Source organism: Trichechus manatus, unplaced genomic scaffold (assembly GCF_000243295.1).
Source record: "Trichechus manatus latirostris isolate Lorelei unplaced genomic scaffold, TriManLat1.0 scaffold00078, whole genome shotgun sequence".
NCBI lineage: Eukaryota > Metazoa > Chordata > Mammalia > Sirenia > Trichechidae > Trichechus > Trichechus manatus.
In genome coordinates, this window is record NW_004444014.1 from 3,685,237 (window position 1) to 3,757,325 (window position 72,089).

Here is a 72,089-nt window from a genome sequence, read left to right on the forward strand (position 1 = left end):
TACTTGCATGTTTTGGAAAGCTATTGTAATAAATTAATTTTTTTAAGGTGGGGATATTTTACCGTCATTTATGAAAGAGAACATTTTCTTAATAAGAAACAGTGCCTTGATGACTATGTTGTGAGAATATCCCTTAGATGCTTGCAGTGCATGGTCTGCATGACTCTTCCTAGCAGCTGTTCCTGACATTTGCAATGCAAGCTAGAACACTGTCACCAACTGCACTACTAAAGGGGCAAGGTGGGCAAACCCAACCCACCTTTATCATTAACTGCGTGGCAAGGATCAACTTGAATCCAGTTCCCACCTGGAAGTTATCCCAGGCTTCGCCTTCCCACATCTCCATTCCTTGTCACCAGCCACTCCTGTGGCACTTCCTCTCTCACCCTAACCACCTAGAGTTAGGTCAAAACATTAAGTACCATCCACAGGCTCAGGAGTCTGCACAGCTCCCTGAACTTCAGACCAACCAGCGCCTCTCTCTTCCTCTATCACTCTAAGGCTAGATCACAAGCTAGAAAGACTCTGTCCTTCATACACTGCCCGTGCAGCCTTTCTGTGTCATCTAGCTACCCAGAGTTGAGTCTTCAGAAATCAACTGCGTGCACAGCTCTCTTCTGTCCACCAGCTACCCGAAGCTGTTTCCTTATGAGTTAGGACTCTGTCCTTAAGACTGCCTGCACAGCCTTCCTCTGAATTAGCCACCCTGAGCTAAGTCAGAATCCCACTGCCCCTTGTGGGTTCATTAATTCTCTATAATGGATCACAAAATTCCCAGAGACTATTACCTGTACTTATAGTTACCCATTTAATATTACCAGAAAGGATACAAGTAACGAGATGCATCACAAGGTAAGGGAGAGTTCCCAGCACGGGGCCTTCATTGTCCACAGTGACATGCCACCCTCTCCTATTCATGGATGTTCTCACCAATCCAGGAGGTCCTGAAAGAGAGAACTCCAAGGACCAGAGTCCTTTAGTCATTGGGACTTCAATGAATATGCATGACTGGGGCCTCAATACATAGTTATGACTGATCCAACCAATAAATATGCATGACTGTATCATGTCCCTCTCCCTTCCTGAAGTTAGTCTGCCAGGTATAGGGCTTGTTAGGCCCCACTTGCCTGGCTATTTTGGAAAACAAAGGCATATTGATTGCTCTGGCTATTTTTAGAAATCAGTGACAAGGGCCAAACCAAGTTCTGTGTCCCCCACACAAACCTTTTAAATAGTTGTAATTCATTCAAATATAAACATAGCCAATACATAACTCACAAAAAGAGACCAGACTTACTGGCCTAACAGAGACTGGAGAAACCCCAGGAGTATGGCCCCCAGACACCCTTTTAGCTCAGTAATGAAGTCACTCCAGAGGTTCACCCTTCAGCCAAAAATTAGACAGCCCCGTAAAACAAAACGAGACTAATGGGGCACAACAGGCCAGGGACAAGGACTAGAAGGCAGGAGGGGACAGGAAACCTGGTAATGGAGAACCTAAGGTCGAGAAGGGAGAGTGTTGACATGTCGTGGGGTTGTTAACAAATGTCATAAAACAATATGTGTACTATTTAATGAGAAACTATTTATTCTGTAAACCTTCATCTAAAGTACAATTTAAAAAAAATTTTAAAAAAAAAGGTAGCCAATACACAAGACTGTCTCAATTTGTGAATTGCTATCAAGATTACTGTGATAATACTAAGTTATCTGTGATTATCTCTCCCATGCCTTCTTCCTCTGATTTGTGTTACTATGATATTACTAGTGGCATCCTAGCCTAACACATTTTTTAATGCTATGTAGCAAATCATTTTCCTATTTAAAAAAAAATAGGGATAGATGCAATACATTATCCATCTTCCCTACACTGTCGTCCATGTAATAGGAAGATGGGATCACCTTTCAGTGAAACAGTTTAAGACAAGTGGCTTGGAAGGCTTGGGCTTTGCTCCTGCCACTGCTATCAAAATATCAATTTTCCTGAAGATACCCTGTTTGTGGACAAGACCTGGGAAGTTCAGGTCCAAGCTGGCTAGGGCCCTACTATTACAGATCAGATTGGATACAGGAACCCCAGTTTGTGAAGCAAGGACTGCTGCTTCCCTCTGTGTCTCTATTGGGCTTCCCCTTTCACATTCCTTTAGCCAGAGAGGACAGGCTTTCCTTAGGCTTTTTGGTCTATACCTGTTGGGAAAACTGGGTTTCAGGCCTCTCCAGTGCCCAGTCAGGGAGTATATGGAAATAAAAAGAAAACCCAGAAACACATCACCTTCTTTCTCAAGTCTTAAGGTCTGTGGCCATTGCGCTTTCTTCTTTCTAGCTTTTAGAGCCTTTATCACTGGATGATGAATACTTTCCAGGGTATTTAATTGTATTTAAAGTGGAAGGGCAGGGAAAAATGAATCTATGCCATCTTGTTCCAAAATAAAAGCAGTCATTGTTTTGCATTGATTTTTGTTATGTTTTGCCTGTAGATTTCATACAAAAAAAAACCATTGCCATGGAGTCAATTCCAACTCATAGTGACCCTATAGGACAGAGTAGAACTGCCCCATAGGGTTTACAAGGGGTGGCTGGTGGATTCAAACTGCCAGTCTTTTGTTTTGCAGCCAAGCTCTTAACCACTGTGCTACCAGGGCTCCAAATTTCTTGCTAAAGACCCTTATACCAGGGAACCTTCTTGTCTCTCCACACTTGACTTGGTTCCCTCCTATGAGCTCACATTGGACCCTATACTTAATTATGGAGCTCATCTTCTAGTAGAGTACATAAGCTAACAAACATAAGATTCTGAGAATATAGCTCAACAATGAAAGGGACCACGTGTGGTCCAATGTGTAAGCCCCATCATGGCATATGGTAGGAGCTCAATAAATGTTATTAAATAAATTAATAAATGATTGAATGAGTGAATAAATGAAAAATTGTTATGCTCAAGTGGAAGCGCTGTAAGAGTAGAGATTGTGTCTCCTTCCTCGGCTTTTTTACCAAAGCAACTGGAGAAATTATTTTCATTGCATAGTTTCTCTAAATAGATATTACTAGCAGAACTTGAGGCTACTTTCAAGAAGAGTATAATCTGTCAATTAATTATTTCTAGCATCCATAATTAGTACATGCATGCAAAAAAAATAAATAAAAGCACATAAAATTTTGTGACAGCAAGTGATTACTACCTCGCGTTGCTGCTACATGTATGAGTATGTATGAATACAGTGGACTTTAGTATTGCAACTTATGTCACAGATAGATAGAACCAAAAGCCCTTTAAGGCACCACTCTGAATGGTGTGCAAAGTCTCTTAACTGCTGATATTGGATACAAATTTCACTGTGCTTTGACACCAAAACCTAGGCTGTGGTTTTCAGACATCTATCATTGCACTAGGTAATGCTTTGGTTTCCATTGTTCTCATTCATGTTACTTCATAAAAATAAGAAAATAATTGGTAGACTTTGACATAATCCAAACCATTAAATGAAAAACAGCAGTATGTAAGGACATAGTTTATCACTGAAGTTATCTAAGAATACTTTATATAAATACTCTGCTAGTCATGTGGTGTGATATCAACATCCAGTAGCTTCTGAGTAGAATTTGATGAGAACATCATGAAAAAGTATTTCTCTGGTCCTTGCCTTCTTTGTGTAGATCTCATGTTGTTCTGTGTCCCTTGTAATTGCATGTTAATTTTTAAATTCAGAGAATTTTCAGTTTTTTAGTCTGCAATGTTTCAAAGTTTTGGACTTTCAGTGCAGAACTTATCATCTTCATTTTTGCAAGGGAAATGTATGAAAACTTTTGGTTTGTCCACAAATATAAGAGAAGTCTGATTTGTAATATATTTTGAAAAATGTTGTATACTTCTGACTGAGGAAACAGCTTTTCTATCTATTCTATTGGTTCTTCTTTGCTTTTTCTTTGTTCTTCTTTTACTTCTCCCCAACCTCTTTCTCTCATTCCCACCCACACCCTACCCTTATCCACGTGCCTGCCTTTTCAATTTTTAGTTGTTACTGTTATGTTCCAACCAGTGGCCTAAATCTTTTAGTTGGTAAGTATATCTGAGAGATTAAAATCAATGTGAAAAAGTTTAGTTACTCACATTACCTCGAACACAATGAATTTGACTCTACTCCCCATATCTCCCTATCAAGTATCTCCCTGGCTATAGTCACCTGGTGCTTGACTGTTTAACCAGCCCATGGTTACTTGATAAGCAACATCACTTAGTCCTCTATAGTCAGGCAAGTCTTTATGGAAGAAGTTGAGTCTTGGTATAAATATAACTGCTTTGATGTGACCTGACATAGACTGGGTATTACAGTCATAAGGTGGACATATTTCACCGAAGAGTATTGGGTTATTTTATCCAAAGGAAAAACTGAAAAGTATGTAGTCTGGAAAAGGCATTTGAAAATATGGCTATGAACCTTGATCTGGTTCCTAAATTCTTGTGACAGAATTGTGACTTCCAAGAATCCAGAATTTGTTTATTTCTTTTTTGTCCCTCTAAGTCAGTCGTAGCAAGGATTGCGAGGATGGCGCAGGACTGGGCAGTGTTTTGTTCTGTTGTACACATAGGGTCATTATGAGTTAGAACTGAGTCAATGACACCTAACATCAAGAAGTCAGTCTTAAGGAGCACTGGTGGTGCAGTGGTTAGGTGCTCAGCTGCTAACTGAAAAGTCAGCTGTTTGAACCCACCAGCCACTCCATGGGAGAAAGATGTGGAGTAGAAAATATTATAGTCCTAGAAATCCTATGAGGCAGTTCTACTCTGTCCTGTAGGGCCACTACGAGTCAAAATTGACTCAGTGGCAATGGGTTTGGTTTTTGGAAGTCAGTCTTGGAATCCTGAGGTGGTACAAATGGTTAATACACTCAGCTGCTAACAGAAAGGTGGGAAGCTTAAGTCCACACCCTGAGGCACCTCAGAAGAAAGTCCTGGTGACCTACTCCTGAAAAATCAGGTATTGAAAACCCTATGGAGCACAGTTCTACTCTGATACACATGGGATCAGCGTGAGTCAGAGCTGATTCTACAGCACATAGTTACTCTCTTCTCTATTACACTGCTCAATACATTTCCCTCACATAGGTAGTAAAATTAAAGATGAAAGAAGGCCAAAGGTTTTAAAGCATACTGATATAGTTAAGAATCTCCATGAGTTCTCTCTAAGTTACTGTGTTTAATAAGAATAAGTTATTAATATTGCCAATGATGAATAGTAATGATAATCATATTTTATTTTATCCTTCAGATGAATATGGTATCATCTCATTATAACAGAGCATTATCATTTCTGCAGCAATATTATTTCACCATAGACTTCATTACTGATGATAATAAAGATAATTCTATGTCAAAAACCCATACCTATTTGTCATATTATGTGTAGAATAAAGCCTGAAAATTATGTTATCCTTTATCAGAAAAGGGACAACTAAGCCATATAGAAACAACTTTGCTATAAGATGATCAATAGCCATCATTTTATACAATGTGTGATATTATACTATAATTCATTTGCTCATGAAAAACAGTAAGATTTATCACATATCCTTTATAGCCATGTCTCCTGCCCAATATGATTGCACTGGAAGTTCGGTGTTGGCATTGTATTAATCACTAACTACAGCTTCATGAGGTAAGGAGACTAAAGTATTATCTTAGCCCAGTGACTTCACAGTAAGTAAAACTGAGTAACACGGCAAGTGAGAAGTTTACATTATTAAGTGGCTTAAATTTTCCTTGAGAAGTGGGGCTATTTTTCTGAGTTCAGGAGAACTTGAAAAGCACAATATAAGGATCTCAACTAATATTTATTCACCCTTTTCACTTTATTTGTTCAAATTACATGCATAATAAATGTATCTAGTAGATTAAGTGATACATGATTCCAACACTCAGGGAAAACTGCTATTTAAACTTCCACATGTAATCTTCAAGAAGTTCTCTTCTTCATTTTTAGCACCAAAATAGTTAATGCAAAACTTTACTATTGTAAATTAAGATGAATGACACTTTTAAACTTCTTTCTCACTTAACTCTGTATTCTAAACATAACTTATACTTAGTAAGTGATGCAAGCATAAAACAAGATCTCAGACAGCAAGAAGATTATAATTTATTTTAGAAAATAAGACAGACACAGATATAAGAATATAATCTTTATGATAGCCAGAACTATATTCGTTACTGTATTCCCTACATTGCACTGAGAATGGCTCACAGTAGGAGCTCAATAGATGTGTTCAATGCATGTATGAAAACCAGTTGCCCTTGAGTCGATTCCTATTCATGATGACCCCATGTGTGTCAGAGTAGAACTGTGCTTCATAGGGTTTTCAGTGGCTGATTTTTTTGGAAATAGATCATCAAGCCTTTCTTTCAAGGGGCCGTTGGATGAACTTGAACCGCCAAACTTTTGGTTAGCAGCAAAGCATGTTAACTGTTTATACCACCCAGGGATTACAGATAAATGAAAGGTAGCTAAAATGTAGTAAAATGCAAACAATTGAAGAGCATTGAGTGGGTTGGATTTGTTTTAGGTAGTCACAGACGCTTCACTGTGGGGGCTGCTTAACTTGGGCAATGAAAGATGAACGGGTTCAGAGAGAAGGAAGGAGAAGCAGTGTTATCCAGAAAGGCAATGAGAGGGAAGGCACACAGGAGGGAATGCATGATGATATGCCCCATGAGGCAATACTGGCTTGGACTTCACTGCAGGGATTGTGAAAGCTTGACTAAGGGGAATGTTTTATCTCTCAGGAATTTGAAAAACACCTATATTTACGATAAACTTGCTGCCCATAAGAATTATATATGAAGAAAATGTTCCTAACTTGCATATTCATAATAAATTTGATGCAGAACAAAATTTCAAATTCTCATGGAATCAAGACTTTCTGGAGCCATTGTGGCTAAATGAAATCCTGAACTTATTGCCCTGAGATAATCTTTAAACCTTAAACCAAAATATCCCCTGAAATCTTCTTTAAACAAAACAAGAAACCAAACCCACTGACGTCGAATCAATTCCAACTCATAGCAACCCCATAGGGTTTCCAAGGCTATAAATCTCTCTGGAAGCAGACTGCCACATCTTTCTCCATGGAGCCAGTGGTGGTTTCAAACCACCAATCTTTTGGTTAGCAATCGATTGCTTTAACTTCTGCACCACCAGTGCTCACTTCAGCTCAATTAGTAAAGAACATCTGCCTTAAGCATTATGCTCTTTGAAAAAACTATTTAAGGAGGCCTGGTGGCACAGTGATTAAGCACTTGGCTACTAACAGAAAGGTCAGTGGTTTGAATCCACTAGACACTCTGCTGGAGAAAGATGTGACAGTCTGCTTCCATAAAAATTTCAGTCTTGGAAACCCTAAGGGGCAGTTCTGCTCTGTCCTACAAGGTTCATGTGGGATCAAATTGACAACAGTAACTCGAAAGGTTAGATAGGAAGCTTAGGGGGAAATGCGTTTATGTTAATGGGGAGGAACAATTCAGAAAAGGAGGGTGAGAATGATTGTGCAACTTGAATGTAACTAATGTCACTGAACTGTACATGTAGAAATTACTGAATTGGTGTGTATTTTGCTGTGTATGTTTTCAACAATAACAACAAAAAAGTTTTTTTTAAAAAAAAAGAATAAATTTGAGGAAGAATAGGCTGAAAACAGAAAGACTTGGCAATGGGAAGAGTCTGGTCATAAAATAAAAAGTACCTGAACCAGAGGAGTGATAATGAGAAAGAGGCATAAATGGATGCAAATGATTGGGATCCACTACAATGGGTACTGAACAAAGAATGAGAGACAGACTGTATATAACTTGTCCTGAAAAGCAAGGAATGAATGACAATGAGGGCTGAACTAACGTGTTTTGTTAGGCACTAGGTTAAGCAGCTATTGCTGGTGAGGTAAGAGCAAAAACATGGTAGACCAGATTCCACTCTTTCCTAACTGTGCAATGTTGATGACATGGTTTAAACTTTTTGGACAACTGTATCCTCATATCTATAATGGAAACACTCAAATAATCCCCATGAAGAGCCATGGGGGTACAACTGTTAAGTGCTCAGTGACAGTCTGAACCCATCCAGCGACTCCATGGGAGAAAGTCCTGGCAATCTGCTTCTGTAAAGATTACAGCATAGAAAACCCTATGGAGCAGTTCTAGACTGTCACATAGGGGCACTATGATTGCTAAGGTCATGTGTCAACTTGACTAGTCATGATTCTCAGTGGTTTGGCAGTTATGATGTAGTTTGGCAGCTATGCAGTAATGTAATTACCTCCATAATGAGATATGATATAATGCAATCACTTCCATGATGAGATCTACTATGAGCATCCAGGTAATTGAAAGGTAGTTTCTTTGGGGTTATGGCCTGCATCCAATATATGTGGACTTTCTGGCAAAGCTCTCTGGCTTTTGCTCTGTCTGAATCCTGCATCTGGCTCACATCTGACATCCAGTTTATCGGACTTGGGCTAGCAGCTTACCTGCCAACCTTAGGATTCATTGGCCTCTGCAGCCTATGAGTCAAAGACCTGCTGTCTGACCTGCAAATCTTGGGTTCATCAGCCCCTGCAGCTACGTGAGTCAGGAGAAGCCCCCAGCCTGACCCACAGACTTGGGACATTACAGCCTGTAAAACTGTGTGAGACATTTCCTTTATATAAATCTCCCTCTCTACAAATACACACACACACACACACACTTCACTGGTTTTGCTTCTCTGGAGAACCAAGCCTAAGATATTTTGTACCAAGAATGGTTCTAGAGAAACAAAATTGTAAGGATGAGTTTTCTAAACTGGTTCTCAAATCTGGTTAGTCTTAAAGATGTTGATGACTTTGCTTCCAGTAGTAAAGAGGGCACTGCTAATCCATGGCATGAGATGGCAGTAGAAATACACAAAATTTCTCCAGTAGATCAGGTATTGGTGAGAGGTGAAGCTCTGGGTGATCACATGTTTGATACTTTTCTACAGTTTTTTTCAGAATGAGAAGTATAAGGAAGCTGGTTGGTTGGTTCTACTTTCACTGACAAAGTGGTAAAAGAAAGAGATGAGCTCAGAGTTACAGCTCAAGCACTGCATAAATGACCTCAAAGTTGCCGCTTTTACCTTGAAAGAAAGCCTTACATCTTATAGTAACAGAGCTGATATTGCCAAAAACTAAACTCAGATTCTTATTGTAAGAGTGGTTGAATTACAGTGTCAGTTGAATTACATCGGTTCAATTACAATGCCAGTTGAATTCCCAACCTCAAATGGTGTCTGAAGTTAAAGTAAGGGCATTAATATGCAAAAAATGGAATCCTGAAATTAAGGATGGGGACCATATGGGCAGATAATCGAGAGGCTGGGGACACAGAACCCCTAAATTCTATTAAATCAATCTTGCCAACAGAACTAGTCCTTTCACTCCCATCTGAAGAGATTACTCCACCTTTGTCTGCTAAGCCACCCTCCCCAGTAAAACCATTAGTCCCTCTACCCGCATCTAATGAGATTAACCCAGCTGTGCCTGAATCAGCCTTTGTTTGGGAGTCATTCCCTGAGGAGGTGTCTAAGTCATTGCCTGGGGCATCACCTGAGGCATATGCCTTATAAGACTCTGCTGAGTGTTCTCAGAATACATCCTCACCACCCATTTTTGCTTCTTGACCTATAACTAGACTTAGGTCTCAGTGAACCCCAACAGGTGAGTACAAAGCATGACCCAGGAGGAGGTATACTACACTGCAAAAGAACTGCTTGAGTTTTCTAATTTGTACAAACAGAAACCTGGGGAATATGTGTGGGAATGGTTATTAAGGCTATGGGATAATGGTGCAAGGAACATAAAGCTGGATCAGTCTGAGTTTATTGATATAGACCCGCTTAGCACAGATTCTTCATTCAGTGTTTCAGCTCAAGAGGTTAGGAAAGGATCTAATAGTTTATTTGGTTTGTTTGCTGAAGCATGGATTACATGGTGGCCGACACTAAATCCAGTTGAAGTACCAGACCTGCCTTGGTGTACAGTAGAAGAAGGTATCCAAAGGCTTAGGGAAATTGGCATGCTAGAGTGTATTTATCAGGTTAGACCCACAGGTCTCCCACACATGGAATGCCCAGAGGACACACATTTTACCACAACTGGGAGGAACAAATTAGTGAAGGGAACCCCAACATCCCTGAAGACTGCTGTGATTGCTATTTTATGTAAGTCAAATTTGACAGTGAGAACTGTCCTAACTGAATTAAGACACCTAACTGCAATCCAGCTGATTGGACCTAGTGGTGGTAGGTGCCAAGTGATGGTAGGTGCCAGATGGTGGCACTCAATCGACAAAAGACAAGTGGTGTGGTTACTGTAATGGACAGCAGAGTCAAAGCAGTAATCAGAATAGTCTGACTTGTGTGGACTTATGGTGCTTGCTACTTAGTCCTGGTGTCCCTAGCAGTGAAATAGATAGGAAATTTACTAAATATTTACTTGATCTGTACAAGCAGAAGAATTCTAGGTCAGGTGAGGAGCAATCTAACTCAAACTGCCAGAATAGAGAGTCACAGCCCCTCAATCAATTCTCAGATTGAGCCAATTTACAGACCCACAACCCTTCGAATGAAGGGGATTCTAGGTCCCCTTGAGGAAGGACTCCACTACACTGCCAAAAATTTTTACTGGTAATGTTTCTCCCAGCCTTCCCCAAAGTGATCTACGGTCTTTCAGGAGAGTGAATGTTCTTTGCGGAAAAGGAAATAATCAGACTTTTTGGAGATTTCTGAATACTGGCTGTGAACTGAAACTAATTCTAGGAGACCCAAAATTCACTGTGGCCCACCAATCAGGGTGGTGTCATATGAAGTTCAGGTTACTAATGAAGTCTTCACAGTGGGTCCGGTGGGTCCCCAAACCCATCCTGCGGTGATTTCCCGAGTTCCAGAAAGCATAATTGGAATAGATATACTCAGCAACAGGCAGAACCTCCACATTAGATCTTTGACAAGTGCAGTATGGGCTATTATAGTAGGTGTCTTGGTCATCTAGTGCTGCTATAACAGAATACCACAAATGGATGTCTTTAACAAAGAGAAATTTATTATCTCACAGCCTGGTAGGCTAGAAGTCTGAATTCAGGGTGCCAGCTCCAGGGGAAGGCTATCTCTCTCAGTCTGCTCTGGAGGAAGGTCCTTGTCATCAATCTTCCCCTAGTCTAGGAGCTTCTCTATGCAGGGACCATCAGTCCAAAGACGCGCTATTCTCCTGGCTCTTGTTTCTTGGTGGTATGAGGCCCTCCCCTCTTTGCTCGATTTTCTCTTTAATATTTCAAAAGAGATTGGCTTAAAACACAATCTAATCTTGTAGATTGAGCCCTGCCTCATTAACATAACTGCCACTAATCCCATCTCATTAACATCATAGTGATAGGATTTATAACACCTAGGAAAATCACATCAGATGACAAATTGGTGGACAATCACACCGTACTGGAATCACAGCCTAGCCAAGTTGAGAGATATTTTTGGGGGACACAGTTCAATCCATGACAGCAGGAAAAGCCATGTGGAAGCCATTAGAACTGCCCCCACCTAGGAAAATTTTAAACAAAAAGCAATACCGCATTCCTGTAGGACTTGAAAGATGCAGGGGTGGTGATTCCCTCCACATCCCCATTCAACTTGCCTATTTGGCCTGCACAAAAAGCAGATGGATCTTGGAGAATTACAGTGAATTATTGAAAACTTAACCAGGTGGTGGCTCCAATTGCAGCTGTTGTTCCAGATATAAATCTCTTTATAGTAAAACTGCCCCATAGGATTTCCAAGGAGTGGCTGGTGGATTTGAACTGCTGACCTTTTGGTTAGCACTCTGAGCTCTTAAACACTGCATCACCAGGGCTCTCTGTCCCTCTCTTTCTTTCTTTCTGTGTATACATATGTACAAGCTTCACTGGTTTTGCTTCTCTAGAGAAGGTGGCCTAAGACATTCTCTATGAGTTTAAATTGACTCAATAGCACCCAACAGTAAAACAACAAAAACTTCCCCATAAGCTTGTAGAGGAGTGAATGAACTAAAGCTTATAAAGGACTAGTACAAGGTACTCACTCCAAAAGGTGGCAGCTTATGTCAGCACTTTATATATGGTGCCTCTACTATTTTTTTAATTTCTTTAAAAATTTGTATTATGTAATAGTTGATACACTACAGAATACATGTAGTGTGTGCTAAGAAGCATGAGAATAAACCAAACACTGTGAACTGATCATACAACTTCTAAACTACAACAGAATTAATATCACTGAAGCTCTTTTTGTTCCCCTTCTCTGTTCCAGAGGCAAGCAGTATGCTGACTTTTTAAATACATTTTTGAGGCAGGGTTTACATACAATAAAATGCAGCCATCTTAAATATTTAGTTCCATAAGTTTTGATAAATATATATACTAACCCTAATAAAAAATGTGGCAAATGTGTAACTACCACTGTAATAAAGATGTGGAATAACTCTATCCCCCTAAATTGTCCCTCTATGCCCCTTTACATTCAGTCCCAACCACATCAATTTGTTCCAGGCAACCACTGATTTGATCTATTTCTCTGTATATGTTTTGCTCATTTTAGAACTTTATCTAAATGGAAACACTTGTTGTGTCTGTCTTGGTCTGCTTATCCCAATGTTTAGATTCATCCATGTTGCTATGTGTATCAGCAGTTCATTCATGTTTATAGCTGAGTAGACTATGCCACGTAGAATATTCCACAACTGAAGACATTGGGATTGTGTCTAGTTTGGGCTGTTACCAGTAAATCTGCTATGAACATTCATGTGCAAGACTTTCTGTGAGTATGTTTCATATAGGATTGAAATTTCTGGGCCATAGGATAGATGAATTTTTAGCTTTATAAGAAACTAACAAACTGTTGTACCGTTTCACTCCCACAAGAAATATATGAGAGTTCAGGTAACTCCTACCCTTGCCGATATTGGGTATTGTAAGACTTTAAATTTAGACCTTCTAATTGGCATAAAATAGGTGTCTCATTGTGGTTTGAATTTTCATTTGCTCATTCGCAACGATGTTGAGCATCTTTTCATCTGTTTATTGGCAAGAAGTACATCTGCTTTTCTGAAGTGTCTGTTCAAGTCCTTTGTCCGTTTATTTTTATCAGGCTCTTTGTTTTCTTATAATTGAGTTGTAAGAATTCTTTATAAATTCTCAAAGCAAGTTTTTTGTCAGAAGTGTCACAAATATTTCCCCAGGTCTTTGGCCTGCCTTTTCGTTTCTTAATGGTTGTGTTTGGAGGAGCAGAGTTTTAATTTTAATGAAATGCAAGTTATTAATTGTTTTCCCTTTATGGTTTGTGCTTTTTGTGACCTAAGAAATTTTTGCTTGCCTAAAGATTATAAAGATTTTCCCTTGTGTTTCCTCTTAGAAATGCAATAGTTCAGTTCTTACAAGTATCTAGTAAAGTAGGCATTATTATCCCCATTTCAAGTTTATGAAAACAAACATATTGAGGCAAAGGTGGTAAAAGTATACATTCAACACAGGCTTGTCCAATCCTCTGAATTACAGTTAGGCTAAAGAATAATAGCAATAAGATAAGACTGAGACTTGAAAGTCCTGCAATCTAACCCCAAATCGTCTACCTCTGGGTTGTGTGGCCTTGTGTAAGTAATTTTACTGCATAGGGGCTCAGTTTCCTTATTTGTTAAACGAGAGGTTAGGATGGAAAACCTCCATGTTTGCTGCCAGTGCTAATTTTATAAATAAGCAAAGCCCAATCTCCTTTAATATGGGCTCTTGTGGGTCAATTGCAAGCTGCCCCTGGAAGCTTCTAATGCATACTGTAAATGATGTATAAATTCCTTCAGCCTGAGCTGCCAGGGGGATGCAGGCCAGGGAACGAATACCCAATAAGCAAGGTACATATGGGTTTACTTGTGCTAATTTACTAATCTGTAGTGTATAATTTCACATGGGTTTTGCCACATTTGATGTGGTGAAAAACAGCTGAAATTGTGCACTACACATTGGTAAGTAAACACAAGTAAACCTATGTGTACCTTGCTTATTGGTTAATCCTCCCCTCATGCAGGCACTGCTGTGCCATTCCACCCGGGTATGCTGGCCACATTCCAATCTGTGTAATTACATTCTGCAGCTCCCATCTCCCCTGCAGTTTCATCGGGATGGAGTGCGAGGTGTCCTGCACCCCAGACTCTCCTATCATCCTCAGCAATTGGGATCTGTCTCTTCTATGCCATGAAACAACTGCCAGGCCTGCCCCCAAAGTGGCCTCTGTGTACAGTTCCTGCACTGGGATTCCCTTAGGATGTCTGAATCAGGGAGGCCTTGAGATCAAAGGATTCCTATCAATGGAAAGGGCTCAGCTAGAGGCTAGGGTTACTCCCTCCAAGCACTGAGAAGAAGCCCAGAGTCTGGGCCACAGGAGGAACAGTGATGTAGGTGAGGACATAATTTGGAAGAATGATTACTTTTGTATATTTTTCAGGGAAATGAAAAAAGTATGGTTCTAGGCAGTAAACAAATGCAAGCCTGTGTTTATTTCCATGGGGCTGCTGCTCCAGAGGTAACCTCGCTAATTAGATTTTTTTGTAATTTTGTTATTAGATCTTTGTTAATGAGATTGTACCATCACATCTCCCCTGCAGTCTCCCTGGGCTGTGTTGGAAGTCCGCACATGATAAAGCTGAGAGAAGTGCCTGCGTGGGAGGCAAATATTCATTATGCATGTAATGATACTTGTTTTTATGATGGGCATTTCAAACATGCCAAAAGCCCAATGTGGTAAATGGAGTGGACAATTATCTTTGACTTATGGAAGAAACTGATGCTCCTGATTAAGGAGGGGGAGTGGTAGGATGGCAAATAAACTGTTACTCATGAACTAATCCTGCCCTGGCTAGTGCTGTGTAAATTGTGATTTGCTGATTTGTTTTTCCTAATGCACAAATATGCCAATCAATTTTTTTTTTTTCCTTATGTATTTCTGCCTTATCGATACCTAGTTCAATCAACATTCAGGAAATAAAGAACTTGTTCATTCTGTTGGTTACAACAATTTTAGCTCTGGACTAGGGAAATCTGATGCGTTGATGACGTTTAATTCTGCAGCCCATAACTTCACTCTCCTGCCTTTGCTCTTCTTACCTGCAACACGAGGGCCTTGGACTCCTCTGAGGACCGCATCAGCTGCATCAGGCTGTGGTTCGGGATTCTAACCTCTCTGCATGCATTGTGCACTACACACGAGTGTGAGTGAGTGTGTGGTTGGCCTTTGTGTACTGAAGTCATAGGCCTGCCTTGCGAAAATAGTTGCTATTTTTACAAATTGCTTCACTTACAAAATAATAGAACCATGGGAGTTCTCTTGAAGGAAGAATATTTGCCCTTTGTGTCATTACTAAATCTGACAAAAGTTTCTAATTAAGAATTGCTCTTAAAATGAAGAGCAGATTCACAGTTTATTGTCTCCCAGAAATATTCCTCTTTTATCTTTCATAGCACTGTCTTTATTTTGTTATCTTTGCTACACTTTGTTTTTCTTTTTAGTTTTAAAGATGCCTACTGTAATGAAGCAGAGGCTGCCACTAAAATATTATGCCAATAGCTTAAATGCTCATAGAGCCATTATTTATATGCAGTGAAAGCCATCGTTTTCCTATGACCCACAGATAAACAGGCTGTAGGAAAAAATAGAAATAAGGGAATCTATGGTCTCATTCCAACTGTTACACTAATTAAATTACCCTGGCCTACTCATGTCACTTTTCTGGCTTAATTTAAAAAATAAGAATATCTGTATCACCTAAATCACAAGGATATTGTAGAAAATAAATGCATTCATTTATTCATTCAAAAATATTTGCTAAATGCCTACTACAAAAAAAAATCACTATTGTGTTAAAACTTTGATGAGTGAGATATGGTTCTACCTCTCAAATTTTTATACTCTAAAAGAGATAAAATGTGGATGAAATGAATCTCTAGAGAAGCTAAAATGTATATAGAAGCATAAAGAATGAAATAGTGGAGGGAAATACTTTTAAAGGGACAATGAGATCTGCATGGAAAACTTCATGGGTAGAGTGACATTTGAGCTAGGTCTAGAACTACAGATGGGGTAGGCTGCATTACATGTAGCAATGACTGTATCAAAACAGTGTTTCAGGACAACTTCTCCCTGGAAACAATGTGCTGAAATGAGTAGAGAAGGAAACAGACTGGATCAAACACAATGATATGTCTGAAAGTGCTTTGTATAACTAAATGTGCAATATAAGTAAACATATGATTACCATTATTAAAAGCTTAGTCAAAGAGGAACACTCTCTTTGGGGAATGGATTGAGATTCAGAGAACTGAGGCCAAAGTCACAGTTCTGAAACTGTGAGATCATAAACATGCCGTTAACCTTATTGGATGTGGGTAAGATTTTCTGTCCTGCCCTGCTTTCTTCCCAGGATTACTGAGAGAATCAAGTTGCTTTGAAAACTACAGTGGACCATGAGGATTTAGGAAGTACTCAGAGGGGTGATAAGTATGATGTAAGCATTTGAAATATGGGAAAGAAAAAACTCACAGGAGTTATTTTGACTACCTTACTAGATTATGATTTGTCAGAAAATGGGCTACTTCCAAAAAAAAAAAAAAATTGTAAAGGTAGCAATATTTTCTTGGTGATCTCATTTTCACTCTAAATATTCATAGTCTCCCAAACAATCTCTTCTACACACACGCACAAACATACACACAAACACACACATACACCATCATTCCCATTGAATTCTTTTTTTCCCACATATATAGCTGTCGTTTATGTTCTTGAAAAAAGGTATTTCTGATGAATAAGTTATTGGTCTTGAAGAATTCTATCATGCAATCTCCACCGCCGTTTCTGTCACACAGACCATATTTTCCAACTACTGATCATTCTTCTTTGTTTTCAACTTTCACATTCCAATCACTAGTAATTGTTAATGTATCTTGATTGCATTTTTTTATCTACTTCAGACTGCAGAAGTTGGTAAAATTCTTCAATTTCTTCATCCTTGGCATAAATTTGAATAATAGTCATATTAACTGGTCTTCCTTGTAGGCGTAAGGATATTATCCTTTTACTAATAGCGTTGTACTTCAGGATAGATGTTGAAATATTCTTTTTGATGATGAATAGGATGCCCTTCCTTTTCTATTTGTCATTCCTGCATAGTTGTTGTTGTTGTTAGGTGCCGTTGAGTCAGTTACGACTCATAGTGAGACTATGGACAACAGAACAAAACACTGCCTTATCTTGTGCCATTCTCACAATTGTTGCTATGCTTAAGCGCATGGTTGCAGACACTGTGTCAATCCATCTCCTTAAGGGTCTTCCTCTTTTCTACTGTAACAAGTATGATGTCCTTCTCTAGAGACTGATCCCTCCTGATAACATGTCCAAAGTATATGAGATGTAGTCTCGCCATCCTTGCTTCCAAGGAGCACTCTGGTCATACTTCTTCCAAAACAGATTTGTTCATTTTTTGGCGGTCTATGGTATATTCAATATTCTTCTCCAGCACCACAATTCAAAGATGTCTATTCTTCTTCTGTCTTTCTATTCATCATCCAGCTTTCACATGCATATGAGGCGATTGAAAACACCATGGCTTGGGTCAGGCACACCCTAGTCCTCAAAACAACATCTTTACTTTTCAACACTTTAAAGAGGTCTTTTGCAGTAGATTTGCCCAATGCAATGTGTCTTTTGATTTCTTGACTGCTGCTTCCATGGGTGTTGATTATGGATCCAAGTAAAATGAAATCCTTGACAACTGCAATCTTTTCTCCATTTATCATGATGTTGCTTGTTGGCCCACTTGTGAGGATTTTTATTTTCTTTATGTTGAGGTGTAATCCATACAGAAGGCTGTGGTCTTTGATCTTCATCACTAAGTCCTTCAAGTCTTCTTCACTTTCAGCAAGCAAGGTGGTGTCATCTGCATAACACAGGTTGTGAATGAGTCTTCCTCCAATGCTGATGCCCCGTCCTTCTTCATATAGTCCACCTTCTCAGATTATTTGCTCAGCATATAGATTAAATAGGTATGGTGAAAGGATGCAGTCCTGATGCATACTTTTCCTGACTTTAAACCACGCAGCATCCCCTTGTTCTGTCCAAACAACTGCCTCTTGATCTATGTACAGGTTCCTCATGAGCACAATTAAGTGTTCTGGAATTCCCATTCTTCGCAATGTTATCCATAATTTGCTATGATTCACACAGTCCAATGCCTTTGCATAGTCGATAAAACACAGGTAAACGTCTTTCTGGTATTCTCTGCTTTCAGCCAGGATCTATCTGACATCAGCAATGATATCCTTGGTTCCACGTCCTCTTCTGAATCCAGCTTGAATTTCTGGCAGTTCCCTGTCGATACACTGCTGCAGCTGCTTTTGAATGATCTTCAGCAAAATTTTACTTGTGTGTGGTATTAATGATATTATTCAATAATTTCCGCATTAGGTTGGATCACCTTTCTTGGGAATAGGCATAAATACAGGTCTCTTCCAGTCAGCTGGCCAGGTAACTGTCTTCCAAATTTCTTGGCATAGAGGAGTGAGTGCTTCCAGTGCTGCATCCGTTTGTTGAAACATCTCAGTTGGTATTCTGTCAGTTCCTGGAGCCTTGTTTTTTGCCAATGCCTTCAGCGCAGGTTGGATTTCTTCCTTCAGTACCATTGGTTCCTGATCATATGCTACCTCCTGAAATGGTTGAACATCGACCGGTTCTTTTTGGTATAGTAACTCTGTGTATTCCTTTCATTTTCTTTTCATGCTTCCTGCATCGCTTAATATTTTCCCTGTAGAATTCATTATTACTGCAACTCGAGGCTTCATTTTTTTTCCTTCAGTTCTTTCAGCTTGAGAAACGTCCAGTGTGTTCTTGCCTTTTGGTTTTCTAGCTCCAGGTCTTTGCACATGTCATTATAATACTTTACTTTGTCTTCTCAAGCTGCCCTTTGAAATCTTCTGTTCAACTCTTTTATTTCATCATTTCTTACTTTCAGCTACTTGACGTTCAAGAGCAAGTTTCACAAAGTCTCTTCTGACATCTATTTTGGTCTTTGCTTTCTTTCTAACCTCTTGCTTTCTTCATCTATGATGTCCTTGATGTCATTCCACAACTCGTCTGGTCTTTGATCTTTAGTGTTCAACACATCAAATCTATTCTTGAGATGGTCTCTAAATTCAGGTGGGATATACTCAAGGTCATACTTTGGCTCTCATGGGCTTGTTTTAATTTTCTTCAGTTTCATCTTGAACCTCATCTGAGCAATTGATGGTCTGTTCCATAGTCAGCTACTGGCCTTGTTCTGACTGATAACATTGAGCTTTTCCATTATCTCTTTCCACAGATATAATCATCTTGATTCCTGTGTATTCCATCTGGCAAGGTCCATGTGTATAGTCACCGTTTATGTTGGTGAAAAAAGATATTTGCAATGAAGAAGTTGTTGGTCTTGCAAAATTCTAGTCTTGCAAAATTCCATCATGCAATCTCCAGCATCATTTCTTTCACCAAGGCCATATCTTCCAACTACCGATCCTTCTTTTTTGTTTCCAACTTTCGCATTCCAATCACCAAGAATTATCAATGCATCCTGACTGCGTGTTCGATCAATTTCAGACTGCAGAAGTTGGTAAAAATCTTCGGTTTCTTCATCTACGGTCTTAACGGTGTGTAAAATTTGAATAAAAGTTGTATTAACTGGTCTTCCTTGTAGGCGTAAGGATACTATCCTATCACTGACAGTGTTGTACTTCAGGATAGATCCTGAATTTTTTTTTTTTTTTTTTAAATGATGAATGCAATACCATTCCTCTTCAAGTTGTCATTTCTGGCATAGTAGGGTACATGATTTGCCCAGTTCAGAATGGCCAATACCAGTCCATTTCAGCTTACTAATGCCTAGGATATCAATGTTTCTGCATTCCATTTCATTTTTGACCATTTCCAATTTTCCTAGATTCATACTTCATACATTCCACGTTCCAAATATTAATGGATGTTTGCAGCTGTTTCTTCTCATTTTGAGTCATGCCACATCAGCAAATGAAGGTCCCGAAAGCTTGGCTCCATCTACGACATTAAGGTCAACTCTACTTTGAGGAGGCAGCTTTTCCCTAGTCATATTTTAGGTACCTTCCAACCTGAGGGGCTCGTCTTCTGGCACTATATCAGACAGTGTACCCCAGCTATTTGTAAGGTTTTCACTTGCTATTTGTTTTCAGAAGTAGACCCCCAGCTCCTTCTTCCTAGTCTATCTTAGTCTGGAAGCTCAGTTGAAACCTCTCCACCATGAGTGACCTTGCTGGTATTTGAATACCAGTGGCATAGGTTCTTCAAGCCCCCACAGTGCAACAAATGGCATAGTAGGCCATATGATTATCTGGTTCAAAATGACCAATGCCACTCTATTTCAGTTCAGTAATCCCTAGGATACCAATATTCAAGCATGCCATTTAATTTTTAACTTCCAATTGTCCTTGATTCATATTTTGTACCTTCCACGTTCCAATTACTAATGGATATTTGTAACTGTTTCTTTTAACTTTGAGTTGTGCCACATCAGCAAATGAAGGTCTCAAAAGCCTTACCATCCATGTCATTAATGTCTGCTTTATTTTGAGGAGGCAAGTCTTCCCTCGTGTATTTTGAGTGCTTTGTAAACTGAGCGGCTCATCTTCCAGTACTATATTAGAAAATATTCTGCTGCTGTCCATTAGGTTTTCACTGGCTAATGTTTTTTTCAGAAGTAGATCATCAGGTCCTTCTTCCTAGTCTCTCTTAGTCTGAAAGCTCTGCTGAAACCTGTCCACCATGGGTGACCCTGCTGGTATTTGAAGTTCTGATGACATAGCTACCAGCATCACAGCAATACACAAACACCACAGTACAACAGACAGGTCTCCTATAAATGAAACTTAAAAACTCAAACCTAAGAAGGTATAATTGGAACCAACCAAAAACCAAACCTGTTGATTCTGACTCATAGCAACTCTATAGGATGGAGAAGAACTGCCCCATAGTGTTTCCAAGGAGTGGCTAGTGGATTTAAACTGCCAGCCTTTTGGTTAGTAGCCAAGCTTTTAACCACTATGCCATAATTGGAACATCATGTAAAAGTTAATATAGACCTCTCTAGGACACCTTTTCATTTCAATATTGGAAATACCTAAAGTCAAATATATTAATCCTTAGTAGCTTTTTTTTTTTTTTTTTTTTTCAGGCCTTATGATGTTGGTCGCTGAGAGCCCTAAGCAAGACCTTGAATATTCCTCTGTAACTTTGCCTTAGTTCCCTGGGTGGTACAAATGGTTGGCACTCAACTACTAACCTAAAGGTTGACTGTTCAAACCACCTAGCAATGCCACGAAAAAAAAAAAAAAAGCCCTGGTGATCTGCTTCCATAAAAATTACTGCCAAGAAAATCCTATAGAGCAGTTCTACTCTGTAAGTCATGGTGTCGCAATGAATCAGAATCAACTCAGTGGCAGTGGGTTTGGTTTGGTTTAGCTTTGCCTTATCTCAGAGCCCTTTGCTCACCATACTCCATGACACATGGCTCAAAATAATAAATACAGGCATTAGAAACCAATTGAATTTCTCTGGTAAAAGGGAAGTTGTTGTATTCCTATGGCAGCTGTAACAAATTAGCACAAAATGTGGTGTTTAAAACACCAGAAATTCTGTCATAGTTCTGGAGGTCGGAAGTCCAAAAGTAAGGTGTCAGCAGGGTCACGCTCTCTAGGGGAGAATCCTTCCTTGCTTCTTCCGGGTTATGGTGGCTCCAGGCACTCCTTGCCTTGTGGCTGCATAATTCCAATCTCTGCCTCCGTCTTCACAGAAGCTTCTCTTCTTTCTGGGTCTTCTTTTCTTCTGTTTGTATCAAATCTCCCTCTGCTTTTCTCTCATAGGAAAATTTGTCAATGGATTAGGGCCTGCCTGAATAATTCAAGATGATCTCCTCTTCTCAAGATCCTTGGCTTAATTACAACTACAAAGACACTTTTTCCAAATAAGGTCCAATTCCCAGGTTCTGGGGAACAGGATGTGGACATGTCATTTTGGAGGACCACCATTTAACCCACTGCAGTTGTGTTCCACTAAGATACTGGTGTTCCAAAATCTTTCATTCTATTCTCTTTCTTTTTTTGTAGTGTAAACCATCATATATAAATTTAAATTGAAAAAAAAACATTTCTTGGAAGGAAAATACCATTTTACAAAGACAGTTATTTACAGCATCATCAGAAGTATTTTGGCTTGTCTGGCACTTTTTACTGTTGTCTTTTAACACCAAGGATTCAAATGGTGTGAAGACTTCTGGTTCTTGGCAAAGATTTTACGAGAATTTCTGTTTCTGTACTTACAAGATAGTCGAAGATAAAAAACAGAAGTGATATTTCTAAGTAGTAAGATTTATGACAATGGCAGAAATACTATTACTTTAGTTCTGATCCATTATTGAAAAGCTTTTATAAACAGCAGGTCATCTACAAACTCACTTATTTTTTTTTTTTAAACTGCTTATGCAATGGCAAAAAAAAAAAAAAGGACCATGGCTACCATAATCTAATTTAACAGAACATTATTTAATTAACAAATATTTACTGGGCAAGCAACTATTATGTAGCCAGCTATTGGGAAAGTAATACCGTAAATTTATGCAATTAACTGCCGTTTCTGCGTTGTTTGCTGGATGCGCCCTCCCTTCCCCCAAGCAACGTGTGGAAGAGGATTGGCATGGTGGTGCTTGTGAGGAGGGTGTCTCATAGGGGGAGGGCCTGGCCAGCAAACAAATGCAGAAGGTGTGTGTTATTTGCGTAAAAATACTGTATCACCTAGGTATTCTATGGGTTTTCATTGTACATAAAGCCAATACCACATTGTTTGGCACTAGGTGTCATACATCAGGTGTTCATTCTTACAGAATGGAAAGAGCAGGTTTCCAGGCTTCCAAAAATGATATTTAGGGAGTTGTAAGATATAAGATAGCAGTTCAGATGATGGGAGAAAGATGTTCTTGAGATATTATGACATACAGTGAGAAAAGAAGGCTGGGGCTATTTCATGGTGCCCCTGGTATGTTATGCTTAAGAATTTGTACTTTATCTTTTAGGCAAAAGGGCATCAGTGAAAATATTACAAAAAGAAGGAGAAGATTCTATAATCCAACTCTAGGAATAGGAATATCTACCTGGTATAAATTTGTAAAGCAGGAATAAAAATTATTATTACTCCCAGATGATCTCAGAGCACATAAAAGGAAGCCTAAATAAACTGAAGAATAAACAATGTGAAGATGCCAGTTCCTCTTATATTATTTTCTAAATTCAGAGCTATCTCAATCGGTATAACTTCTGGTTTCGATTTTGTTTTTGTTTTTTAACTATAGAAGCTGTTTCTAAATTTCAAATGGAAAAATTAACATTAAAAATAATCAACAATTAGAAAAAGTAATAAGAAAGAAAAATCATCTAAAACTTGAAAATGCATTATAAAGCTGCTGTATTTAAAACAGATAAAACAGCTTGTCCCTGGCATAGGATGACTAACAGATCAATGGAACAGACACAACAGGATTCTATGAATACTCAAAAACATATATAATATTATACTTTAATATATGATGAAGTCATTATTTAAAATAGTTTAATCCTTAACTTCTTTCACAAAACTATCAATAAGTTGAAGAAAATTATGTAAAGGATATTATTTAAAAAGCGTAAAATACAGTTTTCAAGGGAAAACTTTCTAATGTCAGATTTTAAAAAATCTCACAAGTCATAAAAAAGAGAAAAAGAAAATAATTTCTGAACAAAAATATCATAAATAAGTAAAAATGCAAGCCAGTAAAATATCTTCTTTTTTTAATAAATGACTTATTAAATATTACTTAAAATCACTATTTATAAAGACCTATAATTACATAAAGTTTCACATTTACATGCATCTTAAATCAAATTTCTTACAAATAAAAATCTACATAGAAAGGACAAAATATATGAACAGGTAGTTCACAAAGGAGATAGGAATAACTTTTAAATATATGAAAAGGGATAGAGATGTGAGAAGATACACTTTCTTGTGCACTTTTGGTGCAAGTAAAAATCAATGCAATAGCTTAGATGATAGTTTGGAATATTTATCAAAGTGTGAAGTGCATGTCCTTTGTCCAAGCAATTCTACTTTTAGGAATTTAACTCATATATACAGTGAGATACATGAAGCAGGATTTAGGTACAAGAATATTTATTGCAGAAATGTTTGTAGCCATCAAATGTTGGCAACATCCTGGATGCTCATAAATAGAGACCAATTCACCAGTCTACTCATTAAATAAAATATTTATTCAGAACCTTCTTTGAACAAACCAGTTAAAGTCTCAAATTGTGAAATGGAATATTTTAAAGCCATGAAGTAAGAAGTTAGATAATAATACTGAATAATTTCCAACACTCAGTTTAATTTAAAAAACTATGTTAGTTTTTAAAACAGTAAGACTGAAAAGACTACCAGTATATATAATATGGTTCTATTTGTGTAAAAACATTGTAAATACTTACGCATAAACACGTATGTATGCACACTTGTATGTGGGGTAAGAAATCTTAAAAGATACATATGAACTGTTGACCCTCAATGCCACTGGGGACAGTATCTGAAAGCCTGGAGTGTGAAGCCTTATTTTTATTCTATGGTCTTACATTTTCAATTTGATATATTTTAGAATATTTTAATTACTGTCCATTAAAAAAAAATCCAGATTTAGCAAGGAGGATAAATTGGAGAAGAGAAACAAATGGTCTCATTAGGAGTTTATCGAAATAAACCAGTCAAAAGATTTTGAAAGTTTTGAACTAAGGGATAAGAAGAGGAATGGGGAAAGTGGATAGACTCAGAGATACTTAGGGGTCAGATTTTAGGACTGGATGGATTTGGTGAGTGGAAGGAGTAGTAAGATAGGTCTCAAGAAAAATCTTGTTTGAGGAGTACTGACTTTTTGTTCGAGGTGATTTAAAACTTTTGGAAATTGATAGTAGTGATAGTAGTACAACATGGTGAATGTAACTAATGTTGCTGAATTATACACTTAAAAATAGTTAAAATGGCAAACTTTTTGATGTACGTATATTACCACAATAAAATAATAATTTTAAAAGTGCAGCGAAACAAAAAAAAAAATTAAATATGGCTAAAATGACAAACTTTTTGTTATATATGTTTTACCACAATAATGTTTTTTAATTATAGGAAAAAAATTCAAAAAAATAAATACACTTGAAGTTTCTAATTGAGTTTGGCAACTGGTGGGGCTGTTAATAGTTTTTGTTGTTGTTGTTTGTTTTGTTTTAGGCTGGATAGGAATAGCCTTGGCGAGTAGATTTAAAAAAAAAAAAAAAAAAAACCATTGCAAACTGTCGATTCAGACTCACAGAGACCCTATAGGACAGAGTAGAACTGCCTCATATTGTTTCCAAGGAGCAGCTGCTGGATTCGAACTGCCGACCTTTTGGTTAGCAGCCGAGCTCTTAACCACTGCACCACCAGGGCTCCAATGCTGTGACAATTTTAGATGTCTTCAGTTTGAGATGCTTAGAATGTGTAGAGCGGGATCTTTCTAAACAATAATTGGAAACCTGTGCCTAGAATTTCATCAGAGTAATAGAAAATTGAAGTGAGACTCGTTCTCATTGGCCAGTAAGTTCAGTGTTTTGCAGATGTCCTAAGAAATATGACAGAAATGAGATAAAATAATATTTGTCAAAGCTATATCTTGCCCAGACTTTTACTTGCTGACAGGGATTGTGGATCCATTTCACTCCCTGCCACTTTTGTTTTCCTCTCTTTTACTCCTAGAATACAACATAGGGAATGTTATTAGATGAATAGGCCAACGTACTGCACTGAGGGTTGGGAAACACTAATCCAAACTTATCTTCTTCTCTGTAATTGTAAGGGGGATGAAGCAGCGTCTTTTAAAAGATTTGCCTTTCACTTACCTGCCAAGGGGCCGCCTCTGGAGGAGGCTTACTTGACTTCTTAAGTAACTGTTTTTACAGTCACATAATTGTGCAAGGAAATCTAGTTAATGAAGAAAAGGAGCCAAATCTATTTAAAAAAAAAAAGTCAGAAACTATGAGTTACCTGATGTGAATAAAATAACTAATAAATTCTTAGAGCAGTTTGGTGATCAGAGAATGATTTATCTTTCTACAATTCCCAAAACTTTGTAAAGGTTGGTGGTTTTGGGGAGGATGGAGCTTGGAGCTTGGGTCTGAAATTATGAGTCTGATTTGGGTTGTTTTGGTTAGGGATGAGTAACCTCAGGCACATAGGTTCAGAGTAAGTGTTTTCAGGCACTTTTTTCCAATTTTCAGTTCGGCAAAACTCAGTAAGACGTTATTTTTGTCAAGCATTTTTCCCTCAATTTTAAGCCCATGTGGATGTCAATGGAAACAATCCATGTGTTTCTCATCCACTTGCACTTAATTCATCAAGTGCTACTTTGTAACCATCTTTGACATTGCACAGCATTCTGGGCTGTTTTTCTTAGAAACAGGAAGTGCTGTTCTGCCAAAAGTAAAGGAACTCTCACCCCCAAAGTTTCAAATTCCATTTGAGATGCTAAGGCTGTAAAAGCAGCACAGGACTTAGCTTGGCAAAACACGTCCTCCAACCCTTCCTTTCTTCAATTTCAGTTGTGGAAAATCACATTGCGAACACTTGACTGGCCTGATCCCAGACAGCTGACCGTCAAGTCACAAAGAGGGAAAGCATTTGTTGTGACTGCCTCTGATGTTCCCACGCGCACAGATGCTTGAGAGGTTGGTAGTGAAATTCTCATCCTCAGGAAGAGGCTATAAACCCTGAAGGGGTAAACCCTGCTTAAATCCTGCTTTCTGATCAAACCTCATTCTGTTGCAGCCGTCCGAGGTTCTTCTCTCTTACCTGGGTCAGGCCCTTAGCTACTGAGATTAGATAAATCTGAGCAATATTAATGTGAATTGTTGTTATTCCCTGGGGATGCAGACCAGGCTTTCTTTTTAATTCATTCATTCACTTATTCATTCATTCCCCACAGTGATTCCAATGTGCAGTCAGGTTTGAGAATCTATCTCCATTTTTCTTGGAACTCAGTGTAAAATCGAAGGCTCCTATCCCAAACCTACAGAACCTCACCATCTTCAATTTGAAAAGACTCCCCAGGTGATTCATGCGCACATTAAAGTGTGAGAAGCAAGTTTTAAAAATGCATATGTCTGAGTTCTACCCTCAGAGATTCTGACTTAAGTGGTCTGAGATAAAGACTGGGCATGGGAATTTTTTTTTTTTTTTGACTCCCCAGGTGTTTCTAATGTGCCGAAAAATTGGAGAACCACTGCTCAAGAATGGGAGCCCTGGTGGCGCAGTGATTAAGAGCTCAGCCCCCTAACCAAAAGGTCGGCAGTTCGAATCCACCAGCCGCTCCTTGGAAACCCTATGGGGAAGTTCTACTCTGTCCCATAGGGTCTCTATGAGTCAGAATTGACTGGACAGCAACAGGTTTTGGGTTTTGGCTCTAGAGTACTTAGTGGAACCTTAAGTTTATTGAGTTTAAGAGATTAACTGCCAGAATTTGATGATAACGGATTTATAACCCAGCAGGGTCAGAAAATGGCCAATGATCTCATTCTTTGCCACATCACTGCCTATTCTATGTTGAGTGAACCATCACCTAGATTAAGTGACTGCCTTAGAAAGTGTTCCCAAGCTGTCACCTCCAAGAAAGTATGACATCACTGGAAAAACTGCTATTATATTTTTTGGATTTTCTTTCTAGATTTCCTCTTCCAAAATTTAAATCTTCCTGTGAAGGTAAATAGCCTCATGTCTGTGATATCAGTAAGGATGCTCGATCGCTTTCCTCTGATTCATGGGAGTCATTATCTGAAACTGGAGGTTGTGGTCTTGAATAAAACTGTGTTTGAATAAATCCCCAGGCTTAGGGAAAAAGAGGAAATGGTAGCCATTCATAGTCAGTGGGAAGGACCTTGGATGTGTGAAGGGTGGAGGCACTTTGGCAACCTTCCTTTGAGAGATTAGCTGCATAGGGCTTTAAGGTCTTGGGGACAATTACAGTTGACTTAGGAGAGTTGCTTGTAGTGCACGGTGGGGATCAAGGTGCTGACACAAGGAGAGCTAAGTTTTAGGAGATTTAAGAGCATAGAAATTAATAGAAACCTAGCAGGCCTTTGGAATGGAGCCTAGACTACATATACATTAAAGAAATAACTGAAAGGGGCAGTGATATTCACAAACTAAGCTTGGGAAGAAACAGAAAGAGAAGAGGATGGTAAAAACAACAACAACAACAAAAAAAAACCCAGCAAAATAGTCAAATTGAGAAAGCATGAATAGAGAGAGAACAATCAATCAATGTAAACCCAAAGCTGGTATAAAAAACATAAGTATGTTTATAAAAGGTGTTTAAGAAAAAATAATTGAAGCTGTTTTGTTTTTGTCTGTGGATTTACTCACACAGTGCTGGTGGGAATGTAAAATTATACAGCCACTGTGGAAAACAGTTTGGGTGTTCCTCAAAAAACAATCATAGTATTAATATATCATCCAGCAATACCATTTCTAGGTATATACCCAAAAGAATTGAAAACTGGGGCTCAAAGAGATACCTGTATGCCAGCATTAATTGCAACATTATTCACAATGGCCAAAATGTGAAAACATCTATCAACAAATGAAGGGATCAAGAAAATGTAGTATATACATACAATGCAATAAAAATGAAAAGAATGAAGTCCTGATACATGCTACAACATGGATGAACCTTGAAAATATTTTACTAAGTCAAATAAGCTACACCTGAAAGGATAAATATTGTAGGATTTCGCTCACATGAAATATCTAGGATAAGAAAATTTATGGAGATAGAAAGTAGGTTAGAGATAACGGGCAGGAGGAGAGGGGAATGTGGATTAAATGCTTAATTAGTGGGGAGTTTCTGATGGGATGATGAACAAGTTTTGCAAATAGTGGTGATGGTTGCACAACATTGTGAATATAATTAATGCCACTGAATTAGATACTTAAAATGGTTAAAATGACTAATTTTATGTTATACAGTAAAACCTACAAAAGCTGGAACATGTGTAAGGTGGAAACCTGTCAGAAAAGGAAAAATTCAAGTATTTTCTACTAAAACGAGTGATAGAAAAGTGGTAAGACTGCACCCTGTCAAAGGTGGAGAATTTGTGAGACCCAGAAAAACAAGGCAGTCCCATTAAGTTCCAGCTCTCACAGGTTTCACTCTATGTATTTTATATTATATATATATATTTATTGTTTTATATATATACATTTAAAATGGAGGGTTTTTTTCCCACATTCTGCATCTATTCAAGCACCATGTTTATCTTAGCTACCTAGTGCTGCTATAACAGAAATACCACAAGAGGGTGGCTTTAAAGAATATAAGTTTATTTTCTCACAGTTCTGGGAGCTAAAAGTCAAAATCAGGGTCCTGGCCATGTCGGTCCCTTCCTTGTCAGTAGCCCCAGGCATTCCTTGGTTCTTTGCTATCCTCACAAATCATCTGTCTTCCCAAGTATGTGCTTGTCTCTGTGTCAAAACTGCTTTTTTTTATAAGTCTAAAGTAATTAAATTTAGGACACACTCTACACTGGTATGACCTCATTAACAACACTGTTTTGCATTATAGAAGGTCATTACATTACATTACATCCATTGTTGTTAGGTGCTGTCGAGTTGGTTCGACTCATAGCAACCCTATGTACAACAGAACGAAACACTGCCCAGTCCTGCGCCATCCTCACAATCACTGTTATGCTTAAACCCATTGTTGCAGCCACTGTGTCAACCCATCTGGTTTAGGGTCTTCCTCTTCTTCGCTGACCCTCTACTTTAATAAGCATGATGTCCTTCTCCAGGGACTGATCCTTCCCGGTAACATGTCCAAAGTATGTGAGACGTAGTCTCACCATCCTTGCTTCTAAGGAGCATCAGGTCATACTTCTTCCAGGACAGATTTGTTCATTCTTTTGACAGTCCATGGTATATTCAATATTCTTCTCCAACATCACAATTCAAAGGCATCAGTTCTGCTTTGGTCTTCCTTATTCATCATCCAGCTTTCACATGCATATGAGGCAATTAACCCAAATGACTTGGGTCAGTTGCATCTTAGTCTTCAAGATGACATTGTTGCTTTTCAACACTTTAAAGAGGTCTTTTGTGGCAGATTTGCCCAGTGCAATGTGTCTTGATTTTTTGACTGCTGCTTCCATGGGTATTGATAGTGGATCCAAGTAAAATGAAACCCTTGACAATTTCAATCTTTTCTCCCTTTATCATGATGTTGCTTATTGGTCCACTTGTGAGGATTTTTGCTTTCTTTACATTGAAGTGTAATCCATACTGAAGGCAGCGGTCTTTCATCTTCATCAGTAAGTGCTTCAAGTCCTCTTCACTTTCAGCAAGCAAGGTTGTATCGTCTGCATAACACAGGTTAATAAGTCTTCCTCCATTCCTGATGCCCCGTTCTTCATACAGTCCAGCTCCTTGGATTATTTGCTCAGCATATGGATTGAATATGTATGGTGAAAGGAAACAACCTTGATGCACGTCTTTCCTGATTTTAACCATGCAGTATCCCTTTGTTCTGTTCAAATGACTGCCTCTTGATCTATGTACAGGTTCCTCATGAGCACAATTAAGTGCTCTGGAATTCCAATTCTTAGCAGTGTTATCCATAATTTGTTATATCCACACAGTCAAATCCTTTGCATAGTCAAGAAAACACAGGTAAACATCTTTCTGGTATTCTCTGCTTTCAGCCAGGATCCATCTGAGTTCTTCATTGCAAATACCTTTTTTCACCAACATAAATGGCGACTATATACGTGGACCTCACCAGATGGAATATACACAGGAATCAAATTGACTACACGTTACATCCATAGGTAAAATTAAATCAAGGTGCTATTAGCTAAAGAATGGCCAAATAGCTAAATGGAACAGAATAGAGAGTCCAGAAATAGGACCAATACATACATGGACATACAGTGAGTGACAGTCTTGATACTGCAGAGCAGTGCAAAATCGATGGTGTTTTTAATTAAAATGCTTGGTCAATCAGTTATCCATATGCAAAATAATGAAAATTGACCCCACTTCACACCATACACAAATATCAAATCTAAATGTATTGTCAGTCTAAAGTGACAGATAAAGCAATATTCATGACTTTGTCATAGGAAAAACGTTTCTTATACAGGGCACAAAAAATAATCCTAAAGGAAAAACTGATAACATGGACTTTATTAAGATAAAGAACTTCTGTTCATCAGAAGAATATTAAACGATGGAAAAGACAAGTTGCAAAATGGGAAAAAATATTAGTAATACTTGTAACCCTATAGGGCAGTTCTACTCTGTCCTATAGGGTCACTATGAGTCAGAATCAACTTGACAACAGTGGGTTTGGTTTTTTTTTTTTTTTTTAGTTTTATAACCTACAAGAGACTAGTTACCAGAATGTATAAAGAATACATACAAATCAATAAAAAAAATTTTTTGGAACAAGAAAAATAGCAGACACGAGGAAAATGTGCAAGAAACTTGAACTGGCACATCACAAAATAGGTTATTTAAATGACAGATATACTTTTGAAAAGATGCTCAACTTAATTAGTAATCAAGGAATGCCAATTTAAACCATAATGAGATACTACCATACACCCACCAGAGAAGTTGTAGTACCTTAGGACTCAGAAACACTAATGAACCCTTGAGCTACAAGTTCTTATGCATGAATGTTTTGCTGATTAAAGCCTCTGGCAAGGGGAGGTAGCCTCTATTCAGAGGCATCCCATAGGGTTTTACCCTTGATACGTCCCTGACATGGCATTTAGGTACCAGTAGTTCCCGACTTATGACTTATTCAAGTTACAATGAACTGGATTTACAACTGTCTGTTTTGTTTTGTACATCTTATCATCAGTAATATGTACTACACACAATGTTGCAGTACATAATTTGCTGATGTTATCATTCTCAGATGTTCACTTGCAGATGTTTAATGTTATGATTTACTGTTCAAAACACTGCCATATAGCAGGCTATGGCCTGATCTACAATGAAGTCGGTGTCCATGTATGGAGTCATAATGGATAGAAAGTTGGGCAATATTCAACTCTAACAATGTAGAACAATTGAACTGTGCAGGTGCCCAACAGCCATTACTTGATAATGCCCCAGGACATTCTTCTCATGAAAATTATCTAATTCAGGATGTGAAAGTGCCGTATCCACTTCCCAATATGACAACTGTGATTCAGCCTATGGATCAAGGTACAATCACCACTTTCAAGGCATACTACCTACAGACCATGTTTGCTCAGACAATAGCTATAACAGGTGGCGGTATGGTAACATTATGCAATTTCTGAAAGAATTATAATATTCTTCAGTGTATCCAGAACACTGTATCTTCCTGGGAGGAAGTTATGGTAAAATGTATGCAGGGAATATGGAAAAAATTGCTGAGTTATGTGAACATGTTCTAAGCATTTGATCAGGATAGTATGATGGAAGAGATCAGGGGAAAAATCATCTATATGTCAAGAACACTGAATTTAGAGCTTGATATTGAGGATGTGGAACAATGCATAGATCATGAAGAAGGGGAATTGACAGATCAGGACTTAATGGATTCTAAAGAGGAATGAAATGCTGAAGAAGAAAGAAATAACAAGAGAGAGGAAGGAGAGAAGTTGTCAGAAATTTTTACAGTGAAAGGATTAGATGACTTTTTTCTAAACTAAATCAGGGACTTCAGTTTCTTGAAAACATGGACCCAAATGCTGATTGCTTTGCTAAAGTCAAAAGGCAGATTCAGGAAGCAGTGAGATGTTACCATGAAACAGATGAAGAAAAAAAGAAAAAGACCATACAGACAACATTCACTCATTTTCTGACTATAAATGCCGTCACCATTCCCAGGAATAATCCAGATGATCCAGAACCTTCCACAAGTGGAGTTATTACTGCAACTGACAAAATGCCAATGTCGTCCAACTCTTCTTCATTGTTGGAGTAACTTTTTATGATTTGTGTGTTTTTTTATGTATGTATTAAAATATATCTGTTTATATGTAATGTTTCCAACCCCCAAAGAAAAATAAAGATTGAATTTATAAAGATACTGATAATAAAAGGCAATAATAATGAAAACTAAAAAAAAAAAAAAAATTTTTGGTATTCTACTTAAGTCAGGATCAAGTTACTTCAGAACCAGCTTAAGATGGAGTCATTGGAATGGAATCTCATCGTAAATTGGGGACTATCCATATCCACTTTGGAAACTAATTATTAGCTTGCTTCTAGGCTCTTGTGAAAGCTAAATCCCTGACCAATGGAAACCTTGTGCCTTGTGATACTCTTGCCCGATAATCCCACTTTGAGGAAGACTAATTGAAATCCAACAGCTAACAAGACAGGAAGGGCCCAACGGATCTTGCCTGTAAAATTGAAATGGGATATAAAAAAAAAAAAAAGCAGCTGGACTGATGCCAGTGGCATTTCAGCTTTAAATGAGAAAAGGATAGCTATCTTCGTCTCACATACTTTGGACATGTTATCAGGAGGGATCAGTCCCTGGAGACAGACATCATGCTTGGTAGAGTGGAGGGTCAGTGAAAAAGAGTAAGATCCTTAGCAAGATGGATTGACACAGTTGCTAAAATGGACTCAAGCATAACAATGATCATGAGGATGGTACAGGACTGGGCAGTGTTTCCTTTTGTTGGACATAGGGTTGCTATGAGTTGGAACTGACTCAATGGCACCTAACAACAACAACATCTGGTTCCCTTTACCTTACTGAGAATTCTATCAAAAAAGCAGGGGATGGTGCCTCAATCCTGAACCTCCTATCCAAATCACCTGTCAACACCTGAATGTCTTCCTCAGCCCTATTCTCAGTTATTCCAAAGGGGAAGACAAATGCCACCCAGGTGGTAGTGTGGGCAAGTGGACCAGTTTGGACTGACTGTTTTTCAGGCAGCCATTCAGATACAAGAACTACACTCAGTTATTGGAACTCAACTAGGAGACCTAAGACCTACCAGTTGGCTGGAAGACTACTTTTGAGGCATCGCCAATCTGTCCTTCCTTTACCCCAAATGACATGGTCCCGTTTGGGGCCTCCAACAATTGTAAATGACACTTTCTTTCCAAGGGCATCATGTATGCTACTGGGATGGTATTTATTGTGTGGTATCTAGGCATTAAATTATCTTCCTCCCAAAAAGGTGATGACTTGAACCTTAGGAATGATCATAAGAGATCTGCAAGTGTTTAAGTAAGAACCATCTTGCCCCTGGAAGGCATTCAAGATAGCCTCAACTCACTGGCCAGGGTTGTTATAGATGACAGAATTTCCCTATACTTCCCTCAAGTCTGTATCCTGCTGTACCTGTATTAATGACTCAGGCCAAGTATTTTGTGGGTGATATTTATGGTGAAGGGAAAGATGAAGGTATAAAACTTTGGCGGAGACTCATGAGGGTTTTTTGTTTGTTTTCGTCCATTTTCTCTTTGAGATCAAAGTCTCCACCTGTAGACATTATTCTGATCATTCAAGGCCAAGCTGAATATAAATTACTTCAAGTTAAGTCAAAATATCCTAGTAAAATTTAGCACTCCCTTCTCTGCGTTCTCTCAACCTCACCCCCAGAACTTTGTCTGATACATTTCATCTACAAATACACCTCCAAAAAAGACTTCCCATTCCAAATTCCAACCAGAAAGGGAAGAGGTTAGGGTTTCTTTGCCCCAGGAAAATTATCATACTACTTGACTTTGTTATCTAGTGCTGCTATGACATAAATACCACAAGTGGATGGCTTTAACAAAGAGAATTTTGTTCTCTCACAGTTTAGGAGGCTAGAAGTTTGAATTCAAGGTGCCAGTTCCAGGGGAAGGTTTTCTCTGTTGGCTCTGGGGGAAGGTCCTTATCATCAATCTTCCTCTTGTCTAAGAACTTCTCAGCGCTGGGACCCTGGGTCCAAAGGACACCCTCTACTTCTGGCACTACTTTCTTGATGATATGCGGTCCTTCTGTCTCTCTGCTCCATTATCTCTTTTATATGTCAAAAGAGATTGACTCAAGATACAGCCTAATCTTGTAGATTTGAGTCCTGCCTCATTAACATAACTGCCTCTAATCCTGCTTCATGAACATCATAGAGGTAGGATTTGCAACACATAGGAAAATCACATCAGATGACAAAATGGTAGATAATTATACAATACTGGGAATCATGGCCTAGTCAAGTTGACACACATTTTTGGGGGACACAATTCAATCCATAATACTACTTCATGTATTTTTTATTATTTATTATCTTGTTTATATTTGCATCCACTGACGATCATCAAGGTGCTTGGGGATGGAGTCTCCATTTTATTCATTTTAGCATCTTCTGGGATTTATACAATGCCTATCTCATGTATTCATTGCCAGTAGCAATTAAAATTTAATGAATGAATCAATGTTTTACATATATGTATTCTTCACTGTATCCCTCTAATATGCTGCTGTCAATTACAATGAAAATATGAAACTATGAACTGCATAGGACATGGGCTGGTTGATTAATAGTAGATAAAAATTCCTTAGCTAGGAATTCAGTCCACCTAAACTCAATAGTCTGGATGAAGAGAACAGGGAATTAAGTCCATTTAATTTCACTTTCCTGAATAAGTCCATTCTTGTTCACTGGCTCTTGCTTTAATATCGGTATTTAAAATAAGAAATTGATTTTTCAAAGCCATTCCTGGTTTGTAGTCTTACTCATTAATAAGGCAGTGTTACTCTACTGAGGCAAATAAACCTCCTAATAGGGTTATGCCATAGAGCTGAGTTAAGATCTGTGGAGAATTTCCTGCTGTTTATTTTCCACTTCCCAGACAAATACAAGGATGGGCTTCCAGTGCCTATTGAGTTATAATTTCCATTTCTACATAGAAAATGGAACTACAGTTTGGAAAAAGGACTTCCTGTGTTTGAGCTGGCGACTGGCTGCCATGTAATTATCATCGCTCGTCATTAGCTGCCTGCCTTTGCCTTATGTGGTGCTTTGTTGATAGATGTAACCTCAATCTTGTTGCTATGGTGACAGTAACAGTAGCTGAGGAGATTTTGTTTGTGGTAAACAAATTCAGGCATATGCTCGAAGCCTGGTGGAGCAGTTTCCCAGCTTCTCTTACCCTGCTGTCCCTGCATAAAATTAAAGAACCCCAACTGAAAAACTCAGTCTGGATTTGAAGTAGAATAATGGGAAAGTCTTGAGATTATTGTATTTTATGTGTGTGGAAATGGCCTTGTATGCATGTTTACGTGCTAGAGGCACGGCCTCGTCTGCTGGAGGGTTTCTCCCTGCGACACCCTCAGAGGAATGGACTGGAATGTGAGAGGAAGCCTCATACCCCTGAGGACTATTGGCACCATTAGCAAAACTAGGGAGATGCATTAAGATAATGACGAAAATGGCTTCTCTCTTTTTCTTATCAAATCCTCTCTGCTAAGAGCTTCGTGATTTTTTATGTGTTGGAGAGATAATTCCTTCCAGAACATGCTTTTGTAAACATTAAAGTCAAATACCTTTGATCCCCTCTCTTAAATCTTCTAGACTCAGTGAAAGTAAACCACCATTTAAGGAGAACAGCTGTCATTTAGATAGCTGGACTTTAGGGTCAGATTTACTTTTCTGCATTCTGTGTAAATATGTTGTGGTTGGTCTAGTCTCAGTGTCCCAAGACACTCGCTGTCTCTCATCTCCTATCTCTTCCACCTACCTCCTCAAATATCTTCTCTGCAACCTAACAACTAATGCCTACAATGAAAACACTAAAGCTATTTCCTCAACTTTTTTCCTTTAAGGTAAGACTATGATGGCTTCCACCACTCATCTGTCAGTTTGTTGTACTGTGGTGGCTTGTGTGTTGCTGTGATGCTGGAAGCTATGCCACCAGTATTTCAAATACCAGAATGGTCACTCATGGTGGACAGGTTTCAGCAGAGCTTCCAGACTAAGACAGGCTGGGAAGAAATACCTGGTGATCTACTTCTAAAAAAAATTGGCCAGTGAAAACTTTATGAATAGCAGCAGAACATTGCCTGACATAGTGCTGGAAGATGAAGCCCTCAGGTTGGAAGTTCCTCAAAATATGGCTGGGGAAGAGCTGTATCGTCAAAGTAGAGTCAACCTTCATGATGTGGATAGAGTAAAACTTTCAGGACCTTCATTTGCTGATGTAGCATGACTCAAAATTAAAAGAAACCACTGTAAACATGCATTAATAATTGAAGCATAGAATGTATGAAGCATGAATCTAGGAAATTTGGAATTTGTCAAAAATGAAACGGAACGCATAAAGATCAATATCCTAGGCATTAATGAGATGAAATAGACTGGTATTGGCCATTTTGAAACAGACAATCATATGGTCTACTATGCTGGAAATGACAAATTGAAGAGGAACAGCATCACATTCATTGCCAAAAGAACATTTCAAGATGTATCCTGAAGTACAATGCTGTCACTGATAGGATAATATTCATACATGTACAAGAAAGACAAGTTAATTTGATTACTATTCAAATTTACATACATTTCATCCTACAAATACACTTCCAAAAAAGTCTTCCCTTTCCAAATTCTAACCAGAAATGGAATAAGTTACAGTTTCTTTGTCCCAGGAAAATGATGATACTTTAAATATTTTTATGTGTTTTTTAATTATTTATTAATCTGTGTTTACACAAAACACCAATGCTAAAGATGAAGAAATGGAAGATTTTTACCAACTGCTGCAGTCTGAATTTGATTAAACGTGCAGTCAAGATGCATTGATAATTACTCTTGATTGGAATGCAAAAGTTGGAAACAAAGAAGAAGGATTGGTAGTTGGAAAATATGGCTTTGATGATAGAAATGACACTGGAGATCACATGACAGAATTTTGCAAGACCACAAATTTATTCATTGGAAATACCTGTTTTCAACAACATAAAAGGCGACTCTACACCTGGACCTCACCAGATGGAATACACAGGAATCAAACCAACTACATCTGTGGAAAGAGACAGTGAAGAAACTCAATATCATCAGTCAGAACAAGGCCAAGGGCCAGCTGTGGAATAAACCATCAACTGCTCATATGCAAGTTCAAGTTGAAGCTGAAGAAAATTAAAACAAGTCCACGCAGTCAAAATATGACCTTGAGTATATCCAGCCTGAATTGAGATACCATCTTAAGAGTTGATTGCACACATTGAACACTAATGACTGAAGACCAGATGAGTTGTGAGATGATGTCAAGGACATCATACATGAAGAAAGCTAAAATTCATGAAAAAGACAGGAAAAAAAAGACCAAAATGAGTGTTAAAAGAGACTCTGAAATTTGCTCTTCAACATAGACTAGCTAAAGCTAATGGAAGGAATGATGAAGTATTAGAGCAAAACAGAAGATTTCAAGGGGTGGCTTGAAAAAACAAAGCAAAGCATTATAATGAAATGTGCAAAGACCTAGAGTTAGAAAATCTAGAGGAAAGAACACACTTGGCATTTCTCAACCTGAAGACCTGGAGAAATAATGCAAGCCTCAAGTTGCAATATTGAAGGATTTTATGGGCAAAAGATTAAATGACATAGGAAGCATGAAAAAAAAAAAAAAATGGAGGGACTACACAGAGTCGCTGTACCAAAAAGAATTGGTTGAAGTTCAGCCACTTCAGAAGGCAGCATATGATGAAGAACCGATGGTATTGAAGGAAGAAATCCAAGCTGCACTAGAGGCATTGGTGAAAAACAAGTCTCCAAGAATTGATGGAATACTAATTGAGATGTTTCAACAAATGGATGCAGCCCTGGAAGTGCTCACTCATCTATGCCAAGAAATCTGGAAGACAGCTACCTGGCCAACCGAATGGAAGAGCTCTCCATATGTACCCATTCCGAAGAAAGGTGATCCAACTAAATGCGGTAATTACCGAACAATATCATTAATATCACATGCAAGTAAAGTTTTGCTAAAGATAATTCAAAAAAATTCTGCAGCAGTATATCAACAAGGAACTGCCAGAAATTCAAGCCAGAATCAGAAGAGGACTTGGAACGAGGGATATAATTGCTGATATCAGATGGATCTTGGCAGAAAGTAAAGAACACCAGAAAAATGTTTACCTGTGTTTTATTGACTATGCAAAGGCATTCAACTGTGTGGATCATAACAAATTATGAATAACATTTTGAAGAATGAGAATTCCAGAACACTTAATTGTGCTTTGCAGAACCTGTACATATACCAAGAGGCAGTCGTTCAAACAGAACAAGGGGATACTCCATGGCTTAAAGTCAAGAAAGGTGTGTGTTAGGGTTGTATTCTTTCACTACACTTATTCAATCTGTATGCTGAGTAAATAATCCAAGAAGCTGGACTATATGAAGAAGAACAGGGCATCAGGATTGGAGGAAGACTCATTAACAACCTGCATTATACAGATGACACAACCTTGCTTGCTGCAAGTGAAGAGGACTTGAAGCATTTACTGATGAAGATCAAAGACCACAGCCTTCCGTATGGATTACATCTCAACATAAAGAAAACAAAAATCCTCACAACTTGACCAATAAGTAACATCATGATAAACAGAGAAAATATTGCAGTTATCAAAGATTTCATTTTACTTGGATCCCTAATCAAGGCTCATGGAAGCAGCAGTCAAGAAATCAAACGACATATTGCACTGGGAAAATCTGCTGCAAAAGACCTTGAAAGTGTTAAAAAGCAAAGATGTCACCTTGAAGACTAAGGTGCACCTGACCCAAACCACAGTATTTTCAATTGTCTCATATACATGTGAAAGCTGGACAATGAATAAGGAAGACTGAAGAAGAACTGATGCCTTTGAGTTATGGTATTGATGAAGAATATTGAATATACCATGGACTGCCAGAAGAACGAACAAATCTGTCTTGGAAGAAGTGCAGCCAAAATGCTCCTTAGAAGGGAGGATGGTGAGACTTCATCTCATGTACTTTAAACATGTCATCAGGAGGGACTAGTCCTTGGAGAAGGACATCATGCTTGGTAAAGTAGAGGGCCAGTGAAAAAGAGGAAGACCCTCCAGGAGATGGATTGACACAGTGGCTGCAACAATGGGCTCAAACGTAAAAACCATTGACAGAATGATGCAGGACCGGGCAGTGTTTCATTCTGCTGTACATAGGGACGGTATGAGTCAGAACCAAGTCAATGGCACCTAATAACAACAAAATGATAGCTCACTTAATAATGAAAATTTGAGAAGTTTTAAGATATTATCTGCTATTTTGCCAATGACGTGCGAGAATTAGAGATCCTTTCTTTGCCCAAAAGTTAAGGAAAGAAGTGAACTACCTAACTGCATATTAGAAATATTTTAGTAGAAAACAGATGAGCCATGGGCCTGCAATACCAGAAACAAGTTTTTCTGGATTTTGTAATAGTTCCTGAGACCTACTAGGATTCTGATGTGTTTGCTAATTTTTCATCACTAGTGAAAGAGCTTTGTTGACCCCTAGCTCTTAGGTTCCAGGGTCCTCCAGTACCTAGTTCTACTGAAAGGTTAGGTCATATCACAGCACAATTTTAAATCCTTCAAACAGGATTACACTTCTTGCTAAATATTTTGTTTTAAACTTTCATTCAAATGCTTCTCTAATAGGCCCACACGGAGAATATAATGATACAGGGTTTGATGTAGCTCATTAATTCATGTCCTCCAGTGAGGGGTTTGGGGATGGTGGGATGAACAGTTCAGGCCAATATTAAAGTAATTTCTCTGATAACAACATTAGTCGACATACCACTGATTAGTGTGAGTATTTATTATTTTCCTGTGTAATATAGCAAGGACAAGAAACAAGTATATTATCTGTAAACAACCCTGACATTAATAAAAACAGTGATGATAATAATAATATGATATAGTTTTACAGTTTAAAACAAATTCAGGTGTATTTTATATTTTGATACTTTTTAATTAATAAAATCAAAATAAATTGAAGGTATAAAGTTGAAGAGGAAAGCTAGCTCGACTGGGATTCCTGGCACTGCTACCACCTCTCAGACTAGGCGTCCTTCTAGACTTACGGCATATAGTATCCACTGTTCTTCTTATTTCATTTCTGGGACATTCACTCATCACATTTACCCTTTTGACTGCTATTCTCTAGGGTTATCCTGTTCCTTTGTAACTATTTAAATACCATTTACTCTGTAACACACGCACACACATTAGTTCTCTCTCTAGCTCTGTCCTGGTTTATTTTCTAGTTCCTAATAGAAGTCCCCATCTATTTTTTTTTTTTTGCGACAACACCTCCTTCAGTCACTCACCATTATTACTGTTTATTACAACTTATTGTTGGGAAACCACATCATATTGGTGAGTGACTGAATGAGACTATTTGCAAATGCCATCTTGTTTTTTCTTCATCACTATCAGATAATGTGTAGTTAGCATTTCTCAATGTCTAATGGAGAAACAGGAATATGGAGGAGTCACACAGATTCAGGAGTCAAGATCTGAACTCACATCTGTCTGAATTCAGAGCTCCTGTTCTTAATCATTACACTAAGAGGTGCTTTAGCAAAAATATCTGTGACAGAGCAAAGCTTCTGCCCATGGAACCTATTCTCATGCTTTTCCTCCTGAGCCAATCTGAGAATCCTAGAAGAAAATTTCAAAGATCCATTGCCTCTCCTTTTTGGAGCCCAGAGCCAAAAGCTGGCCATAAGTAGTCAACTCCTATTTTCTTCTCTACTTGCCTACCCCCACAAGCCTCTATCTCTGCACAGGGAGTCTCAGTTATGCATCCACCCCCAGAAAAAATACACCTGCCAAAGAGTCTTCCCATTCCAAATTCCAACCAGAAAGGGAAGAAGTTAGGGTTTCTTTGGCCCAGGAAAATTATGATACTACTATTATTTCTTACGTGTTCTTTTCAATTATTTAATATATTGTTTGTTTATTTTACCATTTTAAGAGTGGTACTTGATCTCCGTTTGAGTTGTAAGGACTTGGCAGTAACTTACAGTTTTGTCCTGAGAAACATAGTGTGATGGTGGGGCAGGAGGGAAGAATGTGGGACTAGCATGCCACAACAACTATAAACTAATAATATTCCACTTTCAGCCTCTTCAGCAAAGACCTGACTATGCAGCATCAAGTACAACTGACTGACATCTCCTTTTCACTTTACAGTCCTACATATTTTAAAAAATAAGTGTGTAAGTCCAAATTCTGGCAAGAAAAAAATGAAAACTGATGAATAGTTAGTTAAAGGTGAGGGGATAGGGCTCTTTGAAGTTGTCTTAGTTATACCTTTGCCTATTCCTGAAAGTGTTTGAATTGTTATGCCCACCCATAAACCAACCATCTGCGCTATGAAGTAAATTGTATTAAAAGAGTCTTGTGAAGGTAAAAGAGATACCCCCTCTTAAAAAAAAAAAGGAAAAACAATTTGCCTATGCTTTGATTTTTATAAAAGGCACAGATGTGCTAGAATTTATCTGCCTCCCTAGGGTGCAGTAAAGTGTTGTTCTGAAATGTTTCGAGACTAGAGCATCCCAGGGCCTGGCACTGTGGTGAGACTCAAGGGAGGAGATAAAGCACAAATTGAAAAGCAGTATTATATTACTTGGGAAATTGTTGTTTAACGTGTGTGACAGACACTCTCTCCCTGTGTAGTAAGATTTCTTCCTCATGGCATTCAGAAGACCCTGTCCTCATGATCTCAGGAGCATGCCATTCCCTTCTTTTCTCTGCACAAGGATTCATGCTTACATCTTAGTGTAAAAAAAGTTCAGGGGAAGATCACATGTGTAGTCGCTGGCAGAAACATTGCGTCTCCTGTATCCTAACACCGTAACCATCATCCCCACAGTCAGCATCAACACCCGTTCCCAGAGCCTATGCATCCTTCAGGGCTAAGCTCAAATCCACATCCCACTCTGAGCACTTCAGCTTGGCCACATTCCGCTATGTTGTAGGTTGTTCCTCCAATGTGCAATCTTGTCTATATATATAAAGTAGGAATGAATGAATATATAAATTAATAATCATAAAAATAAGGACTTTTTTCTTTTGCAACTTTTGAATCCCCACTTCTGACATTATATGTTGGTGGAAAACAAAGCAATATATATTTGAGATTTGGACCAAAAAAAAAAAAACACCTCACAAGCTCTCCCCCTTGCCCTAAGTATTTCCTTTCTTAATCAGGCCCTGCAACTTGAAATTCTCACTGTTAACACTCCTTAGGTTTAATGAGTTGACTTTGAAATGGCCTCATTGGATATTTATTGAGATAACTTTCTTTTATTAGTCCATTAACACATTTAACATAATTTGGAGAGCTAGGCATCCCTTTTTTAAGAGAAAAAACTTGAGAGTAGAGTCCTCCTTCAGATAGTTAGGGAGAGTAGGATGGCAAAGTTGTGGGGCAGAGGACACAGTCCAGTATGATTAGATCAGTTTGGAGCATCAACCACAGGTTGGGTCTGAAGAGGGAACATGGCACAGAAAAAGGAACAAGGATTTGGGGTTCACCTTCCAGCTCCAATACTACAGAGTACTGTGGGCAAGGCTTTTAACCTCCCTAAAACTCAGTTTTCACATCTATAAATGGAGTTTGTTTCCATTGCACATGTGTCTGTGAAGGCCACATAATACCTAAGAAATTGGTTACAAACCATGGAATACAAATATGAATGTGAGAGTGATAATCAAAAGGGAAGCATTACAAACTTTTCCACTGTGGGAAGGAAGTAATAGTTTCTGGAAAAATCGAAAGAGGTTGCCAGTTACAAAGTTTCCCTAATTCTGAGTTTAAATACACAGTAAATTAAATTTTCTGAAACAGATCTTCGTAATTGCATAGTGAGACTCTGTTTTATAGGTAATGAATCTGAATTACAGAAAGATAAAATGCAAGCCCAAGTCACAGTGCATGAAAGAAGGTCACAGTCATATATCTCTAGCCAAACATGTGAAGGTTTATAAATTATTAGGTCTGATACTGGGTAATTTTTTTTTCCTTCTTTATTGCTTACCTTAGCCATAGTTTTGATTTTTGTCATGGAAGCTTTGAAGACCATCTGGCCAAGACCTATCACTTTACCTCTTTGATTTTTACGATTGATTCAACTCCTTTGCTTAATCTCGACACTAAGTAATAGCAACAGCGTGACTAGGTCACATACATTCATGTTGTGCTTTGCCATTATATAGTTTTTGTTTTCTCATATAGGGTGCAGTAAGGACATTTTCTGCAGAGGAGAAAAAGAAATTTAGCCACTACAAGAAGTGAACCTTTTTCTATGAAGTCCTCCCATTCAATATCATTCCCAAAGAATTATCCCCTCTTGTGAAATTCTATAACAACAGACTAAACACAAGGCTTAGGTATTTTGACACAGAGCCGACAAATAGTCAATTATCCAGCACTCATTGAGGGCTTTTTATGTGTTAGATAAAAGATCCAAGAGAAGGCGTAAGACCCTGCCCTATTAAGGAAGGCAAGCTCTACATTGCGCTGCACAAAAAGGGCTCATAATGTGGGCAAACTAAACTCCAGTGATGACACATGGAGTTCAGTGGAGGAGTAATGGCATGAATTTCAGAGTAGAGGGGAAGATTCACAGAGCTAATTACACTGAACATGTTCTGAGGAATGTCAAAGTTTAAATCAGTAGTGTAGAGGAGAGGAGGAAGTTGGGGAGGGAAACTCTAAGAGACAGAGGACAGGGTTAGGCAAATGAGATAATGAGATCAGTGAGAAGACGGTTCTGGTTGAAATAAAGAGTTGATCTTGGGGGATGATGAAAGACAAGGCAGAAGAATAGTTTAGGAAAGACTCTGTAGTACTCTCCTGCCAAGATGAGAAGCTGAGACTTGTGTTGTTAGTACTGAATGTAAGCAGAAAGTGAAGTTTCAGAGCGTGAGCACAGAGCCCAAGACATCTGAGTTTGACTCTTGGCACTTAAAGCCACCACCTGCATGACATTGGTAAGTTGCTTCATTGCTCTGAGCCTTGATTTCCTTCAATGTAAAATGGAATAAAATCTCATAGGTGCATTGTGGAAGGTATGCCCTATCAGAGAGTGTTGTTATTGTATTTAGTTGCCATTGAGTTAATTCTGACTCATGATGACCCCGTGTGTGCAGAGTAAAGCTGCTCTATAGGTTTTCAAGGCTGTGACCTTTTGGGAGCAGATCACCTGGTGTATCTTCCTAGATGTCTCTGGGTGGGTTTGAACTGCCAACATTTCAGCTAGTAGTCCAGTGAGCAACCATTTGTGCCACCCAGAAACTCCTATAAAAGAGTAACCTGTTGCCATCGAGTTGATTCTGACTCATAGCGACCCTATAGGACAGAGTAGAACTGCCCCATAGGGTTTCCAAGGAGTGAGCTGCTGGTGGATTCAAACTGCCAACCCTTAACACTGCGCCACCAGGGCTCCATAAGAGAATAGGTGCTCAAAAAATTGGGTGTTTGTTGTTACGTTGTTTTGGATAGCAGTGGTATTGATGTGTAATTGCTTTTCTTCTTAGTAAGAAAAGCTTACCAAATCAGAATATTTCTTAAAACAATCCATCTTTTTCATCCTATTCTCATTATACTAGGTATTGGAGCCAACAAATTCTCCCTAATTATGTGATCCTGGGTTTTAAATTCTTATTATTCATCTCTGCTCAGTGCTTCCTTACATTTTGAAAGTTATAAAAGCCTGCCATAGTTGGACTTTGTGGCATTTTTAGAAATTAAAAGCTTTAGGACAAAAACTTAACAATGAAAAATAGAAAGGAATTTTCAAGTAATTTTATTTTTAGGTATAAGGAGAATGTCATGTCAGCTTTTGAAGGGAGCTTTCTTGATGGGTAAATAAAATAGGCAACGTTGGAAGAGTTTTTCTTTCAACAGAAATATTCTCCCATTGACCTCCTACGGTGCCTGAAATTCCTCCATATGCTTTCCTCCTTAAGGAACCATGGACCCAACAGGAGCATATTGATTTCACTGCATTGTATTTCCTGGGAGGGGCAACACGTTAACCAGCTAACACACCAGAAGAATACATATTATCTCATCTCATATTGGCCGCACACTCTATTCCTCTCCTTTCACAACTCTGAGGTCTTTCAAAAGTGGCCAGCAACAAAATAACAATCATAGAAAATACTTGTAGTACTTGCTACATGTCAAGCATGCAAATTCTCATGACAGTCTTTGGAGGTAGGTACTATCAAGACTCTAATTTTACAGTTGAAGAAATGGAAGCAGAGAAAGATGTCTTACTTCCAAAAATCATAGAGTAAGTTACAGGACTGGGATTTGAACTCAGGTCCTTTGGTTCCATGTCTGGTGCTTAAACCTTGTATTGAGCCGTCTTGCCACCACACAATAGCTGCCTATTTCCTTCTCCAAGACTGATAACTGGATCCTTTTGGGAGACATAAAGGATTTATAAGTAGATATGATGTCAGAAAGATTTTTTTTTTTCTATTTCTGTATCTATAATGAAAGGCTTTGGTATCGCCCCCCACCCCCACCCCAACTTTGGGGATAGGGGTTGTAGTGAGGGGGGAACTTCCCCTCTGAAAGGCTAAGTAAGGTTGATAAGATTGTTGTGGCTTGCATTAGGGTAAAGAAAAGAAGCTGAATCCTTAGGTATGCCCTTGTTCTAAACATTAAAATTGAATGTCAAGGGGGTATTTTCTTGAGATTTTTACACTATGCAGTCAATCTCTCCACAGTTCCCTATGGCCTGAATGTTAGCCAACAATGAAAAGTGTGACTTCACATTTTACCACATCTCCTGGGAGCCTAATTTTATCAGTAGACACCTAGACAGAGATACTAATACGTAAGAGGAAAGTCAAACATCCCACCTGTTATATAAAAGGGCCACACATCGTCCCAACGTATTCACCTAAAATTGCACCCATGTTTTTTTCTTCTTCACGACAGGCTAACCATATTGGCCCCAAATCTGTCTGCACCAAACTCAAATTCTTACACATCCAACAGCTTTAAGTATAGCCCAAATAAACCTATTTTGCCATTTAGAGCCTGCCTTTCACCTCAAGTAAGTAAGTTTAGAGGGACCCAAGGTCCTTCTGATTTATTTCTCTCAATACTTAGTATGTGGCTTTCTTCTCATGTCTGCATTCCAACACAGAATGAATGGAAGGAAGAACTAAACTTTGTCCCTTTATTTTAAGGACCCTCCCTTGAAGTTGAAGTCCCTTGGTGGTGCAAACGGTTAAGACATTCACTGATAACTGAAAGGTTGGAAGTTCGGGTCCACCCAGAGGCACCTTGGAAGAAAGCCCTGTACTCTTCTTCTGAAAAATCAGCCATTGAAACCCTATGGAGCACAGTTCTACTCTGACACACATGAGATTGCCATGACTGGGAGTCGACCTGATGGCAACTGGCTATACGGCCCTTGAAGTTGAACACAACTCTTCTGCTTGCATCTCATTGGCAGTACTTATCAATATAACATGCCTAGCTGCAAGAGAGGCTGGGAATGCAGTATTTATTTCCTGGAAGCTATTGTTTAATTAAAAACTGAGGGTTTTATTACTAAAAAGATTTGGAGAATAGATACTGCGACAGGATTTCAGTTTCTATTACAAAGGAAACACCAGGAAAAATGTAAAATTTAAAACACTAAAATAAGAACAGTTGGATTCCTGGAGAACACTGAATGGGGCAGCTGGAGGAATTGAGTTCAAGAAGCATATTGACTAGGATAGGTCAGAGGCCTACCATGGTTATTGTCATAAGAATTCATTAGATGGGCATCTGAGCATGATAGTGGACGGAGTACATTGAAAAATTAATATTCCTGGTAGGAACTTGGTTCACATAATACAAATAACTCTGTTGGAGAGAGTGGCATGGCGAGATCTGGAGAGGAGTTTGAACTACATGTAAGTGAGAGTCAATTCAGTGGAACTACCACTTTAAGGACAGAGTACTAACAAGCCAAACATAATGAAAAGGTGATTATTTCCTTATCAAATGTTTGTTCCAATTACAAAAGGGTTTACCTCAGGGTTTCTGTAAATAGTGAACTTCCCTAGTGCACTTAAAATAGAATTCAGATTAAAGACACTGAATTTACAAGCAATTGTCAGAAACACATTTATTGGAAAACTAAGATGTACTTAGGTACCTAACTCTTGGCCATAGATAGGAATGAGATTAGTTCAAAAGGAATCACTGCAGGTAAATATTTAGATCTGAGGAGGTGGAAGCTCCTTTGGGGAGCCAGATTTTGATATAAAGCATTTATCTTGAATAACATGAGAATTCCTAAGCACAATCTCTAAATAGAACTCTTCTGAATGCTCTTGGTCCAATGCTAAAGCCACTTCTCAGACTCTCTATGTAGTATTTAAAACATTTGGAGAATCATGGCAATGCCTTTATAAACTGACTGACAGACCTGAGAAATATAAGGGTAGAAAATCATCCCATGTCACACCCTTACCTATTTAAATGGATTCACACTGTTTATCAGGAATGAATGAATGAATAAAAATATTTACCCAGACACTTTTAAAGGCATAATTTGAAAACAAACCATAGCCTTCGGTACCTTGGGATGCATATACCCGCATTTGCCCTTACAAGTCAAACACAAATGCAGCATCTCTTCAGTACCTTCTGCCGCAAAGGTGACCTAGTCTCATCCTTTTTCTGGCTTTTACATGTTTCTGTGATTACACGTGATGCTGAAATTTTGGCACATTTATTAACTACAGAAGGCTCTTTATCTCTTCTATCAAACCCTATTCTTAATATCTGCCTTTTTTAGCTTGGTGAAGCCTGAAATTTCACCATTAGAAAATTATTACTTTAGCTTAAGCTCTATCAGACATTTTTATACCTGTTATACTAATGTTTCTGGTAGTAGAATACAGAAATACTGCCACCTATTTACATCTCAAGTTCCAAGGGAAGGATTCAGGTATCTGAGGCTGGTAGGTAAAGGGCATAGAAATACAAACTCTGGGTGTATTTCTACTCTCCTGTTTCTGTACTGTACCTGATATTCAGAGAATAAACTCAAAATTGTTTAAAAGCCTTGTCAGTAGAGCTTCCTCTGGGCAATTTCTTAACAAGGCCATGAAATAATTGTTTAAATAGCCCTTTTCATTCTTCCATCTCTGGTACCAGTTGAGGGTGCAAGTCTTCCACTTCAGTCAAACTGTCATCACTGCTTCTGGATATGGCTGGTAATCTTTTCCCCTTTGCCTTTACTAATGCTATTTCCTATCTGGATGGCCTTTGATATTTCTTTTATTTTTTTAACTGTGCTTTTGTTGAAGTAAACCGTACATGGAGCCATATGTGTGCAGCTCCGTGAAGTTTTAATAAATGAGCACACTTGTGTAACTACTTCCCAGATCAAGAAATAGATCATTAAAATGTCCTATAACGTTCCTTGGTGTCTCCTTCCAGTCCCTAGCATCCCCTTAGCTGCCCCCCACCTCCCAGTTGGTAGCTACTAGTGGTGGTGCTGTGGTGAAGAGCTCAGCTGCTAACCAAAAGGTCGGCAGTTTGAATCCACCAGCTGCTCCTTGGAAAACCTATGGGGTAGTTCTACTCTGTCCTGTAGAGTTGCTTTAAGTTGGAATCAACTCAAAGGCAACGGGTTTGGTTTTGGGTTTAGCCTGACTTCTATCATCGTGTTTTATTTCAACTGCTTTTGAAATTTATATAAATGTAAACTAAATTTTTTTTTTATATTTATCCATGTTGATCGGTATAGTAGTTTGTCCATTCTCATGGCTTTATAGTGGTCTATTTTATAAGAATATCATAACCTATTTATCAAGTCTACACTTAATGGAGTTTAGATGTTGGAATAATAATATACCAACCAGTATTGGAATGATATAACTCGTGGTGAAATGAAAATTACTGTCTATGTCATTTGATAAATGTGTGTGCATTTTTATTAGTTATATACCCAGGAGTGAAATTGTTGGGTCATAGAACATAGATAGATATAATCTACTTTAGTAAATGCAATATATGAGACCCTGATTTCTCCATATTCTTACAAACTTTTGGTATTTTCTGCATTCTTTTATTATATCCATTCTGGTAGGTGTGTGGTGGCATTGCAATGTAGTTTTAATTTGTATTTCCTTTACCACTGATGGGGATGAGCACATTTCCACAGGTTTATTGGCTATTTGGATACCTTGTTTTGTAAAGTTCAACTCTGTTTGCTCATTTCTGATAGTCTGCCTTCTGGTTATTGATTTCAAGAGTTCTTTATATATTGTGAACTTGCTTCCTTTATGGTCATATGTATTGCAAATATCTTTTCTCACTCTGTGGCTTGCATTTTCACTCTCTTAATGGAATATGTTGACTTAAAGAAGGGCTTAATTTTGAAGTAGAGCAATTACCTTTTTTTTCTTTATGCCTAATATGTTTTGTCTCCTGTTTATAAAATCTTTGCCGATGGCCCTATGCCATGAGATTTTTCATTTATGCTAACTGCTCTTTAGAATTTAAAAAAAAAAAATAACAGTCCTATTGAGATATAATCTGCCTACCATACAATGAACACATTTCAGTGTACAATTCAATTGTTTTTCATATATTTACAGATATGTGCAACCATCACCACAGTCAATTTGAGAACATTTTCATCACCTCATAAAGAAACCCCATACGCTTTGGCTATCACCTCCCTATCTTCCCATCCTCCCCGTGCTAAACAGCCACTAATCTTTCTGTTTCTATAGATTTGCTTATTCTGGACATTTAATAAAAAATGGAATCATATAATACGTGATCTTTTGTGAACTGGTTTCTTTCACTTAGCATAATAATGTTTTCAAGGTTCATCTATGTTGTAGTATGTATCAGTATTTCATTCGTTTCTATGGCTGAATAATGTTCCATTACATAGATATACCACATTTTGTTTATCCATTCATCCATTGGTGGACATTTAGACGTTTTTACTTTTGGATCTTTTATATTTATATGCACCATCCATCTGAAATGGAATTAGGTTTGTGATATGAGGTAGACATTCAAGATTCGTTTTTTTTTTCCATATGGATATCAAATTGACATAGCACCATTTTTGGAAAGGTAATCCTTCCCCCCACTGCACCAGGTGTTTTCTTTATCATGCATCAAGTTACTTTGTATGTGTGTGCTTCTGGACTCTCTATTCTATTCCATTTGTCTATCTGACAATTCTTGGCACCAAGTCCACAATGTCTTGATTACTATGGGGCAATAATTGTAATCTCGAATAGCACAAATCTTCCAGTTGATTTCTTCTTCTCCAAGTGTACCTATACTATTCTTGACCCTTTGCATTTACATATACATTTTTAAGATCAGCTTGTCAGTTTCTGAAAAAATTGGCTGGAATTTTAATTGGAATTGCAATGGACATATAGATCAATTTGTGGAGAAATGATATATTTTTAGTGAATCTTCCATTCCATAATGTTTACAATGTATATTAGTTTAGACTTCAATATTTTTCAATATTTATTTGTATTTTTCTTTGTAGAAATCTTACACATTTTTTAAAGACTTAGTTGATGCTCTTTAAGACTATTGTAGATGACGTCTTTTTTTTTTGGTATCTCTTTTTACTTAAGGCACATCTGACTTAGCCAGGGATTGTGGCTTACTTATTTTGTACCTTCTGTTCCTAGCACAAATCCTGGCACATAGTAAGTATTTACTCAGTATACATGGAATAAATGATAGATTCATGAATGTCTAAACTCCACGAGCCTTAGATTCTTACCCAAGGCCGTATCTGCCATTTTTCTGTAAACTCCACCTGATTCATTTGTCACTAACATATGATGTACTGCCTTTTATACATCCTCTATTTCCAAAAAATATTTAACAGTGCACCCAATGAAGTACAGTTTCCATTGGTTTAAGTCTTATTCATCATGAAACCATGTAGCATAATCCCCTACACTTAGAAAGACCCAAGGGATGTCTGTCAATTGACTAAGAAAGTAAACAAGTAGCTGAAAATAAGAGACTTGGTGATCTATGAAATTGGTGGAGTTATTTTTTGTGTGTGCACTTCTGTCTTTCTCTCTTGCCCTTTTTCCATTGTATGGCTCCAGTTTCTCAACCCACCTCCCAGATAAACAGTGATCCTTAGGATCCTAGCCCTCACTGCACATGAACCCTCCAACAGGACCCCATGCTCCAAATAGGTCATCTGCTCTTTACCAACCTCAGTGCCTGCTGAGGGCAGTGTGCTATGGTGAAGAAGTGGCTTTGGCAGTGAGCAGACCACCATCACTTGCTGGGCAAATTACCCACCATCTGGAGGCTCTGTTTCCTCATCTGGAAAATGTAAAGCACTCATAAAATGTGCTAAATTTATTTGAATGTCTTCCTGTTACTCATAAATATCTGACAAAATAATTTCAAACTAAGGAAAGTATTGCTAATATTAGCCTTGCTAAATTACCTTAGTATGAGATACTTGATGCCACCAAATGGAGATATTAGATATATTAGGGCAGATTAGGGAGCTATTAGGGCATAAAAATCACATTTCCTAGGTCACATTTTACTCTGCCTGTGCATAGCACCTTTCCTACACATGAGAAGGTTTGAACTCTTATAATTTTTCACTGTCCAAAAAAAGTATATGTAACCTAATAATAAGTATTGCTTATATGCTTTCTACTTGAACTATGGATAGAATTGTCAGAATTAACAAATAAAAACACAGGGCACCCAGTCACATTTGAATTTCAGAGAAACAACAAATAATGTTTAGTATAAGTGTGTCCCAATTATTGTATTATAGTAAAAATATTTTATTATACAAAGTTTACTTATACTAAAAAATTATGTCCCATGCAGTACGAGAATCTCCTTTGTCAACTGGTACAAATATTTCATTATACCACATTTACTTAAACTAAACAATTATGTCCCATGCAGTATCTGGGACATGCTTATTCTAAAAATTATTCATTGTTTTTCTGGAATTTTAATTTAACTGGGCATCCTTTATTTTGTCTGATAATACCAATTGTGGAAAAAGGAAAAATAGTAGCCTGATCCTTTTAAAAATCTGTTTGGAGAATTCCCTGGCTTTCTTTGAGAAGACCATCTTTAGGAAGGATTTCTGGGAGGTTAGCAGGGATCTTGGAAGCAATCAGAAAGGAAGCACCTTATCTCTGCCTCCAGCTCCCAGAAAGTCTACAACATACCTGCATCTGAACTCCCATACTTTGGCTTTCCTCTGGTTACTATGAATGACTCCACTCCTAACTTCAACCCATCATTCTACCAGGGTACTTGATCCCACACTTCCTCTTACTTAAGAATTTTCTCCACATTTATTCTCTTTCTCCTGGGTTATCAGTTTTTCCTTCTCTATTGGATCATTTTCACCATTAAAAAAAAAAAAACAACCTCTTGATCCCATATCTTCTTTCATCTACCACCTAGTTACAAAAGACCTATGTATAATAGCTGTCTCTCTTACTTGGCTTCCATTCTTTCCTGAACCAACTCCAAAAAATATTATCCCTTCCATTGCATTCCAATTTCACAATGCCAGATTTTGTCAGTAGAGGGCACAGGAGGGACACTACAGGAAGTAGAGGCCTCTTCTTGGTTCCAATGCCCTTTATTCCCACACAAACTACAAAACTAAGATAGCTAGAAGAAATTTTGAGGTAATTTTTTTAAACCTGTGCTTTTTGGAGTAGCATTTTTTTTTTTTTTAATTCAGAGAATAAAAGAAGAAAACAAAGTACCACATTGCTGCAACCCAGAGATAGCTTTTATTAATGTTTGGGTCATATACCAAAACCTGTTGCCATGGAGTGGATTCCGACTCATAGCAACCCTATAAGACAGAGCAGAACTGCCCCATAGGGTTTCCAGGGAGCGACTGGTGGCTTCGAACTGCCACCATTTTGGTTAACAACTGAACTCTTAACCACTGTGCCACTAGGGCTCCTTGGGTTGTATAGCCATACAAAAGTTTTAAAGCATAAATAATATATGACATTTAAATACAGAATACATTTTTCTGCTATTTTATAACATGACTTTTTTTGAACTTACTGTCTCATGAACATAAGCTCATTAATAAGTATGTCTATAGAATATGTTATTGGTTGCTTTGTTTCCCAATATCTGAATTGGCATAAGTTAATTAAATAATTATTTTTTATGTGTTCCTTAAATGAATGCACTGTTTGCCTAAATTGTGGTTTTAAGAAAACAACAAAATATTTTTAAAACTTATCTATTCTAGGACTCAATCTCTTCAAAATTTTGCTTCTCCCTCTCTGTAATAGGGATGTCAGTAGGCTAATTAGAAAACTACTTTCTGCTAATTGGTTAGCAAAAATACTCACATATATAGTTAATTTTGTGATTTTTATGAGTGAATCCAAAGATGGAAATTTTGAACAATGTTTTAGTTTCCCAGGGCTGCCATAAAAAAATACCACCAAGTAGGTGACGTTAAAGAACAGAAACTTATTTTCTCACGGTTCTGGAGGCTAGAAGTCCAAATCAGTGTACTGGCCATGTTCATTCTTTCTGAGGTATCTGAGAGAGGAATTGTTACATGCCTCTCTCCGAGCTTCTGGTTTCTGCTGGCAATCATTGGCATTCCTTTGTTGCTTGTAAGTACATCTGCCTCCTCTGGGATGATTTCATTGAACTTAACTGACAACATCTGCAAAGAAAAACTTTATTTTCCCAAACAAGGTCACATTCACAAGTACAGGGGTTAGGACTTCAACTTACCTTTTTGGGGGACACAATTCAATCCATAACAAGCAGTATGGCGAGTTGATCCAGTAGATGGGTTTCAGATTGATTTTCCTTTCCTCAGTCACACCATAGATTTCACCCAGTAGCTAGCTACTCTAACTTTGTAAAATACGGTCATTGATTGAGTTCATCTTTAAAAAAAAAAAAAAAAATTGCTCATATGATACTTTATTCTTCTAAGTATGTCCCATAATACAGAAGGTTAATAGAATCAAAGATGGCCAAGTAATGACCTAAGGCAGAAGTTGGTAAACTACAGCCTAAAGGCAGTCTGTTTTGGGGAATAAGTTTTATTGGAACACAGCCACCCCTATTTGTTTACATACTGGCTGTGGCTGCTTTCACACTACAATGGCAGAGTTATGTAGTTGCGAGAGAGATTATCTGGCCTCCAAAGCCTAAAATATTTGCTCTCTGGCTCTGCAGAAACAGTGAGTCTCTGTTTTAGGGTGATAACTTGATGATTCCCACACAAACAGCTGAAAAAGAAATTCTAGTCAGACAATTTGATGACTTACATCAATCAATAAATATGCACTTATTTAGCCCCTACTCCAATTTTAGAATTCTTAGGGATAAAATCTAGGTATAATACACACGATCTGTAGCCACAAGAAATTTACAATAAAAATCAAGGAGACAAAACATCCACACAAATTAAAACCGCCGGGAATATTTAAATGAGTGCTTAGTGTAGGTATTGCATATTTTTAAAACCCTTGAATTTTATGTATGATGCTATCTTTCCCACAATTCTAAGAACAAGCCTCTTTGAAATATGTTCGCTGACTGATGGAGGTCATCTAAAAGCACATTTAGTGCATGGATCCTTCAGTTCTACTTCCTCTGAACTAAGATGGCTTCTCATTACCAATTTGGGGAAGAACTCCCTAAACTAGTTCCCTTAAACTAGGAAGTTCTTGATAAATGACACACACTAAATTGTGTCAATAATCAGGATGTTCCTCCAGTGCAATGAATTTTGCTAACTCTGAACAATGGACAAATGACTCATCTGGTCTGTTTAAATGACCTGTTTGTTGTTATCTGCACACAGTAATTTACTGGAGGAAATTGGATTTTGTGGCCTACACTTCCTGCTTTGTTCACTTTGGGCTTCCTCCTGCCTCTTTTATTCTGACTGGTAAATGAGTCAATCTTACTTCAACATGATGTTTTAAAGTCTAATACTTTGTGAGGAAGTTTTTTTAATGATACTCATGAAATTAAAATGAATAACTCGCTGTTGAGAATATTCTCATAAGACTGAAAATGAAGATGGATGAAATGTTAAGAAAATATTTCTAGAGACGTTCTGTAATTCTGAAGAGTTGCCCCCATTTAATAGCACTCCAAACTGATTTAATTTTATCTTTAAACACTCAGGAAAGTGAAGTGTACGAATATTAACACTCAAAGTATTTGTTTCAGGTGAACAAAACCTCTCTAGCCATGAAAAGCCAGTACAGATATTTATGCTAACTTGCTGCCTATTGTCCCTAAAGATGAGAACAAAAGTGGCCCCTCCAATCAAACTCTGACATTGAACGTAATGAAGCAATCAATCAGCCAACCAAGAAGGAGCTGCTGAGCATCTCCTTACGGCATAGCATTGTCTTGGGTGCTCTAAAATGCTGGGCTCCTAACTGACTCTGATTTTTAAATAAATCACAATTTATTTTGGAAAACAAGTTTAAGATATATAGAAAGTAGTGAAATATTGAATGCATAATGTTACACAGAAAATAGATCATATCTAATATATTTTTTGGATCTGCCAAACAACTAGCCCTCCAATTTAATACATGTGAAAGGGTAAATAAATTATTTGTAAATGCAGTCTTTGATAAGTACACATTTGTGATTTGTAATCTCCAGATGTGGCTGAGTTCAGAACAGTTGTTAATTGGATTTTGAGATAGTTTAGGAAATCTTTAAGGAGGTTATGGTCTCTTAGATTAACCTTTAAGGATGGGAAGATTTAGATAATCACAGTGTTGAGGCTGTCGTTCCAGAGAGTGGAGAAAGTATGTCCAATGGTATAGACATGGAAATGGGTGTGGCATCAGAGAGAAAGTTGATCTAATTTATATGTTAAAAAATAGAATAAATTTTGCCAGATTATCAGGTACAGTTGAAAACCAGGAAAAAAAATTGGATGGACTTCACGAGCAACAATTAGATTTCAGTTCTTATAGCGGTCAGGGTGATTATTAAAGATGTATTTGGTTTACAGTGAGCATACCCACCCCAAACAAACAAACAAAATAAAATTTAAAAGAACTGGGCTTTATAATAACTTTTGAAATCTGGACCAGGATTTTAGTTTGAAAATTAGCTAGCATGAGCATGGATTTCTCACTGTGAATTATAACGCAGTGGCAACTTACTAACTTTCTTAGTAATTTTAGACTATCTTCAACGTAAACCCAAGCCCAAACCCATTGCCATTGAATCGATTCCGACTCATAGTGACCCTAAAGGACAGAATAGAACTGCCCCATATGGTTTCCAAGGCTGTAAATCTTTACAGAAGCAGACTGCCACATCTTTCTCCCACAGAACAACTGGTGAGTTTGAACCGCCAACCTTTTGGTTAGCAGCTAAGCAAGACCTGTGCAAACTATAGTCACTAAATTCAACTAGGATAATCTTTTATGACTCCTCCTCCCCCATTTTTTAACTTAAAACCAAGAACATTTTTTTTTCAGATTGTACTAAAGGTCAGCTTAATGTCTAAATTTCTTGTGATCCTGTCCTCTTCTATCTTGTTCATGTGCGAGGAGGGATGTACCAACCTGATTTTCATTCTTTGACTCAAATTAAATACTTTTTGTTCCCTTAAAAATATACTTTTCCTTATACGTTCACTTCAAGCTTCTTTTATTTGATTTTTTTTTTTACATATGACCACCTTCTCTACATGGTTTTCTTCAAACAAAAGCTAAACTAACTTGATTATCTAGAAGAGTCCCACTTTTCCCCACTGGTCTAATGTACCTCTGCCATATGCCAACGCTCCATACATATGTGTAAGTATTTTGGGAGTCTTATTCAATTTCATTGGTCAGTTTGTTTATACATGCAGCAATGCCACACTTTTATTTACTATAGCTTCATAATACGATTTGATTTTATCATCTGATAGTCTTTTTAATATCTAATTTATCTGTAGTTATGTTAATAATGTTCTCCCTTCTGCTTATACTATTTTTAGCTGTGAATTCACTCTTCTTCTTTTAATTAGTCTATGGAATTTATTTTATCAAAGAACCAACTTTTTTTTTGGCTTTGTGGATCTTCTCCATTGTATCTTTTTTTTTAATTTTAAATAATTTCTACTTTTATATTTATTATTTATTTTCTTCAACTTGTTTATTTAATTTTCTCTCAATAATTTTCTAAATTTCATTTGATATGAAACATTTATCTCATCCTTCATTTCTAGGAATAATTAAATGTCTATTATAATTTCTTCTTAATCCCATAAGCTATTTATCAGTATATATTTTATTCTATGAATATGTGAGGATTTTGAATTTATCTTTTTATTCCCTTTTGATTTGCTTTCGCTGTGTTTAAGAGGTTATGCTCTGTATGAGCCTATATTTGAAAATGTGTTGAGCCTTTATGACCTGGAATATTATCAATTTCTATAAACTTTTCATGTGTGTTGAGAAAAATATGCATACCCTAATGTTGGAAGAAGAATATTATACATGTTAGAGCAGATTAGTTCATTTTGCTTTTAGATCTTCTATACTTTCTGATATTATGTCTCCTTTACCTTCTGATTCACGTGAAATCTCCCACAAAGATGGTATTTTTATCAGTTTCTCCTTTTAGTGAGAACATATTTGATTTATGTGTTTTGAGACTATTTTATTAAGGGCATACATGATAAAATTTTTATATGTCTTACTTAAGTGAAACTTTTGTCATTAGGCAATTATCTTCTCTGACCAATATTAATACAATATTTTATATTAATTGTCTTAGTCTGGGTTCTCTAGAAAAACAGAACCAGTAAGACTATACAGATAGACTATATATATATATATACACACACAACACCTGTGTGTGTGTGTTGTTACTGTTAGGTGTCACTGAGTTGGTTCCGATTCATAGCAACACTCTAGAACAGAATGAAACACTGCCTGGTTCTGCCCCATCCTCACAATCATTATGCTTGAGTCCATTGTTGCAGCCACTGTGTCTATTCATCTCAGCGAGGGTCTTCCTCTTTTTCACTGACCCTCTACCTTACCAAGCATGATGTGCTTCTCCAGGGAATGGTCCCTCCTGATAATACGTCCAAAGTACATGAGATAAAGTCTTGCCATCTTTGCTTCCAAGGAGTACTCTGGCTGTACTTCTTTCGAGACAGACTTGTTAGTTCTTCTGGTAGTCCATGGTATATTCAATGTTCTTTGCCAACCCCATAATTCAAATGTATCAGTTATTTGATCCTGCTTATTCATTGTCCAGCTTTTGCATGCATATAAGCTGATTGAAAATACCATGGCTTGGGTCAGGCACAACTTAGTCCTCAAAGTGACATCTTTGCTTTTCAACACTTTAAAGAGATCTTTTGCAGCATATTTGCCCAGGGTGATGCAATACATAGTTTGATTTCTTGACTGCTGCTTCCCTAGGCATTGATTATGGATCCAAGTAAAATGAAATCCTTGACAACCTCAATCTTTTGTCCAATTATCATGATGTTGCTTATTGGTCCAATTGTGAGGATTTTTGTTTTCTTTATGTTGAGGTGTAAGCCATACCGCATATATATATATGCATACATGTATAATAGAATATATACAAATGAATATATATACATGAAAGAGAGAGAGAGAGATTGATTGATTTTAAGGAATTGACTCACATGATTGTGGGTGGCTGGCAAGTCAAAAATCTGTAGGTTGAGAGACAGGCTGGAGATTCCTGAAGTCTTGTGTCCCAAAATCCGTAGGTCATGAAACAGAAATAGTGAAGGAGTCCGGCAAAATGTCTATGTGTAGTCTGGAGATAGGAATACTGCCTAGGGAAACTCGTTTTCCTTATAAGGCCCTCGACTAATTGGTTGAGGTCCTCCAACATTATGGAAGGTGTTCTGCTTTACTTAAGGTCAACTGATTTAATCACATGTAACTAATTCATAATAACATTTGGGCTAGTTTTTGACCAAACAGCTGAGCACCATAGCCCAAACAAGTTGACACATAAAATTAACCATCACATTGACATAGGTATATCAGCTTTATTTTGGATAGTATTTTTCTGATAGTGCTTTTCTTTTTTTTTTACTTTACTTTCAGTATCTTAAACAGAAAATATCTGGAATTTTTTAGTCTAATCCACCAATTTTCTTCCTTTAAGTTTATTCTATTTATATTCATTACAATTTTTAATTTGTCTGATTGTTTTCTACCATTGTTATTTATACCTCGGTTATTTGGACTTGTTTTATGTTCCTTTAAAGTTCATTCTTACTTTTTAAAGTTAATATCTATATATTCCACTAATATAACAGGAACTTTGGGAATATTCTCACATCTCTTGTTGCTCTCTTAACCCTCACTCCCTGTCCTACGGCTATTATCTGGATTTTAAAAATCTTGGTCAATATAAATATATTTTCACCTTTTCTTTTACCTTGACTTTGTTTCAACAACCACAGATTTTAGGAAAGTGTTTGACCAAATTTAATTTTTTCTGTTTTGTTTTGTTTTTATTCTTCTTCTCCTTTTTCTTTTAAATAATGTATTCTCGATTCTGTTCCATTGATCCATCTGTCTGTTTTGACTATTGCGGCTATATAGTAAGTTCTGAGATCAGGTAGTATGAGGCCTCCTGCTTTGTTCTTTTTCTTCAGTAATGCTTTGCTTATCCAGAGCTTCTTTCCTTTCCATATAAAGTTGGTGATTAGGTTTTCCATTTAAGTAAAGAATGCTGTTTGTATTTGGATTGGGATTGCATTATATCTGTAGATCTCCTTGGGTAGGATTGACATTTTCACAGTGTTGAATCTTCCTATCCATGAGCATGGTATGTTTTACCATTAACATATGTCTCTTTTGGTTTCTTGCAGTAGTGTTTTGCAGTTTTCTTTGTATAGGACTTTTACGTCCCTGGTTAGATTTATTCCTAAATATTATATCTTTTTAGGGGCTGTTATAAATGGTATCGTGTTCCTGGTTTCCTTTTCAAAGTTCTCTTTCTTGGTGTATAGGAATCCAACTGATTTTTGTATGTTGATTTTATATCCTGCTACTCTGCTGAATCTATTAGTTCCAGTACTTTTCTTATGGAATCTTTAGGGTTCTCTATGTGTAGGATCATATTGTCTGCAAATAGGGGTAGTTTTATTTCTTTCTTTCCAATTTGGATGCCCTTTATTTCTTTTTCTTGCCTTATTGCTCTAGCTAGGATTTCCAGCACAATGTAAAATAGGAGTAGTGATAAAGGGCATCCTTGTCTTGTTCCCATTCTCTAGGGGAATGCTTTAAGTATCTCTTCATTGAGAATGATGTTGGCTATCGGTTTTGTATAGCTGCCCTTTAGTATGTTGAGGAATTTCCCTTCTACTCCTATTTTATTGAAAGTTTTTATCAGGAATGAGTGTTGGACTTTATCAAATGCCTTTTCTGTGTTGATTGAGATGATCATCTGATTCTTTATTTTGTTCTGTTTATGTTGTGGATTATGTTGATTGATTTTCTAATGTTGAATCATTCTTGCATACCTGGTATGAATCCCACTTGGTCGTGGTATATTATTTTTTTGATGTGATGTTGAATTTTTTTTTGTAATTCTGCTTTAGTTGAAAGTTTACAGCTCAAATTAGCTTCTCATACAAAAATGTATACACACATTATTATGTGACCCTAGTTACTATCCCTTTAATGTGACAGCACAATCCCCCTTTCCACCCCAGATTTATTGTGTCCATTCAACCAGCTAGTATTACTTTCTGCCTTCTCATCTCACCTCCGGACTGGAGCTGCCCATTTTGTCTCATGTATCTACTTGAACTAAGAAGCACAGTCTTCATGAGTATAATATTGTGTCTTATAGTCTAGTCTAATCTTTGTCTGAAGAGTTGAGTTTGGGAATGGTTTTAATTCTGGGCTAACAGAGAGTCTGGGGGCCATGTCTTCTGGGGTTCCTCTAGTCTTAGTCAGACCATTAAGTCTGGTCTTTTTATTGAATTTGAGTTCTGCACCACACTTTTCTCCTGCTCCATCAGGGACTGTCTGTTGTGTTCCCTGTCAGGGCAGTCATCGGTGGTAGTTCTTCTGGTCTCAGGCTGATGGAGTCTCTGGTTTATGTGGCCCTTTTTCTCTTGGGCTAATATTTTCCTTGTGTCTTTGGTGTTCTTCATTCTCCTTTGCTCTGGGTGGGTTGCAACCAGTTGATCCATCTTAGATGGCCGCTCGCAAGCTCTTAAGACCCCAGATGCCCCTCACCAAAGTGGGATTCAAAACATTTTCTTAGTAAACTTTGTTATGCCAATTGATCTAGATGTTCCCCAAAACCATGGTCCCCAGACCCCCACCACTACTACTTTGTCTCTCAAAGTGTTTGATTGTGTTCAGGAAACTTCTTAGCTTTTGGTTTGGTCCAAGATGTTGAATTTTATTGGCTAGAATTTTGTTGAGAATTTTTGCATTTATATTTATGAGACATATTGGTGTGTAATTTTCTTTTTTGTGGTGTCTTTGTCGGAGTTTGGCATCAGGGTTATGATGGCTTCATAAAATGAAATTGGAAGTATTCCTTCCTTTTCCACGCTCTGTAATAGGTTGAGTAGTACTGGTGTGTGCTCTTCTCTAAATGTTTGATAGAATTCTCCAGTGAAGCCATCTGGGCCAGCGCTAGTTATTGTTCTTTTTGAGAGTTTTTTTCTTTTTTAATTAACTCTTCAATCTCTTCTCTTGTTATGGGACTATTCATATTTTCTGTTTCAGTCTGTGTTAGTGTATTTCCAGAAATCTGTCCATTTCCTCTCAGTTTTCAAATTTGTTGGAGTATAATTTTTCATAGTATTCTGTTATGATCTTTTTTTAATTTCAGTTGGGTCTGTTGTAATATCCTCCATCTCATTTCTTATTTGGATTATTTGCTTCCTCTCCTGTTTTCCTTTTGTCAGTTTGGCCAGTGGTTTGTCAATTTTGTTGATCTTTTCAAAGAACAAACTTTTGGTCTTGTGGATTCTTTGTATTGTTTTTCTGTTCTCTATTTCATTTATTTCTGCTCTAAGCTTTATTGTTTCCTTTCTTCTGGTGACTGTGGGCTTCTTTTGCTGTTCCCTTTCTATTTGTTCTAGTTGTAGGGCTAACGTTTTTATTTTGGCCCTTTCTTCTTTTTTGATATGTGCATTTATTGCTATAAATTGCCTTCTGAGCACTGCCTTTTCTATGTCCCAAAGGTTTTGGTATGATGTGTTTTCATTCACATTCGATTCTAAGAATTTTTTTTATTCCATTTTTGGTTTCTTGTATTACAGAGTTGTTTTTTATGCAAGGTATTATTCATTTCCATGTATTTGATTTGTTTTTTTTTTTTCTTTGCTCTTTATGTTATTGATTTCTAGTTTATGACACTGAAATCAGAGAAGATGCTTTGTATTGTTTCCATGTTTTGAATTTTATTGAGGGTGGCGCTGTGTGGCCTAATATGGTCTACTCTAGAGAATGTTCCATACGTGTTGGAAAAGAATGTAAACTTTGCTGCTTTTTGGTGGAGAGTTCTATGTGTATCTGTGAGGTCAAGTTGGTTGATTTTGGCCTTTATAGCGTCTATATCTTTGTTGAGTTTGTTTCTAGATGTTCTGTCCTTTACCAAGAGTGGTGTGTTGAAGTCTCCTCCTATTATTGTGGAACTGCCTATTTCTCTTTTCAGTGCTGTTAGAGTTTTTTTTAAAGTATTTTGGAGCCCTGTTGTTGGGTGTGTGGATATTTATTAAGGTTATGTCTTCTTGGTTGATTGTCCCTTTTATCATTATATAATGTCCTTCTTTGTCTTTTATGGTTGATTTTGCCTTAAAATCCATTTTATCTGAGATTAGTATTGTCACTTCTGCCATTTTTTGGTTATTGTTTGGTTGATATACTTTTTTCCATCCTTTGATTTTTTAATATGCTTATGTCTTTGTGTCTAAGGTTTGTCTCTTGTAGACAGCATATTGATGGGTCTTTTTGTTTGTTTGTTTTTTTATCCAGTCTGCCACTGTCTGTCTCTTTACATGCACATTTAAGCCATTTACATTCACTGTGATTATCAATAGGTATGAGTTTACTGCTGTCATATTGTGCTTTTTCTTTTGTGGGCTGACATTTTCTTTATTCCTCTTACTCTCCTATGCTGAGTTCCTTTTATTTGTGGATTTTCTTTTCATTTTTTTTTTTTTCATTTTTATAGATTTTACATTTACTGTGACTTTGCTTTTCTTCTTATTCATTCTGAAGAGTTTAGGTTTGTTAGCTTTATTGTGGTTACCTGGAAATTTACTCATGTTTTCCTAAGTTTGAACCAGTCTTTTATGAGTTGATATTGCCTTGACTTCCTCTCCATTTGAAAGTTCTATACCTACACCGTTTATTCCCCCCTTTTATTGTTTTGGCATTGTTGTCTTTTCCAGATTGACATCTCTGTTTCAATATTTTAAGACTTTTAGTTTTGTTCTATTATTGATAGTTCTTTACCTAGGTTGGTATCTGGCTGATGTCATCCTGTGTCCTAGACTCCAGTTATTGTCTGTTGTTGTTGGTTATCTAACCAAAGGATTCCCTTTAATATTTCTTGTAAATTTGGTTTGGTTTTTGTGAAATCCCATAATTTCTGTTTATCTGGGAATGTCTTAATTTCACCACTGTATTTGAGAGCGAATTTTAAAGGATATATTATTCTTGGTTGGCAGGTTTTTTTTTCTTTCAAGGTTTGATATATACCATCCCATTGCCTTCTTGCCTGCATGGTTTCTCCTGAGTAATCAGAGTTTAGTCTTAATGTTTCCCCTTTGTGAGTTTTCATTTTTCTTGAGCTGCTCTCAGTATTATTTCTTTGTCTTTGGTTTTGGCAGGTGTGACTGTGATGTCTTGGTGACTTTCTTTTGGGGTCTATCCTATATGGGGTTTGTTGAGCTTCTTTGATGGTCTTCTTTTCTTCTTTTATAATAGCTGGGAAGCTTTCTGCCAGCAAATCTTCAACAATCTTCTCTGTGTTTTCCATTTTCTCCCCGTTCTGTAACTCTGATCATGTACAAATATTTGTTCTTGTGTCCTACATGGTTCTTAGGTTTTCTTCACTTTTTTCTCTGATGTTTCTTCAAACAAAGTGGTTCCATGGATTTGTCTTCAGCCTCACTGATTCTATCTTCCATTGTTTCAAATTTGTTCCTAAAACCTTCTATTGAGTTGTCCATTTCTGAAATTTAGTTGTTTATCTTTTGGATTTCTCATTGCTGTTTTTGTACAGGAGCCCTGTTGGTGCAGTGCTTAAGAGCTTCACTGCTAACCAAAAAATTGGCAGTTCAAATCCACCAGCTGGTCCTTGGAAACCCTATGGGGGCAGTTCTACTCTGTCCTATAGGGTCACTACGAGTTAGAAATAACTTGAAGGCAACAGGTTTGGGTTTTGTATGATTTCTAAGTGTTTAGTAATTTTAATGTTTTGTTCTTGTATTATTTTCCTGAATTGTTCTATTGCTGTGTCTGTGTTATTCTTAATTTTGGCTGTGTTTTTGTGGGTATTGTCTGTGTTTTCCATGATTTTGTCTATTTTTTCCCTTGGTTTAGTCTGTGTTTTCCTTGATCTTGTTCCTAATTTCTTGGAAAGTCCTAAATATGTAGTCTTTGGAATTTCCACATCAGGTAGTTCCACTGCCTTTTCTTCTACTGGAAGACCATCTGTTTCTTTTTTTGGTTACTTGCTGGGCCATCTTGTTCTGCTTTTTTATATGTTTTGATATTATCTGCTGTCTTCAAGACATTAAGATACTATTTTCTGTATTTGTCGCTTGCGTGTTTGTTTGTTTCATCCTGCTTCTTTGTTTTATTTTGATATGTCAGGACAGACAGACTGGGCATGCTTTGCTACTTGCTCAACTGTGGGAACAATGGTTCTCACCACTCTTTCCTGGTAGGCAGGGCAGCAGCAGGCAGGGCATGCCTGCTTCATGGTACACTGGTTTAGTGAGGCAGCTGAGGGCGGACTGCGTGGGTGCTGTCTGCCTCCTGGTGTTTGCCCTGCATTGTGGAAGCATTCTCAGCCCCTCACCAGAGAGGCGGGGGTGTTGTTCAGGAATGGTACAGTCTTGCTTCCCTCTGTACAGCAGCTAGTCAGGTCACAAGAAGGGAGGGGCAGTGCAAGTTTGGTGTGGCAGCAAGCCTGAGCCAAAGATGCTGTAGCTGTGGTGGCACCACGAGGGCTAGTAGGAGGGGGTGGCATGTGGGCAAATGCTCTGTCTCCTGTTGGAGCTCTGTGGAGTTGCCTTCCCATACTGCCTGTCTAGGGTCATTTCTGACAGTGCTTCAAGATGGTAAAACTGTGCTGTGTTAGTTGGCAGCTGACCTCTACTCCATATCTCTCCTTTTTCTCTGTTTTCTTTCAGTTTCTTCTTCCGTTTGGTGTTTGATCTACTTCTTTATCCCTTCATTTGATGCTTAGGGTTCCAGAATTGACATTTGTATCTGTTTTATTTAGATTTTTGGGTCTTTGCTGTAGAATGTTGGCATAGTGCATCTGTCTGTTGTCACCGTGTTGGCCCCAACCTCTGCTTTGAATTTTGTGTTGATACTACATGTTTTCATTCATGGAATGCATGCTGAATCATTGAGTGTGTTTGAATTTTTGGTAGGTACTATGGATATTTTTCTTGCCTCATTCCACCAATTCTACCCTCAGAGTTCAGACAGGCATATGTGTACAACTAATTCTACCCTCCCAGAGTCCACTGGGACATATGTGTCCCAAAAAACTTTTCATTGAAATCCATATTTTCATACCAAAAAGGTTGATTCAGCACCACCTTCTACAATACCTTGTAAAAAGAGTAATTTGAAGCACACACCATTTTTTTCTATTTCAAACTGTCATGCAGCACACAGTCAGTGGGAAAGCAAAAAATAAATAAATAAATAACCAGTTGCTGTAGAGTCAATTCTGACTCATAGCGACCCTATAGAGGAGCAGGGTAGAACTGCCAAATAGAGTTTCCAAGTAGTGGTTGGTGGATTCAAATTGCTGACCTTTTGGTTAGCAGCCAACCTCTTAAAACTGTCTAATAAACCCCAAAGATGGAAAATATAGATGGGCAACTGTGCATCCCAATAGTCAAGAAAAGGATTGTTAGAAGCAATAATGTGGAAAAAAAAAAAAAAAAAAACTTTGAATGAATACAGTAGTATTAAATTCTGGATATTAATTCTAATTATATTTAGTACAAAAAGTAAAGTTTTAGCTTTCTCTGAGCTTATATTTGGACTGGATATTTAACATAAAAGTATACCCTGAAAAAATATTGTAGATAGTACTATAAAGACACAAATAAGAACTATAATCCATTGAATTTGGTCTGATTTGACTACATTTCAAACAGGGTCATACAGATACGGTTAAAAAAAAAAACCTTACAAGTCTTCTATGGATCAATTTTTAATGGAGATTAAGCTCAGAAAGAAACTAGATATGGATGGAGTTTAGTCATCCCAGCCACGGGGAAACCACCATTATATGAGAGCATTTTTTCCTAGGGATAAATTCATAACTTTTATGATGTATTATGTTTAACAAACATGTTGAATTTCTACCCAATTGACCACATCACTTTATTATGGGATTGAAAGATACTGCTCAAAAAGCAGAAGATATGAATTTAATTCTTGATCATACCTTTTGCCAGTTTTTCAATCTTAGTTTAGGTGAGCTAATTTAACCACTTCGTATTCTCATTTCCCTATACACAAAACAAGAATTACAATAAAACCTGACATACTTTTCTCACAGGGATGTTGCAAGAGAGAGAGGTGTAAATATGCCTCGGAAAGTACAAGACCCTGCATGAGTGCTAGCCATCAGTATTATTAATGATCTTCTAAATTTTAGCCTCAGGAATAGTGATCATTTTGTACCATACACTTTCATCTGTCTTCTCTTATGGCCAGTGGCCCACAGTGACCAAATGATTGGCTAAGGTTGAGAGTAGTTTTGGAACAGAGCAAAAATGGCTGGTGTACAGGGGGCTAATCCCATCATTTTTACCTCGCTGTATTTACTGAGTTAGTCTAGAGGTTATGTGAATCTAGTTAACCTGATCTTTGGGAAATTAACATGTTACTTTATCCTGTATAGATTCTTTTATAGCCTTTGTCCTGATTGAGGAGCAGTGCCTAGCTGAGATTATGGTTTGCATAATAATGGTAGCCAAATTTAAGCACTTCACGCACCTGAGGAAAACATAAAAAATTTGCTAAGCAACAATTCCATCTGAAAGTAACATATGTTAAAACTGTGAATAGGTACAAAGTTTTAACTAGCAATCATGCCATTGACTTTGCATCCCAAGACAACTACAAATGTTTAATTATCTATAGTCTTGAACAGCTGAGATAGAAATTTGGATGGCTGAGTGATGTAGTTCCAACTATCATATCCAGAAATAAATATGTGGATGAATTAACATCCTTGTACACACACACACACACACACACACACACACACGTGCGCACATGTGCACATGCACATGAGCAGGTACGCATGTGTGCAAATACATACTCAAATAAACACAGGTTGTGTCTATAAGATACACACCAAGCCCACACCTTTTATACTTAAATATTTACATATACCTTAGGCAATTATATGTTCTTTTCCTCAGATCTTTTTTTCTTTTTGAAAACTCTGCTCTCCCAAAAGATTTGGGTTTCTACGGTGACACAATTACAAAAGAAATAAAAAGTTATCTCTAACCTCTCATTCCTGCCCTCATCTTGCCCATTTAGCTCAGGAGCATAAATGCCAACAGTGACCCAGGATGCAAAGGAAAGCCCTGCGGTTGCTGTCATTTATTTTTATTGTGCATGCTAATTGTGTTCTTTCTGTGACCTGATGATTTGGGAACTCAGATACAGGGGTGAAATTTATTATGACTGCATTAAGGCTTGGCTCCCACATTTCACTGTCTTTTTACTTTAACGGTCATTTAAAAGACATTTGTAGAGTTTGACAAAGCTTTGATGACTCTCAATAAGAATAACGTGCACATTCAAATGGAGCCTGGCTTCCCAATAAATCTGAATCCAGGCTGGTGGGATGTGTCTGAGCATTTCCCCTGTATTTGCTGCGGAACACTGCCATCAAGTGTGAAGATGGAGAGACAGTTTCCAGATTTCAGCATAGACCTGTTTGTACAGGGGTCCTCCCCCAAATCTGGCCTTCAGATTTTTTTTTTTTTTTTTCAATTTTATGGCAAGCTCTCAGCAAATGCCAAATTCCTTTTAAAATTCTTCAGAGAACGCTGAATTGTTATGGCCCTTTTAATCTTTATAACAAAGGATAAATATGTGACAATAATGGCAGGAAACACTTGTAGACTATGACTCTGGTATTTATTTAGGCTTTGAAGCAAAGGACAAACATGAATTACTACCTACTGTTTTCATAAAGGCCCCAAATTATTCTGCTCAACTGTGTATTGTGAAGAAACCTTCTACTTCCTAGTTTCTTGGTTAAACTTGGATTAATTAAAAAAACAAGCAAGCAAGAAAACAAACAGAACCTCTCTGTTGTTTTGAAGTAAGTAACCTGTGTATATAATACATCCCGATTATCTTCCAAAATATGCTCAGCTCATTGCCTTAAAAAACCAAACCTGTTGCCGTCCAGTCAATTCCGACTTAAGGTGACCATAGAGGACAGAATTGGACTGCCCCAGAGGGTTTCCAAGGAGCAGCTGGTGGATTTGAACTGCCGACCTTTTGGTTAGCAGCCATAAGCTGTTAACCACTGTGCCACCAGCACAGGGTAAACACTAAAAAACTTTTTATTGAGTGAATGTAAAATAAAGTTATACAACTCGGCCTGTCATTCAAAATACAAGTATTCCTCCAGTACGGCATCTTTCCAACCATATACATTATACTCGCCTTACCAAATAAATCTCATACTACAACCAATATTAAAGGATCAACAAACGCAATATGCTTTCTTACTTCTCTGAGTTTTTTAAAATATCATTTCCTTTACCTGCTGTATTCTGTAGCCTTAACTTCATTGGTAAATATGCCTTGCAAATATGCCTTAGAATTTTACACACATCAAGCTAGAATTCAAAATCTTGTATTTTTTAAAAACATTATGGCTCAAATATTTCTTTCCATAAAATATCTTTATAAATTAATCTCACATCATTCTGATCATTTTGGATCTTCATATTCCATCAATATTTTTATTATCAATTTATACTTATATTGTTCATATATATTGCAAAATGTTCCCTAGTCGGTTCATGGATGTCAGCGTCAGTTGCAAATCCCTTGAGTAAAGACACTGAGTCTCATTGAAATTCCCATCCACCACGCATTCCATCTCCAAAGCCCAACACATTAGCTCATAGAGTTGCTATTGGAGAGATTCCAGTATTGAGTAGCATTTAAGTCCAGGTGACTGAAAATGTTTTTTGAGTGAAAGAAATGATCTCAATGCTATGCATGCTAATCCATATTTCTCCTAACAAACTCCAGTTAAACATTAAAACATTAAACATTAAAATTTTCTTGAACAGAAAATAAAAAGGAGTTTGCCATGTAAGTGTTTTAATAAAAATTTGGTTCTATGTGCTGTTTGATTTGTGAGATAAGAAACAGTCAAAACTTGACATAGTATCTAACCAATGAATTTTGATCTCAACACATTTGGGACAACTTGGCAGGCAGTGTCATGCAACAGGAAGAGTAGGTTTGGGAGGTAGGGGATTTATATTATATTTTCTGTTTTTTCATTATCAAGGTGAAATGTGGAGCATATCTCTTAATCTCTTGGCCCCAGTTTTCTCATCTTTAGAATAAAGATATTATATATACCCAACCCACCTCATAGGTGATGAAAATTAAATGGGATACAAGATGAAAAGAATTAAGTTTCATGCCAGCATAAAGGATTAATAGCTCAGAAAAGCACATGTTTGATAGCAAGAATAGCTGGCTTTGTTCTTCTCCTGGGTTATGCATGCAGCCTTGTCACTCAGCAGTTGGTCTGGGTTTTGGCATAGCTATTTTAAAGGAATCTCAGTCCATAGCACTCCCCGTGCACTATTCACTGATTAAGTGGCTCTTGAGCTCTGTGGGCTAAGAATTGCTGATCCATTGTATTCTATCAGTTGTCTAGCAGGCATCTAAAAAAAAAAAAAAATCATTGGCAGCACAATCTCTATAGATAGGCTGAGTGGAAAAAGGTTGGGAAATGAAGAGGTTAATCACTTTCATAATGTCTTAGAAATGGCATTTTGCCCATTACAAGCAATACTATGATCCCTTCTCAATGTGAAAGTGGTGTGTGTGTGTGTGTGTGTGTGTGTGTGTGTGTTTAATTAGCACTGTCTTATATAACGTCCCAATAAAATTGAAGTCCTGCTGATGGGGATTAATCTCTAGAATTGGCATCTGTCCTGCATAATCAACATGATTTTTAGTGTGAGATCTTAAACTATGTAGCTACTGCTTTGGACTAACTTTAGGGCTATGTGGGCCATGAACTAAAAAGTCACATCCAACAGTGAAAGATCAAAGTTTCAAACAGCCCCTCCCTACCTCCTAAAAGCCAAAAAACCCATTGTCATCAAGTAGATTCTGATTCATGGTGACCCTGTAGGACAGAGTAGAACTACTATATAAGGTTACTATCATGGATTGAATTGTGTCCACCAAAAATCTGTGTGTCAATTTGGCTAGGCCCTGATTCCTAGTATTGTGTGATTGTCCACCATTTTGTCATCGGATGTGATTTTCCTATGTGTTGTAAATCCTACCTCTATGAA